The sequence below is a fragment of the Stenella coeruleoalba genome (genome assembly GCF_951394435.1).
Source record: "Stenella coeruleoalba genome assembly, contig: scaffold_281, whole genome shotgun sequence".
Taxonomy (NCBI): domain Eukaryota; kingdom Metazoa; phylum Chordata; class Mammalia; order Artiodactyla; family Delphinidae; genus Stenella; species Stenella coeruleoalba.
The window spans coordinates 70,749-134,328 of record NW_027646394.1 but is presented as its reverse complement, the minus strand read 5'-3'; the positions used below and the strand labels follow the sequence as shown (position 1 = coordinate 134,328).

At 50.1% G+C, this 63,580-nt stretch overlaps 1 long non-coding RNA gene across 1 annotated transcript; it reads left to right on the top strand.

Annotated features, from left to right (window-relative positions):
* The first annotated feature begins 3,109 nt into the window (after window positions 1–3,109).
* Window positions 3,110–33,082, top strand: LOC307181140. The gene is made up of 5 exons (XR_013825999.1): window positions 3,110–3,191; window positions 4,679–4,760; window positions 6,259–6,344; window positions 28,040–28,104; window positions 31,668–33,082. It is a non-coding gene; the product is annotated as an uncharacterized lncRNA (long non-coding RNA).
* Window positions 33,083–63,580: the final 30,498 nt, after the last annotated feature.

The following is a 63,580-nucleotide window of genomic DNA, read 5'->3' as shown; positions in this document are numbered from 1 at the left end:
GGGCCTGATGACATAGATTTCATTGCTGAGTGATACTGCCTTGTACATAAGTACCTGAAGTTCTTTATCCATTTTTCACTTTCTGCGATGTTGAACTTGTACTGTAAACGAGGTTCTTGTAAACAGAGGCGTTCCATACTTTGGGATGGCTGTGTCTGTTTGATTTTAATTTCCCTAAGCTATAGGACCATAAGTGGAAGTGCCCTAGGCTCTGTTGCTTTGTTTTTTACATGTTTCAGGAAACACCATACACTTCTCCTGAGTGTCTGTTGGCAATTTACATCCCGCCCATCAGCATAACAAGGCTCCCAGTTCTCCATGGCCTGTCCTGCCTTTCTGGATTTTACACTTTTTTCACATGGCCCTTTTGACCAGGGGGAAGTGAGACTTCATTGTAGTGCAGATTTCCTTTGCAAGCTTGCTTTGTTGGCCAAAAAGTGCGTATGCGTTTTTTCCTGAATATATTCAGAAAAAAACGCATACGCCCTTTTTGGCCAAGTGCATCATTGTGGACGTTCTGCCTCTTTTCCTATGCTTTCAATGCAATTCCAGTCTACCTCCTGAAATCGGTTTCCTGCAATTCTGCCCCGCTTTCAAGTCCTCTTGGCAACCTTACTTCAGTATATTTTTGGACGATAGCTGTCATTTATAACTCTGCAGGTTTGTGCATTACAGTGCCCCTGAGCTCCTTTCTTCAACTCGCTTTCTTGTGACCTGGCCGCAACACCGCAGGATGGCTTCAGGCCCTAATCTGGTTCCGGCACAGCACGCTGATCCTTTGGTTAATTCCTCTTCCTGGTGGGAAATGAGAGTTAAATTTGCCCGTCCAGACACCTCCAGCTAGTCTCTCATTGGTTCTCCCTATTCCTGTTCATCTTCCGCAGAAATTGCAAACTGGGCCAAACAGGAGGTTAAAGGGACTGACTCTCCAAGTGGGGAGAGTGTTAGTAAAGCGTCTGGAATGTTGCACCCGAGTACCAGGGTACGAAAACTGAGACATATTTGAACAGGTCTCCCGATCACATGGTTGATCATACTCTAGGTTCCACATGCATGTTTTAGCTGAAGGAAGAATACCTTAAACCTGGGTAGTTGAAACCCGTGGAATGGGTACCATGCAATATGACTTCAAAGGGTCTTCATTTGCTCACCGAACCTCTCCAATCCTATCACTGCTGCGTTTATGCCCCTGTACACATGCTTGATTCTCTTTCAGAGACATAGCAATCCATAGGTTTTAAGATACTTACTAGTCAGGTACATTCTTAGGCGTTTAATATGCGGTGTTGAGTCCATTTCGTTGAGCAAGGAGTAGCTCTTGTCTATTCCATATTTGGCTTATGGAACTTTATCTGTGCTCATTTCAATCTCTGGTTTTATGCAGCACCCAAACTCACCTTTACCCTTAAGCAAGCATAAGTTGGTTTTCTAAATTTGAGACCCTGTTCTGTTCTGTAATTCAGTTCCTGTGTAGCCAAGTTTCCATTCCGTGTATTACTGATATCTTATGATGTTTCTTTTTCTGTGTGACTTATTTCAGTTAGAATCATCATACCTGAATCCACTCATTGTGCTGCTAAGGGCCTGATGACACAGATTTCATTGCTGAGTGATATTGCTTTGTAAGTGATTACCACAACTTTTTTATCCATTTTTCACTTTCTGCGATGTTGAACTTGTACTGTAAACGAGGTTCTTGTAAACAGAGCCGTTCCAAACTTTGGGGTGGCTGTGTCTTTTTGATTTTAATTTCCCTAAGCTATAGGACCATAAGTGGAAGTGCCCTAGGCTCTGTTGCTTTGTTTTTTAGATGTTTCAGGAAACACCATACACTTCTCCCAAGTGTCTGTTGGCAATTTACATGCCGCCCATCAGCATAACAAGGCTCCCAGTTCTCCATGGCCTGTCCTGCCTTTCTGGATTTTACACTTTTTTCAGATGGCCCTTTTGACCGGGGGGAAGTGAGACTTCATTGTAGTGCAGATTTCCTTTGCAAGCTTGCTTGGTTGGCCAAAAAGGGCGTATGCATTTTTTCCTGAAAAAAACGCATACGCCCTTTTTGGCCAAGTGCATCATTGTGGACGTTCTGCCTCTTTTCCTATGCTTGAAATGCAATTCCAGTCTACCTCCTGAAATTGGTTTCCTGCAATTCTGCCCCGCTTTCAAGTCCTCTTGGCAGCCTTACTTCAGTATATTTTTGGACCATAGCTGTCATTTATAACTCTGCAGGTTTGTGAATTACAGTGCCCCTGAGCTCCTTTCTTCAACTTGGTTTCTTGTGACCTTGCCGCAACACCGCAGGATGGCTTCAGGCCCTAATCTTGTTCCGGCACGGCATGCTAAGCCTTTGGTTAATTCCTCTTCCTGGTGGGAAATGAGAGTTAAATTTGTCAGTCCAGACACCTCCAGCTAGTCTCTCATTGGTTCTCGCTATTCCTGTTCATCTTCCGCAGAAATTGCAAACTGGGCCAAACAGGAGGTTAAAGGGACTGACTCTCCAAGTCGGGAGAGTGTTAGTAAAGCATCTGGAATGTTGCACCCGAGTACCAGGGTACGAAAACTGAGACATATTTGAACACGTCTCCCGATCACATGGTTGATCATACTCTAGGTTCCACATGCATGTTTTAGCTGAAGGAAGAATACCTTAAACCTGGGTAGTTGAAACCCGTGGAATGGGTACCATGCAATATGACTTCAAAGGGTCTTCATTTGCTCACTGAACCTCTCCAATCCTATCACTGCTGCGTTTATGCCCCTGTACACATGCTTGATTCTCTTTCAGAGACATAGCAATCCATAGGTTTTAAGATACTCACTAGTCAGGTACATTCATAGGCGTTTAATATGCGGTGTTGAGTCCATTTCGTTGAGCAAGGAGTAGCTCTTGTCTATTCCATATTTGGCTTAAGGAACTTTATCTGTGCTCATTTCAATCTCTGGTTTTATGCAGCACCCCAACTCACCTTTACCCTTAAGCAAGCATAAGTTGGTTTTCTAAATTTGAGACCCTGTTCTGTTCTGTAATTCAGTTCCTGTGTAGCCAAGTTTACATTCCATGTATTACTGATATCTTATGATGTTTCTTTTTCTGTGTGACTTATTTCAGTTAGAATCATCATACCTGAATCCACTCATTGTGCTGCTAAGGGCCTGATGACATAGACTTCATTGCTGAGTGATATTGCTTCGTAAGTAAATACCACAACTTCTTTATCCATTTTTCACTTTCTGCGATGTTGAACTTGTACTGTAAACGACGTTCTTGTAAACCAAGGCGTCCCAAACTTTGGGGTGGCTGTGTCTTTTTGATTTTAATTTCCCTAAGCTATAGGACCATAAGTGGAAGTGCCCTAGGGTCTGTTGCTTTGTTTTTTAGAAGTTTCAGGAAACACCATAAACTTCTACCAAGTGTCTGTTGGCAATTTACATCCCGACCATCAGCATAACAAGGCTCCCAGTTCTCCATGGCCTGTCCTGCCTTTCTGGATTTTACACTTTTTTCAGATGGCCCTTTTGACTGGGGGGAAGTGAGACTTCATTGTAGTGCAGATTTCCTTTGCAAGCTTGCTTGGTTGGCCAAAAAGGGCGTATGCATTTTTTCCTGAAAAAAACGCATACGCCCTTTTTGGCCAAGTGCATCATTGTGGACGTTCTGCCTCTTTTCCTATGCTTGAAATGCAATTCCAGTCTACCTCCTGAAATTGGTTTCCTGCAATTCTGCCCCGCTTTCAAGTCCTCTTGGCAGCCTTACTTCAGTATATTTTTGGACCATAGCTGTCATTTATAACTCTGCAGGTTTGTGAATTACAGTGCCCCTGAGCTCCTTTCTTCAACTTGGTTTCTTGTGACCTTGCCGCAACACCGCAGGATGGCTTCAGGCCCTAATCTGGTTCCGGCATGGCATGCTAAGCCTTTGGTTAATTCCTCTTCCTGGTGGGAAATGAGAGTTAAATTTGTCAGTCCAGACACCTCCAGCTAGTCTCTCATTGGTTCTCGCTATTCCTGTTCATCTTCCGCAGAAATTGCAAACTGGGCCAAACAGGAGGTTAAAGGGACTGACTCTCCAAGTCGGGAGAGTGTTAGTAAAGCATCTGGAATGTTGCACCCGAGTACCAGGGTACGAAAACTGAGACATATTTGAACACGTCTCCCGATCACATGGTTGATCATACTCTAGGTTCCACATGCATGTTTTAGCTGAAGGAAGAATACCTTAAACCTGGGTAGTTGAAACCCGTGGAATGGGTACCATGCAATATGACTTCAAAGGGTCTTCATTTGCTCACTGAACCTCTCCAATCCTATCACTGCTGCGTTTATGCCCCTGTACACATGCTTGATTCTCTTTCAGAGACATAGCAATCCATAGGTTTTAAGATACTCACTAGTCAGGTACATTCATAGGCGTTTAATATGCGGTGTTGAGTCCATTTCGTTGAGCAAGGAGTAGCTCTTGTCTATTCCATATTTGGCTTAAGGAACTTTATCTGTGCTCATTTCAATCTCTGGTTTTATGCAGCACCCCAACTCACCTTTACCCTTAAGCAAGCATAAGTTGGTTTTCTAAATTTGAGACCCTGTTCTGTTCTGTAATTCAGTTCCTGTGTAGCCAAGTTTACATTCCATGTATTACTGATATCTTATGATGTTTCTTTTTCTGTGTGACTTATTTCAGTTAGAATCATCATACCTGAATCCACTCATTGTGCTGCTAAGGGCCTGATGACATAGACTTCATTGCTGAGTGATATTGCTTCGTAAGTAAATACCACAACTTCTTTATCCATTTTTCACTTTCTGCGATGTTGAACTTGTACTGTAAATGAGGTTCTTGTAAACATAGGCGTCCTAAACTTTGGGGTGGCTGTGTCTTTTTGATTTTAATTTCCCTAAGCTATAGGACCATAAGTGGAAGTGCTCTAGGGTCTGTTGCTTTGTTTTTTAGATGTTTCAGGAAACACCATACACTTCTCCCGAGTGTCTGTTGGCAATTTACATCCCGCCCATCAGCACAACAAGGCACCCAGTTCTCCATGGCCTGTCCTGCCTTTCTGGATTTTACACTTTTTTCAGATGGCCCTTTTGACTGGGGCGAAGTGAGACTTCATTGTAGTGCAGATTTCCTTTGCAAGCTTGCTTGGTTGGCCAAAAAGGGCGTATGCGTTTTTTCCTGAATATATTCAGGAAAAAACGCATACGCCCTTTTTGGCCAAGTGCATCATTGTGGACGTTCTGCCTCTTTTCCTATGCTTTCAATGCAATTCCAGTCTACCTCCTGAAATCGGTTTCCTGCAATTCTGCCCCGCTTTCAAGTCCTCTTGGCAGCCTTACTTCAGTATATTTTTGGACGATAGCTGTCATTTATAACTCTGAAGGTTTGTGAATTACAGTGCCCCTGAGCTCCTTTCTTCAACTCGCTTTCTTTTGAGCTGGCCGCAACACCGCAGGATGGCTTCAGGCCCTAATCTGGTTCCGGCACGGCACACTGAGCCTTTGTTTATTTCCTCTTCCTGGTGGGAAATGAGAGTTAAATTTGCCCGTCCAGACACCTCCAGCTAGTCTCTCATTGGGTCTCCCTATTCCTGTTCATCTTCCGCAGAAATTGCAAACTGGGCCAAACAGGAGGTTAAAGGCACTGACTCTCCAAGATGGGAGAGTGTTAGTAAAGCGTCTGGAATGTTGCACCCGATTACCAGGGTACGAAAACTGAGACATATTTGAACACGTCTCCCTATCACACGGTTGATGATACTCTGGGTTCCACATGCATGTTTTTGCTGAAGGAAGAATCCCTTAAACCTGGAGAGTTGAGACCCGTGTAATGGGTACCATGCAATATGACTTCAAAGGGTCTTCATTTGCTCACCGAACCTCTCCAATCCTATCACTGCTGCGTTTATGCCCCTGTACACACGCTTGATTCTCTTTCGGAGACATAGCAATCCATAGGTTTTCAGATACTTACTAGTCAGGTACATTCTTAGGCGTTTAATATGGGGTGTTGAGTCTATTTCGTTGAGCAAGGAGTAGCTCTTGTCCATTCCATATTTGGCTTAAGGAAATTTATCTGTGCTCATTTCAATCCCTGGTTTTATGCAGCACCCCATCTCACCTTTCCTCTTAAGCAAGCATAAGTTGGTTTTCTAAATTTGAGACCCTGTTCTGTTTTGCAATCCAGTTCCTGTGTAGCCAAGTTTCCATTCCGTGTATTAGTGATATCTTATGATGTTTCTTTTTCTGTGTGACTTATTTCAGTTAGAATTATCATACCTGAATCCACTCATTATGCTGCTACGGGCCTGATGACATAGATTTCATTGTTGAGTGATATTGCATTCTACGTAAGTACCACAACTTCTTTATCCATTTTTCACTTTCTGCGATATTGAACTTTTACCGTAAATGAGGTTCTTGTAAACAGAGCTGTCCCAAACTTTGGGGTGGCTGTGTCTTTTTGATTTTAATTTCCCTAAGCTATAGGACCATAAGTGGAAGTGCCCTAGGCTCTGTTGCTTTGTTTTTTAGATGTTTCAGGAAACACCATACAGTTCTCCCCGAGTGGCTGTTGGCAATTTACATCCCGCCCATCAGCATAACAAGGCTCCCAGTTCTCCATGGCCTGTCCTGCCTTTCTGGATTTTACACTTTTCTCAGATGGCCCTTTTAACCAGTGGGAAGTGAGACTTCATTGTAGTGCAGATTTCCTTTGCAAGCTTGCTTGGTTGTTCAAAAAGTGCATATGCGTTTTTTCCTGAATATATTCAGGAAAAAACACATACGCCCTTTTTGGCCAAGTGCATCATTGTCGACGTTCTGCCTCATTTCCTATGCTTTGAATGCAATTCCAGTCTACCTCCTGAAATCGGTTTCCTGCAATTCTGCCTTTCTTTCAATGCCTCTTCATAGCCTTTCCTCAATATCCTTTTTGAAAATTGTTGGCCTTTATAACTCTGCACGTTTTTGAATTGCAGTGGCCCTGAGCTCCATTTTTCAGCTGTTATTTTTGTGATCTTGCCTCATAACCGCAGGATTCCTTCAGGCCCTATTGTTCTTGTGGGACACCTTGCTGTGCCTTTGGTTAATTCTTCTTACTGATGTGAAATTAGAGTGACATGTGCCCATTGAAACCACTACATTAGTTTCTCACTGGTTCCCCCTAACCCATTCATCCTCCGCACTATCTGCAGACTGTGCGATACTGGGACTTAAAGGCATTGACTCTCCATGTGAGGTTGTTGTTAGTAAAGCGGCTGGAATGTCGATCCGGAGCCCCAGGAGAGGAACAATGAGGTGTGTTTTAGAAACCTTTCCTGATCATATGGTATACCAGTCGCTGGGTTTCCCAAGCATGGTTTAGCTGTAGGAAGATTCCCTTCAACCTGGAGTGTTGGGACCCTTGGAATGAGTAGCATGAAGTATTGCATTAAACTTTTGGCAGTTGCTCACCAAAGCTCACCAATCCTCTCAGCCCCAAGTGTCCAGCCTTATGTCTTATCCAGCTGTGGGTTTATATGTGGTCAATCCAGGTTGCATCACAGCCCCTGAGCGAATTTTGTAAGAATTTTTCTCTCTTTCATTGTTTCTGCGTTTTGTTTTTAAAATTTATTTCTATAATGGGGTTTAGCTCATCTTCACTGCTGTGTTTGTGCCGCTCTGCACACACTTGATTCCCTTATGGAGATATATCAATACATGGGTTTTAAGATTCTTATTACTCAGATATATTTCTCTGCGGTGTATAGGGTGTGTTGAGGCCAGTTCATTGAGCAAGGTGTAGATCTTGTCTAATACCTATTTGGTTTATTAACGGTATCTGTGCTAATTTCAAACTCTGGTTTTATGCATCACCCCACCTCTCCTTTCCCCTTAAGCTGACATAAGTGTGTTTTCTAAATGTGAGACACTGTTCTGTTCTGTAATTCATTTCTTGTGCAGCCATATTTACCCTCCCTCTATAAGTGATATCTTATGATATGTTTCTTTTTCTGTTTGACTTATTTCAAGTAGTATTATCGGACCTAAATCCACTCTTTATCCTTCTACTAGCCTTATTACATTGATTTCATGGTGAAGAGATATTCCATTGTACATAAGTACCACATCTTCTTTATCCATTGTTCTCTTTCCTGGGATATTTAAGGTGTACTGAAGTTGAGGTTCTTGTAAACAGAGTAGCCCTAAACTGTGGTGTGCTTGTGTCTTGTTGATTTTTAGACTTCCCTAGATATACTCCCATGATTGGAAGTGTCCTATGCTCTGTAGCTCTGTTTTTTAGATGATTTAGGAACCACCATACACTCCTCCAGAGTGGCTCTCGGCAGTTCACACACTGCCCATCAGCGTATAAAGGCTCCCTGTTCTCCATGGCCTGTCCTGCATTTCTGGTTTTTACAATTTTTTAGGATGGCCCTTTTGACCGGTGGGAAGTGAGACTTCTTTGTTGTGCACATTTGCATTGCTTGCTTGGTTCCTTGCCCATAAGGTGCATATGCGTTTTTTCCTGGATATAATCAGGAAAAAACGCATACGCCCTTTTGGGCCAACTGCATCATTGTCGAAATTCTGCCGCTTTTCATGTGCTTTAAAGACGAGTCCAATCTATCTCTTGAAATCTGTTTCTTGCAATTCTGTCTTGCATTCAGATCCTCTTCTTTGCCTTACCTCAACATAATTTTGGAGGTTAGTTTTCATTTATAACTCTGCAGGTTTGTGAATTGCAGTGACCCTGAGCTCCATTTTTTAAGTTGCTCTTTTGTGAGCTGGCCTCAAACCCGCAGGATTGCTTCAGGCCCTATTTTGGCTCCAGCGAGGTGGGCTGAGCCTTTTTTTAATTCTTATTCTTAATGGGAAATTAGAGTGATATGTGCCCGTCCAAACCCCTACAACTATTCTCTCATTGGTTCCCCCTCTTCCTGTTCATCCTCCTCACAATTTGCAAAATGTGTGAAACAGAAGTTGAAATGTGCTGATTCTCCAAGTGGGGAGATTCTAAGTAGCGTGGCTGGAATGGTGAACAGGAGCACCAGGAGAGGATAAATGAGCTGCATTTTAGACACATCTCCCGATCACATGGTGTACAGTCCTCTGGGTTTTCCATGCATGTTTTAGCTGTAGGAAGATCCCTTGAACCTGCAGATTTGGGACCCATTGAATGGGCACCAGGTAGTATTACTTTAAAGGGTGTGCATTTCCTCACCCAAGCTCACATTTCTCTTAGCGCGAACAGTTTCCAGCCTTATGTCTCATCCTGCTGTGGGTCTAGACGTGTTCAATCCATGTTGCATCACCGTCCCTGAGGAAAAGTTGTAAGAGGTTTTCTCTGTCTCTCTGTCGTTTATTTTTTTCAATTTATTACTATATTGGTTACAGCTGATTTTCAAAGCTCTGTTTCTTGCTGCTGTACATCCACTTGATTCACGTACAGAGAGACATCAGTAAATTCTTTTTCAGATTCTTACCAGTCGTATATATTCTTTTCCGGTGACTTGAGTGTGCTGAGTGCAGTTCTTTTAGCTACCGTGTAGGCCTTGTTGATTATCAGTTTGGTATTTGGAATGGTATCTTTGCTAATTTCAACCTCCTGGATGATGCCTCACCCCTCCCCACCTTTCCCGTTTAGCAGCCTTATGCGTGTTTTCTACATATTTGACTATGTTTTTGTTTTGTAATTTATTTCATGTGTAGCTATTTTGGATTCCACCTTTAAGTGATATCTTATGATATGTGTCTTTTTCTTTTTGAATTCTGTCACTTAGAATGATCATACGTAACTCCTCCAGAGTTGTTACAACTGGCCATATTTCATTGATTTCCAGGCTGAGTAATATTCCACTCTACATAAGTACCTCATCTCTATCCATTTTTTCCCTCCAGAGACATTTAAGTTATATCCTAGTCGAGGATCTTTTAAACAGAGAGGGGGTAAACATTGGGGTGCCTGTGTCCTCTCGATTTTTGTTTTTCCCAAGATATACGCCCATGAGTGCAAGTGCCCTATGCTCTGTAGCTCATTTTTTAGATGCTTTAGTAAACACAATATACTTCTCCAGAATGGCCGTTGGCAATATACATTTCCACTATAAGTCTCACAGGGCTCCCTCTTCTCATTGCCCTGTCCTGCATTTCTGTTGTTTACGCTTTATGAGGATGGCTCTTGTGACTGATGCGAAGTGATATCTTTTGTAGTATTGATTTCCAGTGCCCACCTGTTTGGTTGGCTAAAAAAGTGTATGCCCTTTTCTTGAATATATACAGAAAAAAACGCATACACCCTTTTTGGCCAACTGCAATGTTGGCAATGTTCAGCTCCTTTTCTTGTGCTTAATGGCGAGTCCTTTCTACCTCCTCAAATCCCTTTCCTGCCATTCTCCCTTGCTTACAAGTCCTTTTCTCTGACTTTCCTCAAGACATTTTTCAGTGATGGATATTTTCAACTCTGCAGTTTCGTGAATTTTACTGCCCCTGAGTTCCATTGTTCAACTCGTGTTTATGGGAACTGGCCACAAAGCAGCAGGATTTCCTCAAGCCCTATACTGTTTCCATGGGCAACCCTAGCCTTTGGTCAATTCGTCTTCCTGATTGGAAATTAGAGTGACATGTGCCTGTCTGAACACCTAGGACTTGTCTCTCATTGTTCCTCATCCTTCCGCTTCATCCTCTGGACAAATTCCAAACTGTACGCAACAGGATGTTGACAGTGCTGACATCTCCAAGTGGGGAGACTGTTAGTAAAGACGCTGGAGGGGTGAACCCGAGCACCAGGAGATGAGGAGATGAGATGCCTTTTCCAAACTCTTCCCGATCAGACGGTATACTATCCTCTGGGTGTGACAGACATGTTTTAGCAGTAGGAAGAGTCCCATTCATGTAAGGAGAACACCAGGGCTTTTTCAAAATCAGTGTCTCCCCGAAACCCAAACTGGGGAATTTTTTAAGCTACGGCTACACATATGTTCATTAAGGGCCTTGGGAAGTAGGCAGAGTCCAAACTTTAGATGATTGAAGTCTTCAGGGTCAGAAGCACTCACCACCAGCTTCCCTTAGGCTACACTTTAACTGTCATTGATAGATGATGTCAATAAAAATATCTATTCTTTTTCAGATTATTTCCCCTTATAGGTTATTGCAAAATGTTGAGTGTAGTTCCCTGTGCTATACAGTAGTTCCTTGTTGATGATCTATTTTATACATAGCAGTGTGTATGTGTTAATCCCAAACTGTTAATTTATCCCTCCTCCCACCTTTCCCCTTTGGTAATAATAAATTATAAGATTTTATACTTCTCAGAAATGGGGGAGCTGAAAGAGAGGTATCATTTTCAATGGAAAAGCATTTAAAACAAGATTGAAGGTTTAACCAAGATTATTAGATGTACATCCTTGGAAAGAAATCACTTCGTTTCTCTAATATTGACCTGACAAATAAGACAAACCCTTTCACTGAACTTGCTTATAATAAAGTGATGGAAATATCAAATGGAAGTGTTAGAAACATCTTATTTTACCCGAGCCTTATACACTGTTCTATGTTAACTACAGTTTGGCTCACACATCTGTTCATTGAGGTTACAATAGTCTCAATTTCTGTTACTGATCCTCCAGAGTGGACCCCAACAAGTGTTCCCCTGCCCAGTGTCATTGGGGCCAACAGATCGAGACTGAGTTTGGTTCACAAGCAAAGGAAACTTTATATTTTGATCAGAGAATGGAGAGGTGAGAGCATGCACTACCCCATGGGCTGTGGGCTGGGCTGCTGTGTAGAGATCCTGTCAGAGTCAGTGGGAGGGAGGGGACAGAGCTTTCAAGGGCTGGGTTGGCTGCAGCTCAGGCTCTATATCGTGGAGTCTGCACTGGGCCCCAGGAGCTGAGGTGTCGACCCAGCCATTCTGCACTAGGAAATCTGGTCTGAAGTGGCGGGTGTGGAGCCTCTGCATGCGAGACCCTAGGAGTACGTGAAATTAGACAAAGCACAAAGGATAAAAAAGTTAGACTTGACTTTATTGCACAGATTCTATTTTTATCTCCCAGGGATTTTTAATGGGCTTTGCTGGGGACAAACCCCTCCTCTGCCTTTTGTCCCGTTCCTCATTCTTGGAGTTCTGAGGGTGCAGACCCTTCTTCTGTAACTGCTGAGTGCTGAGTTGGGAGCCCTCATACCCAGGGGCGAGGGTCAGAACTTCTCCCCAGCAGCCTCCAGGTGACGTTGATTTTCCCCAGGCCCCCTGCCTCCTTGCTCGTCCACCTGAACACCAGCATTGGAAGTGTTATAGATTCTAATGACCTTTAAGGGTCCAGGAAAGAGATGTGCAGAGACGTTGTGGGGGCCGGTTTCACCCCGCCCCACATTTGTTCGGCCACCTTAGGCTGACCGTTTCTGCCAGCCTAGATGCTCTGACCAGTAGTCTGTGCTTTCTTCAATTAGGCCCCTGAATTAACGTACAAACAGCACCAGGTGTCAGAGCCCTGCCCGCTCAACTCCCAGACAGTCCAGGGTCAGTGGTGATCAAGGACCATGATGGCCACTGAGTCAACAGCCTTTTGAAGTAAACAGGAGTCCAGCCGGTCTTATTGGCCACCATCATCACGGTGTCTGTAGGCTTTTCTATAGTGACAGTGTGATATACGGTTCCCCCGCCAAGATTATTAGCTCCCCTCTGGGTGCAGTAAGTCCTGCAAGCAGTAGTCTACTGTTTTGGGACACACTCTTGTTGTTTTATGAGAAAAACTCCAGGTCAAGTGATGTTCACACGAGTCGTCATGGTGCCCTGTTGCCCCCGGTTATCTCTCTGGATGTTGGAGTTGGAAGGCCTCCTCACTCGAGGTCGGTGTGCCAACGGAACGAACCCTGCAACTTCAGGGCATGGTTGGTGGTTAGGATCACCACGTGGGGTCCTTTTCCCTTAGGAGGGAGGTGGCCTTTTGGGCTGCTGATTTCCAGGTTTTTAGATACCGCCAGTATCTTGGCCAGATGTGGCAGTGGGTCAAGCCCCTTGGTGACCATAGTTTATCCTACCTGGATGGCATTCTTGCATTGTTCCATTTCAAGTGGTCCCAGTTTTTGCACTAATTCTCCAATGGCGATTCACCTTTCACCGGGAATGTAAAGGTCAAAGGGTTTAGCTAAATTAGGGAGTTCCAGGGCAAGGGTCTGAATTGACTGCTCTTTCCATTCTTGAAAGGCCACTTCTGGATTCTATTCAAAAGGATCATCATCTTTTCCTTTCAGTGTTTCATATAGAGGCCCAGCTAGTAGACTGTAGTTAGGGATCCAGAAGCAGCAAACCCTGGCCTCCCCAGGAATCCCTAAGCTGTCTTCTAGTTTTAGAAAGGGGTAAGGCTGAAAATGGTTTCTTCCCTTTCCTGGGATGGGCTTCTCTGACCTTCTGTGAGAATGAAGCCCAGGCAGGTCACCGCAGTCTGTGATATTTGAGCTTCTTTTTGGACGACTTCTATCCTTTATTGACTTGGTAGTTCAGAGGCCTCCTTAGTAGGGCTGGCGATCAGAATGTCATCTGCGTATTGAAGGAGGGTTTCCTTTTCCAGAGGTAGAACTTTTAGGTCTTTACCTAAGCTTTCCCCAAAGACGGTGTGGGAATTTTTGCACCCTTGGGGCAAGACGGCCCGGAAGTATTGTTTTAGTTGTATGTTGAGTCCTGCCACTCACAAGCCAAAATTTCTTGTGACTCTGGGACTAATGGAATACAAAAGAAGGCATCATTGAAGACTAATACAGAATACCATGTCCTGGTGGTTGGTAGAATGACCAGCAGGGTGTAGGAATTAGGAGCAGCTGGAGGTATATCCTCGGTGGCTTCACTGACTGTCCTGACATTCTTTACCAGGTCCCCAGCAGCCCATGGGGCTCTCGTGGTCAGACCAATCCCCGGATACAGAGCTACCCTTGCAGGTACCGTGGCAGGGCTGGGCACACAGGAACCGTGCACATAGCCCTCATTGCAGAGCACCCCCAGCTCACCTGTCACTCAGAGCTGACACAGAGCACCTCAGAGCAGGACTTGAACTAACAAACAGCAGCTGCGACAGGTCTGTGACCCTGGTCATCACTCTGTACGGCCTCCCTCCACCTGGTCTTCCAGAGACTTCCACTGCACCCGGGGCACCAGGCCTCTGTCTCCAACCACCACCCACCCCTCCTCTCCCTGACTCCTGGGTTCCTCTCATTAGGAGAGTGTTTTCTTGAAGTTGTCTCCCACTCATGGGCCAGATAAAATGATTAGAAAACAAGCCAAAGCTGCAGCCCCTTGTCTATCTTGACTCTCAGGAGCCCACACCTGTTCCTTGGACCTGGCCGGTTCAGCAAGTTCCATTTTCTGCAACTGTGAGCCCCTGAGGGGTGATGATTGTCTGACCTGGGCAGCCTTACCGTGCCGGCCAGCCCTCCCCAGGTGTGCCTGGGTTGAGATCAATATAAATACCACTCCAGGCAGCAAGAGCCCCTGCAGCCGTGCCTGACGCCATTTTCTCTGCCCTGTCAGCAGTCTCGGGGCTGGGCTGGTGGGAGGGAGTGAGAGGCCACAGCTTTGTGGGTGGCCCAGTGTGAGTGGGGCTCTGTTGGACTTTCTGCAGCAGTTGCCAGGCTGCCACCTGCTAAGGAAGAGGATGTGTCACCCATACCTGCTGCTGGAATTTCTCCCTGGGCAGAGGTGAGGAAGGAAAAAAGCAGTGGGGGCAGGGACAGGACGGGTATCTCAGGCAGGGAAATGGAAATCTTCCAGAAGAGCACCCAGGGCCAGTACCATCCTGGCTGGCCTGCAGGCACCAAGTCGGCTGGCATGTTGTCACTCGTGTGGCTCCATGGCCCTTCCTCTAGGCTTTCAAGTCCTTGTACATATTCAGGTGTTTTACCTGGGAAGGTTGGGAACAGTTCAGCAGCAGCTGGCCTGGGGCTCATCTCACGTTTACTCACAGATGCCTCGGCACGGTCCCCCAGGCTTGTAATGAGGACACTCCTTGCGGGGGGGCTGCTGGCTGCATGCGAGATGATTCCCCACCTCTGACCAACTTCAGAATTGTCTACCACTGAAGCAAGTGCCCTGATAGGGTTTTCATCTGTATAACTGGTGGGTTCTGTTTTGTTTTTTCTTTTTTGTTTCAAGGTAGGTTTTATTCCTCTTTTTTGTACTTATGGATGTAAGCATGGAAATAATTCATTCATATAAATACATGTATGTGAAGGGAATAACTTTTTTCCGTTTTTTAAAAAATTTTATTTTTCATTTTATTTTATTTATTTTTATACAGCAGGTTCTTATTGGTTATCTATTTTATACATATAAATGTATACATGTCAATCCCAATCTCCCAACTCCTCCCACCGCCACCCCCCCCATGGTTTTCCCCTCTTTGTGTCCATACATTTGTTCTCTACATCTGTGTCTCTATTTCTGCCCTTCAAACTGGTTCATCTGTACCATTTTTCTAGGTTCCACATATATGCGTTAATATACAATATTTGTTTTTCTCTCTCTGACTTACTCCACTCTGTATGACAGTCTCTAGATCCATCGACGTCTCTACAAATGACACAATTTCATTCCTTTTTATGGCTAATAGTCCATTTTATATATGTACCACATCTTTATCCATTCGTCTGTCTGTGGGCATTTAGGTTGCTTCCATTACCTGGCTATTGTAAATAGTGCTGCAATGAACATTGTGGTGAATGTGTCTTTTTGATTTATGGTTTTCTCTGGGTATATGCCCAGTAGTGGGTTGCTGGATCATATGGTAATTCTATTTTTAGTTTTTTAAGGAACCTCCATACTGTTCTCCATAGTGACTATCAATTTACATTCCCACCAATCGTGGAAGAGGGTTCCTTTTCTCCACACCCTCTCCAGGATTTGTTGTTTGTAGATTTTCTGATGATGCCCATTCTAACAGGTGTGAGGTGATACCTCATTGTAGTTTTGATTTGCATTTCTCTAATAATTAGTGATGTAGAGCAGCTTTTCATGTGCTCCTTGGCCATCTCTACATCTTTTTGGAAGAAATGTCTATTTAGATCTTCTGCCCATTTTTGTATTGGGTTGTTTGTTTTTTTAATATTGAGCTGCATCAGCTGTTTATATATATTGGAGATTAATCCTTTGTCCATTGATTCAGTTGCAAATATATTCTCCCATTCTGAGGGTTGTCTTTTTGTGTTTGTAGTTTCCATTGCTTTGCAAAAGCTTTTACGTTTCATTAGGTCCCATTTGTTTAGTTTTCTTTTTTATGTCATTACTCTAGGAGGTGGATCAAAAAAGATCTTGCTGTGATTTATGTTAGAGTATTCTTCCTATGTTTTCCTCTAAGAGTTTTATACTGTCCGGTCTTACATTAAGGTCTCTAATCCATTTTGAATTTATTTTTGTGTATGGTGTTAGGGGGTGTTCTAATTTCATTCTTTTACATGTAGCTGTCCATTTTTCCCAGCACCACTGATTGAAGACACTGTCTTTTCTCCATTGTATAGTCTTGCCTACTTTGTCATAGATTAGTTGACCATAGGTGTGTAGGTTTATCTCTGGGCTTCTTTCTTTTTTATTTTCCTTTTACACCTTTATTGGAGTATAATTGCTTTACAATGGAGTGTTAGTTTCTGCTGTATAACAAAGTGAGTCAATTATACATATACATATATCACCATATCCCCTCCCTCTTACATCTCCCTCCCACCCTCCACATCCCACCCCTTTAGGTGGTCGCAAAGCACCGAGCTGATCTCCCTGTGCTATGTGGCTGCTTCCCAGTAGCTATCGATGTTACATTTGGTAATGTATATATGTCCATGGCACTCTCTCACTTCGTCCCAGCTTACCCTTCCCCCTCCCCGTGTCCTCAAGTCCTTTCTCTATGTCTGTGTCCTTAATCCTGTCCTGCCCCTAGGTTCTTCATAAACTTTTTTCTTTAGATTCCATATATCTCTGTTAGTACACGGTATTTATTTTTCTCTTTCTGACTTACTTCACTGTGTAGGACAGACTCTAAGTCCATCCCCCTCACTACAAATAACTCAGTTTTGTTTCTTTTTATGGCTGAGTAATATTCCATTTATATATGTGCCAGATATTCTTTATCCATTTATCTGTCGATGGACACTTAGGTTGCTTCCATGTCCTGGCTATTGTAAGTAGAACTGCAATGAACATTGTTGTATATAACTCTTTTTGAATTATGGTTTTCTCAGGGCAAATGCCCAGTAGTTGGATTGCTGGGTCGTATGGTACTTCTATTTTTAGTTTTTTCAGGAACCTCTATACTGTTATCCCTAGTGGGTATAGCAATTTACATTCCCAGCAACAGTGCAAGAACGTTCCCTTTTCTCCAGTAAATGCCTCTCCAGCATTTATTGTTTGTAGATTTTTTGATGATTGCCATTCTGACTGCTGGGAGTTGATACCTCACTGTAGTTTTGATTTGCATTTCTCTAATGATTAGTGATGTTCAGCATCCTTTCACGTGTTTATTGGCAATCTGTATATCTCCTTTGGAGAAATGTCTATTTAGGTCTTCTGCCCATTTTTGGATTGTGTTGTTTGTTTTTGTGATATTGAGCTACACGAGCTGCTTGTAAATTTTGGAGATTAATCTTTTGTCATTTGCTTCATTTGAAAACATTTTCTCCCATTCTGAGGGTTGTATTTTCGTCTTGTTTATGTTTTCCTTTGCTGTGCAAAAGCTTTGAAGTTTCATTAGGTCCCATTTGTTTATTTTTGTTTTTATTTCCACTTCTCTAGGAGGTGGGTCAAAAAGGATCTTGCTGTGATTTATGTCATAGAGTGTTCTGCCTATGTTTTCCTCTAATAATTTTATAGTGTCTGGTCTAACATTTAGATCTCTAATTCATTTTGAGTTTATTTTTGTGTATGGTGTTATGGAGTGTTCTAATTTCATTCTTTCACGTGTAGTTGTCCAGTTTTCCCAGCACCACTTACTGAAGAGACTGTCTTTTCTTCATTGTATATCTTTGCCTCCTTTGTCATAGATGAGTTAGCCATAGGTACGTAGGTTTATCTCTGGGCTTTCTATCTTGTTCAATTGATCTATATTTCTGTTTTTGTGCCAGTACCATATAGTCTTGATTAATGTAGCTTTGTAGTATAGTCTGAAGTTAGGAAGTCTGATTCCTCCAGCTCTTTTAATTTCCCTCAAGACTGCTTTGGCTATTCGGGGTCTTTTGTGTCTCCATACAAATTTTAAGATTTTTTTGTTCTAGTTCTGTAGAAAATGCCAGTGGTATTTGATAGGGATTGCATTGAATCTGTAGCTTGCTTTGGGTACTATAGTCATTTTCACAATATTGATTCTTCTAATCCAAGAACATGGTTTATACCTCCATATGTTTATATCATCTTTGATTTCTTTCAGCAGTGTCTTATAGTTTTCTGAGTACAGGTCTTTTACCTCCTTATGTAGGGTCATTCCTCCGTATTTTATTCTTTTTGTTGCAATGGTGAATGAGATTGTTTCCTTAATTTCTCTTTCTGATCTTTCATTGTTAGTGTATAGGAATGCAAGAGATTTCTGTGCATTAATTTTGTATCCTGCAACTTTACCAAATTCATTGATTAGCTCTGGTAGTTTTCTGGTGGCATCTTTAGGATTCACTATGTGTAGTATCGTGTCATTTGCAAACAGTGACAATTTTACTTCTTCTTTTCCAATTTGTATTCCTTTTATTTCTTTTTCTTCTCTGATTACTGTGTCTAGGACTTCCAAAAACTATGTTGAGTAATAGTGGTGAGAGTGGACATCCTTGTCTTGTTCCTGATCTTAGAGGAAATGCTTTTAGTTTTTCACTATTGAGAATGATGTTTGCTGTGGGTTTGTCATATACTGCCTTTATTATGTTGAGGTAGATTCCCTCTATGCCCACTTTTTGGAGACTTTTAATCATAAATTGGTGTTGAATTTTGTCAAAAGCTTTTCCTGCATCTATTGGGATGATCATATTTTTATTCTACAATTTGTTAATATGGTGTATCACATTGATTGATTTGTGTATATTGAAGAATTCTTGCATCCCTGGGATAAACCCCACCTGATCATGGTGCATGATCCTTTTAATGTGTTGTTTAATTCTGTTTCCTAGTATTTTGTTGAGGATTTTTACATCTATATTAATCAGTGATATTGGTCTTTAATTTTCTTTTTCTGTAGTATCTTTGTCTGGTTTTGGTATCAGGGTGATTGTGGCCTCATATAATGAGTTTGGGAGTGTTCCTTCCCCTGAAAAGTTCTGAAGAGTTTGAGAAGATTGGGTGTTAGCTCTTGTCTAAATGTTTGATAGAATTCACTTCTGATGCCATCTCGTTCTGGACTTTTGTTTGTTGGAAGATTTTTAATCACACTTTCAATTTCATTACTTGTGATTGGTCTGTTCATATTTTCTATTTCTTCCCGGTTCAGTCTTGGAAGGTTATATCTTTCTAAGAATTTGTCCATTTCTTCCAGGTTGTCCATTTTATTGGCATAGAGTTGCTTGTAGAGGTCTCTTAGGATGCTTTGTATTTCTGTGGTGTCTGTTACAACTTCTCCTGTTTCATTTCTAATTTTATTGATTTGAGTCCTCTCCCTCTTTTACTTGAGTCTGGCTAAAGGTTTATCATTTTTGTTTATCTTCTCAAAGAACCAGCTTTTAGTTTTATTGATCTTTGCTATTGTTTTTATTTCATTTATTTCTGCTCTGATCTTTATGATTTCTTTCCTTCTATTAACTTTGGGTTTTGTTCTTCATTCTCTAGTTCCTTTAGGTGTAGGGTTAGATTGTTTATTTGAGATTTTTCTGGTTTCTTGAGGTAGGCTTTTATTGCTATAAACTTCCCTCTTAGAACTGTTTTTGCTGCATCCCATAGGTTTTGGATCATCGTGTTTTTGTTGTCATTTGTCTCTAGGTATTTTTTGATTTCCTCTTTGATTTCCTCAGTGATCTCTTGGTTATTTAGAAATGTATTGTTTAGCCTCCATGTGTTTGTTTTTTACGTTACTTTCCCTGTAATTGATTTCTAATCTCATAGCATTGTGGTCGGAACAGCTGCTTGATATGATTTCAGTTTTCTTAAATTTACTGAGGCTTTATTTGTGACCCAAGATGTGATCTATCCCGGAGAATGTTCCGTGTGCCATTGAGAAGAACTTGTAGTCTGCTGTTTTTGGATGGAATGTCCTATAAATATCCATTAAATCTATCTGGTCTATTGTGTCATTTAAAGCTTGTGTTTCCTTATTAATTTTCTGTCTGGATGATCTCCATTGGTGTAAGTGAGGTGTTAAAGTCCCTTGCTATTATTGTGTTACTGTTGATTTCCTCTTTTATAGCTGTTAGCAGTTGCCTTATGTATTGAGGTGTTCCTGTGTTGGGTACATATATATTTATAATTGTTATATCTTGGATTGATCCCTTGATCATTATGTAGTGTCCTTCCTTGTCTCTTGTAACATTCTTTATTTTAAAATCTATTTTATCTGATATGAGTATTGCTACTCCAGCTTTCTTTTGATTTTCATTTGCATGGAATATATTTTTCCATCCTCTCACTTTCAGTCTGTATGTGTCTCTAGGTCTGAAATGGGTCTCTTGTAGACAGCATATATATGGATCTTGTTTTTGTATCCATTCAGTGAGCCTGTGTCATTTGGTTGGAGCATTTAATCCATTCACGTTTAAGGTAATTATCAATATGTATGTTCCTATTATTATTTTCTTAATTGTTATGGGTTTGTCTTAGTGGGTCCTTTTCTTCTCTTGTGTTTCCCACTTAGAGAAGTTCCTTTAGCATTTGTTGTAGAGCTGGTTTCGTGGTGCTGAATTCTCTTAGCTTTTGCTTGTCTGTAAAGCTTTTGATTTCTCCATCAAATCTGAATGAGATACTTGCTGGGTGGAGTACTCTTGGTGGTAGGTTCTTCCCTTTCATCACGTTAAATTTATCATGCCACTCCCTTCTGGCTTGTAGATTTTCTGCTGAGAAATCAGCTGTTAACCTTATGGGAATTCCGTTGTATGTTGTCATTTTTCCCTTGTTGCTTTCAATAATTTTTCTTTGTCTTTAATTTTTTCAATTTGATTACTGTGTGTCTCGGCATTTTTCTCCTTTGGTTTATCCTGCCTGGGACTCTCTGCGCTTCGTGGACTTCGGTGGCTATTTCTTTTCCCATGCTAGGGAAGTTTTCAACTATAATCTCTTCAGATATTTTCTCGAGTCCTTTCTCTCTCTGTTCTCCATCTGGGACCCCTATAATGCGAATGTTGTTGCATTTAATGTTGTCCCAGAAGTCTCTTAGGTTGTCTTCATTTATTTTCATTCTTTTTCTTTATTTTGTTCCATGGCAGTGATTTCCACCTTTCTGTCTTCCAGGTCACTTATCCGTTCTTCTGTCACAGTTATTCTGCTACTGATTCCTTCTAGTGTATTTTTCATTTCAGTTATTGTATTGTTCATCTCTGTTTGTTTGTTCTTTAATTCTTCTAGGTGTTTGTTCCTTAATTCTTCTAGGTCTTTGTTAAGCATTTCTTGCATCTTCTCGATCTTTGCCTCCATTATTTTTCTAAGGTTTTGGATCATCTTCACTATCATTATTCTGAATTCTTTTACTGGAAGGTTACCTATCCCCACTTCATTTCGTTGTTTTTCTGAGGATTTATCTTGTTCCTTGATCTGGTATAAAGTCCTCTGCCTTTTCATTTTCTCTATCTTTCTGTGAATGTGGTTTTCCTTCCACAGGCTGCAGAATTGTAGTTCTTCTTGCTTCTGCTGTCTGCTCTCCAGTGATTGAGTCTATCTGAGAGGCTTGTGCAAGCTTCCTTATGCGAGGGACTGGTGGTGGGTAGAGCTGGGTGTTGTTCTGGTGGGCAGAGCTTTAATCTGCTTGTCTGTGGATTAAATAAAAGTTTAATAAAAAGTTTAATCCACTTGTCTGCTAATGCATGGGGCTGGGTTCCCTCCCTGTTGGTTGTTTGGACTGAGGCGACCCAGCACTGGAGCCTACCTTGCTCTTGGTGGGGCTAATGGTGGACTCTGGGAGAGTTCACGCCAAGGAGTATTTCCCAGAACTTCTGCTGTCAGTGTCGTTGTCCCCATGGTGAGCTGCAGCCACACCCCACCTCTGCAGGAGACCCTCTAAAACTAGCAGCTAGGTATGATCATTCACCTACGGGGTGACTGCTCCTTCCCTTGGGTCCTGATGTGCACACTACTTTGTGTGTGTCCTCCAAGAGTGGAGTCTCTGTTGAGACTCTGAGTCTCTGAATGCAGTTGAGACTCTGAGTGGAGTCGCACAGACTCTGGGTCCTGTGAAGCTTCGATGTTTTGTGGTTCTAGAAATCCTATAGGAGACAGTCCACAGCAGGTGAAGCTAATGCTGTCATAGAGGTGGTGAAACCAAAGATCTGCAGTTCCGACTAGAGGTGCTGATGTACAAACAGGACAAAATCATCTCATGTGAATGTAGTTCAGGCACGTTTAAAATGAATGCAGTCATGTTAATGCCTAACATCTTCTATCTTGTGCCTCTCCTCAAGGACCCCCTCCTCAGTTCCTGAGGCTCCTGTAAGTCATGTACAGGGGAATGGAGAGTGGGCTCTGTCCAGTCTGAGCCCTGAGTTACCCTGTGTGTATCTTAGGATACTTTGTATTTCTGTGGTGGCTCTTGTAACATCATCTCTTTCAGTTCTGATTTATTTGGCCCCTCTCTTTAAAAAAAATACTACTGTTGTCTTTTATTCTTTACAGAAGTTTAATAAGTGTTTGATCTACTACCCTTACTCTATGTATACTTTTTGCCGTGAGATTTTTACTTTTGTTTGTTTTCTTGTTACTGTCAATAATTAGTGAGAATTCTTTTAAGCTACCTTCAACATTGCTTATAAAGCTGCTTTATTAGTGATGACAGAGCTTTAATGGAAGTCGTGTTCTGGTTGTAAATTAGAATGCAATGTGCCAGCAAAAAGCCCCTTAAGTGTATGTCTCATTACTTCTCGTTCTTTTTTTCCCCTTTTTTTCTCTCTTTTTTTTCTTGTTCTTTTTTTAATGTTTATTTTTTATCAGAGCAAATTTGATTAAAATGTTTTGTTTGTTCTAGGTGTGTAAGATGTTGTTCTTTTACACATATACATGTATCTATACTTCTTCAGATCGTTTTCTCATGTAGCTTGTGACACAATGTTGAGTAGTCTTCTCTTGGTATTCCATAGGTCTTTGGTGATTATATATTTCACATGTGTTTCTATATCTATGTTAACCCCAATATCCTAATGTATCCAGTCCTCACACCTTTCCATTTGGTGAACCATAACTTTGTTTAATGAATCTGTGATTGCCTTTCTCTGTGGAAATATCTTCATTGGTATCAATTTTTAGCTAACACCTATAAGTGATATTATAGGATATGTGTCTTTTGCTGTCTGACTTAGTACAATTTGCCTGATTACCTCTAGAATCATCTACGGTGCTGCAAATGGCATTGTTTCATTTTTTTCCCTAGATAATATTCCATCTGTACATGTACCAGTTCTTCTTTGTCCACTCACCTGTTGATGGACTTTTTGGTTGCCTCCATGTCTTGGCTATTGTAATACTGCTGCACTGCACATTTGCCTGCCTGTGTCTTTACAATTCTGTCTTCTTATGTTATAGGCCCAGGAGTGGGCATCCTGTATCATATGGTATCTCGGGGTTTACCGTTTAAATGCACCACGATTCTGTGCTCATTATTGGCTCTTTCCAGGTTACATCCCACTTAAAGTTGAGGGTATGCATTTCTCCACAACACCTTCAGCATTTATTTATTTATTTATTTTTAATATCTTTATTGAAGTATAATTGCTTTACAATGGTGTGCTAGCTTGTGCTTTACAACAAAATGAATCAGTTATACATATACATATGTTCCCATATCACTTCCCTCTTGCGTCTCCCTCCCTCCCACCCTCCCTCCCCTCCAGGCGGTCACAAAGCACCGAGCTGATCTCCCTGTGCCATGCTGCTGCTTCCCACTAGCTATCTACCTTACGTTTGGTAGTGTATATATGTCCATGCCTCTCTCTCCCTTTGTCACAGCTTACCCTTCCCCCTCCCCATATCCTCAAGTCCATTCTCTAGTAGATCTCTGTCTTTATTCCTGTTTTACCCCTAGGTTCTTCATGACATTTTTTTCCCTTAAATTCCAGGTATATGTGTTAGCATACGGTATTTGTCTCTCTCTTTCTGACTTACTTCACTGTGTATGACAGACTCTAGGTCTATCCACCTCATTACAAATAGCTCAATTTCGTTTCTTTTTATGGCTTCAGCATTTATTGTTTGTAGTTTTCTTGCTGATGGATATTCTGACTGGTGTGAGCTGATACCTCTTTGTGGTTGAATTTGCATATGACTCATAATCCTTTGAAATTGAGCTTTAAGTCATGTCCTTTTTATTTTTCAAACTGTGATTACAGCTTAGCTCTTCAAAGTGTTTTCTAAAGTATGTGTTACATTTTGAAATTTATTGGCCATTACCTCCCTCAAAACATTTTGAGGGCAGGTTTCATTTACAGCCCTGCAGTACTTGTTCACATGAAGTGACCATTAGCACAGGCTTTAAAGCTGCTTTTGCAGGTAACGGCCAGATTGCGGCAGCCTTTCTTTGTTCCCCATGCTGGTACTAGGGAAACAGAGCTTCCGGCCGGTGGTCTTCCTCGGTTATAAATTAGAGTGGAATGTGCCCGGATAAACCCCCAAAGGCTGATGTCTCCTTACTTTTGTTTGTTTTTTTAATTTAATTTATATTTTTATCGGAATAATATTCCATTTTGTATATGGACCACTTCTTGGTGCATTGCTCTGTTGAGGGACATTTTCGTTGCTTCCAAGTGTTGGCTATATTAAATATTGCTGGAGTGCAAGATTGCCAGCTTGTGACTTTTTGATTCTCATTTTCTCAGGTGATAGTCCCAGCAGTGGGTATGACTGATTGACTAGTAGCTCAATGTTTACCTTTTCAAAGCACCTCCATTGTGTTTTCATTAGTGGCTCTTACCATGTCTCCCTTAGAGCCGAGGGTACGAACTTCTCCACAATCCCTTCAGCATTTATAGTTTGCAGCATTTTTGCTAATGGCCAATCTGACTGTTGTGACCTGATAGGTTTTTGTAATTTGGGTTTGCATGACTTTAAAAATTCCTAAAATTCATCATTTTCCACGCCTTTTTCCTTTCTGTTAAAAATCAAGTGTGAGTACAATCTATCTCTTGAAGCTGTCTTCTTGGAAGGTTGCCCTCTTTTGAATTTTTGGTGGATATTCGACCCCAGGATTTTTTTGGAGGGCAGATGTCATTACAGAACTGCAAGTTTGGTGAATATTTAGTGACCATTAGCACTGGGTTTAAAGCTGCTGTTGTGGGAAACGGCCACAAGGAGGCAGCATTTGTCCTTTCCCAAATCTGGGTACTAGGGCAGCAGAGCCTTTCTGGAAGTCGTGGTCCTAGGTTTTAAGTTAGAATGGAATGTGCCAGGAGGAACGCCCATAAGTTTATGTCTCATTACATCTTGGTTTTTAAAATTTATTTAATCGGGGTAATGATTAGATATTGTTTGTCCAGATGTACACAATCTGGTTCATTTGTACAATATATATGTCTATTCATGTTCAGATCCTCTTCCCATGTAAAATATTACAGTGTTCCATAGACCTCCCTTGCTATATGGTCCGTCTTTTTGATATATGTTTATTATATGTATTTGTATACGTATGGTAACGTTAATCTTAATTTATCCATTCTGCCCACCTTTCCTTTTAGATAAGCATACTTAATTTCTAAGTCTGTGAGTGTCTTTCTCTGTGGAAATATGTTCATTTGTGTTAGTTATTAGATAACGCCTATAAGTGATATCATAGGATATAGGTCTTTTGCTTTCTGACTTACCTCATATTCTGTGATTATCTCCAAGCTCATCTATGGCACCTCAAATAGCAGTGTTTCATTGTTTTCCATGGCTAATATTCTATTGTGAACGTGGACCACTTCTTCTTCATCCATACATCTGTTGATGGACATTTTGGTGGCTTCACTGTCTTGGCTATTGTGAATAAGGCTGCAGTGCAGCTTTTGCAGCCCGCGTCTTCTCGATTCTGGTCTTCTCAGGTGAGAGGCCCAGTGGTGTGACTGCTGCATCGAATGGTACCTCAACTTTTACTTTTAATCGTAGCTCCTTTCTGTTCTCATTATTGGCTCTTACCACGTTACATCTCACCAGCAGCTAGAGGGTACACAGTTCTCTAAAACCCCTTCAGAATTTATTGTTTGTAGACCTTTTGCTGATGGTCAGTCGACTGGTGTGAGTTGAAACCTTTTTGTACATTAGATTTGCATGAGTCTAATAATTCCTGAGGTTGAGCTTTCACCCATTTTCCTTTTTTTAAACAAGAGAGTGAGTCAAACTTACCTCTTCATACTATCGTCTTGAAAAATTTGCCAGTTTTGAATTTTATTGTCCATTCCCTACCTCAGCACAGTTGTTTAGGGCAGGTGTCCTTTGCAGCTCTGAGTCCTTGTGAATGTTAAGAGAACATTAGCTGTGGGCTTAACGCCGCTCTTGCGGAAAACGGCCACAAGGCAGCAGAATTTCTACATTTCCAACTCTGGGTTTTTGGGCAGCAGAGCCTTCCTGGAAATCGTGTTAGTAGGCTGCAAATTAGAGTGGAATGTGCCAGAGCACATCCCCAAGAGCTTATATCTCCTTACTTCTTGTTTGTTTTATAAATTTAATTTTTATTAATTATCAGAGCAAACTTGATAAAAATATTTTGTTTCTCCTAGGTGTACAGAATCTCGTTCATTATATCAATGTATCTGTCATTTATCTTTGCATTCTTTACCATGTAGGTTATTACAGAGTGTTGCCTAGACCTCTCTTGGTATTCCATAGGTATTTTGTGATTATATATTTCATATGTATTAGTACATGTCTGTTAACCCTCATATCCTAATTCACACATTCCTTACACTTTTCCATTGGTTAAACATAATTTTTTTTTCTTAATCCATGCTTTTCCTTCTCTTGGAAATAAGTTCATGAGTATCAACTTTTAGGTAACACCTAGAAGTGATGTCATAGGATATCTGTCTTTCACTTTCTTTCTTTAATTTGAGTGATTATCTCTAGGTCCTTATATGGTGGTGCAAACGGCACTGTTTCATTGTTTTCCATGGCTTATATTCCATTGTTTACATGGACCACTTCCTCTTTGTGCATTTTTCTGTTGATGGACATTTTGGTTTCTTCCAAGTCTTGGCTATGTTAAATATTCCTGCAGTGCAGGATTGCCAGTCTGTGTCTTTTCCATTCTGCTCTGCTCAGGTGATAGGCACATCAAAGGACCTACCAGATCACATGGTAGCTCAATTTTTACCCTTAAACGCACCTCCATTATGTTCTCACTACTGGCTGTTACCAGTTTACATCCCCCCCAGCAGCTGGAGGGTACACAGTTCTCTGAAACCCCTTCAGCATTTATTCTTTGTAGACTTTTTGCTGAAGAACATTCTGACGGCTGTGAGGTGAACATTTCTGTAATTGGATTTGTATGGCTTTATTCATTGCTGATGTTGTGCATTTTTCAATTCCCTTTTATTTTAAAGAGAAAAAAAAGAAAAGACAAAATGTGCGTAAAATATGCCTCTTGACATTGTCTTCTTGAAATGTTGACGTCTTTTGAATTTTCTGGTCGATTACGACCCCAGGACATTTTTGAGGCCCGGTGTCCTTTACAGTGCTGCACATATTTTGAATATTAAGTGACCATTACCTCTTGGTTTAAAGCTGCTGTTGTGTGAAACAGTCACAAGGCGGCAGCATTTCTCCTTTACCAAATCTGGTTACCAGGGCAACAGAGCCTTAATGGAAGTCCTGTTCTAGGTTGAAAATTAGAATGGGATGTGCCAGGAAAAATTCCTTTCAGTTTATGTCTCATTATTTCTTGTTCATATTTTTAATTTAATTTTTATTTTTTATCGCAGCAAATTTGATTACAATGTTGTTTTTTTTTTGTTCTAGGTGTGCAAGATGTGGTTCTTTCACACACATACATATATCTATTCTTCTTCAGAACCTTTTCCCAGGTAGGTTATGACACAATGTTGAGTAGTCTTCTCTTGGTATTCCGTAGGTCTTTGGTGATTATATATTTCACATGTGTTTCTATATCTATGTTAACCCCAATATCGTAATGTATCCAATCCTCACACCTTTCGATTTGGGGAACCATAAGTTTGTTCAATGAATCTGTGATTGCCTTTCTCTGTGGAAATATCTTCATTGTTATCAATTTTCAGGTAACACCTATAAGTGATATACGTTAGGTGTCTTTCGCTTTCTCACTTACTACAAGTTGCATGGTTACCTCTAGACTCATCTATGGTGCTGCAAATGGCATTGTTTCACTTTTTTCCCGAGCTAATATTCCATCTCTACATGTAACAGTTCCTCTTTGTCCACTCATCTGTTGATGGACTTTTGGTTGCTTCCATGTCTTGGCTATTGTAATACTGCTGCAGTGCAGATTTGCCTGCCTGTGTCTTTCCAATTCTGTCTTCTTATGTTATAGGCCCAGGAGTGGGCCTGCTGGATCATATAATAGCTCAATATTTACCTTTTAAAGGCACCTCCACCCTGTTCCCATTAGTGACTCTTACCAGGTTACGTCCCACTTCAAATTAAGGGTATGCATTTCTCCACAACCTCTTCAGCATTGATCGTTTGTAGTTTCTTTCCTGATGGTTATTCTGAATGGTGTGAGCTGATACCTCTGTGTGGTTGGATTTGCATGTGTCTCATAATCCTTTGAAACTGAGCTTTCAGGCATGTCCTTTTATTTTTCAAACGGTTATTACAGCTTAGTTCTTCAAATGGTTTTCTTGAAATATGTGCCACATTTTGAAATACTTTGGCCTTTACCTCCCGCAAGACATGATGAAGGCAGGTTTCCTTTACAGCCCTGCAGGACTTGTTCATATGAAGTGACAATTAGCATAGGTTTTAAAGCTGTTTTTTCAGGTAATGGCCAGAGGGTGGAGCATTTCATAATTCTATGAAACGTAACTGAACACACAATATATATTTTTTCTTTTAAATTTCCATTGTTACTTTTTTAAAGTACAATTATAATTGAAGTTCTTTGTAACAAGTGAAATTTAAAAAATTAAAGGAAAAGATAATATTTTACCACTTGCCATCCTTTCCCATTTACTGAAACGACCAGCATAATGTGTAGATTTCTCATTTTATCCAGGTGTTCTATACATCTGGAATATCATGCTTCTCACTGTAGAAAAACAGATTTAGCTCTCACACTTTTTATAGGCTACATAACATTCCATAGAACAGAAGTACCAACTATTTCAGACTTAGCTTTTTGAGGGACACTCAGGTTACTTTCTGTTTTATTTTGTTGTTCTTTTTTTTGGGGGGGGTAGGAGTTTATTATTTATTTATTTATTTTTGTTGTGTTGGGTCTGAGTTTCCGTGTGAGGGCTTTCTCTAGTTGTGGCAAGTGGGGGGCCACTCTTGATCTCGGTGCGCGGGCCTCTCACTATTGCGGCCTCTCTTGTTGCAGAGCACAGGCTCCAGATGCGAGGGCTCACTGGTTGTGGCTTATGGGCCTAGTTGCTCCATGGCATGTGGGATCCTCCCAGACCAGGGCTCGAACCTGTGTCCCCTGCATTAGCAGGCAGATTCTAACCACCGCACCACCAGCGAAGCCCTCTATTTTGTTGTTCTGCTAGTTTGTTTTAACCCAAGAAAATATTTTTTTAAATACAAAAAAACAAAATTAAGCTAAGGGTAAGGATTAGGGTTTAGGGTAAGATTTAGGGTTAGGGTACGGGTTAGGATTATTGTATGGCTTAGAGTATGGTTTAGGGTTATGGTTATGGTACGGGTTAGTGTTAGGGTACAGTTTAGGGTATGGCTATGGTTTAGTGTTAGGGTACGGGTTAAGGTATGGGTTAGTGTTAGGGTATGGGTTAGGATTCAGGTACGGTTTATGTTCAGGGTTATGGTTAGGTTTAGTGTATGGGTTAGTGTTAGGTACGGGTTAGGGTTAGGTTTAGTGTTAAGGAAGGGGTAGAGTTTAGGGTACAGGATAGGGAACAACAAAGGGTTAGGGTTAGGGTACGTGTTAGGGTACAGTTTAGTGTTAGTGTACGGGTTAGGATTAGGGTACGGTTTAGGGTAAGGTTTAGAGTTAGGGTTAGGGGACGGGTATGGTTTGGGGTACAGTTTAGGGTATGACCACGGGTTAGGAGTAGGGTAAGTGTTAGGGTACGGTTTAGTGTTAGTGTACAGGTTAGGATTATGGTACGGGATAGTGTAAGGGTTAGGGTTAGGGAATGGGTACAGATTAGGTTGCAGGTTAGGGTATGACAACGGGTTAAGGTTAGGGTACGTGTTAGTGTATGGGTTAGGATTAGGGTACGGGTTAGGTTATGGGTTAGTGTTAGGGGATGGGTTAGGATTAGGATACGGGTTATGGTACGGTTTAGGGAAAGGGTTAGGATACGGGGTAGGGTTAGGATAAAGTTTAGTGTATGGCTATGTGTTACTGTTAGGGTACATGTTAGCGTACGGGTTAGTGTTCGTGTACAGCTTAGGGTAAGGGTTAGGGTTAGGGAACGGGTACGGTCTCAGGTACAGGTTAGGGTATGGTAGCGGGATAGGGATAGTGTACGTGTTAGGATGAGACTTCTTTGTAGTGCAGATTTGAATTTCCCGCTTGCTTGGTGGGCCAAAAAGTGTGTATGCATTTTATCCTGAATATACTCAGGAAAAAACGTATACGCCCTTTTTGGCCAAGTGCATCGCTGCCAAACGATGTGCCAAACAGGAGGTTACAAGCACTGACTCTCCAAGTGGGGAGATTGTTAGTAAAGCGTCTGGAATGGCGAACCCGAGTACCAGAGGACGAATAATGAGATGCGTTTTAGAAACCTTGCCCGATCACACTGTGGACCATCCTCTGGGTTTCCCACGCATGTTTTAGCTGTAGGAAGAATCCCTTAAACCTGGAGGGTTGGGACCCATGGAATGGGTAGCACGCAGTACTACTTCAAAGGGTCTGCATTTGCTCACCGTACCTCACCAATCCTCACAGCCCCAAGTGTCCAGCCTTATGCCTCACTCAGCTGTGGGTGTAGATGTGGTAAATCCAGGTTTCATAACAAGCCTGAACGAGTTATTTAAGAATTTCTCTCTCTTTCACTGTCTTTGTGTTTTGATTTTGAAATTTATTTTTATAATGGGGTTTAGCTGATTTGCACTGCTGTGTTTATGCCGCTCGATGCACACTTGATTCTCTTATGGAGACATATAAATACATAGGTTTTAAGATTCTTACTACTCAGATATATTCCTCTGCGGTGAATAGGGGGTGTTGAGTCCACTTCGTTGAACAAGGAGTATATCTTGTCTATTACTGGCTTATGGAACGGTATCTGTGCTCATTTCAATCTCTGGATTTATGCAGCACCCCAACTCACCTTTCCCCTTAAGCAAGCATAAGTTGGTTTTCTAAATGTGAGACTCTGTTCTGTTTTGTAATTCAGTTCATGTGTAGCCAAGTTTACATTCCCTCTATAAGTGTTATCTTATGACTAGTTTCTTTTTCTGTGTGACTTATTTCACTCAGAATCATCGAACCTAAATCCACTCATTATGCTGCTACGGGCCTGATGACATTGATTTCATTGCGGAGTGATATTCCATTGTATGTAAGTACCACAACTTCTTTATCCATTTTTCTCTTTCTGGGATATTTAAGTTGTTCCGTTGTCGAGGTTCTTGTAAACACAGCAGCCCTAAACTTTGGGGTGGCTGTGTCTTTTTTATTTTAATTTCCCTAAGCTATAGGACCATAAGTGGAAGTGCCCGAGTCTCTGTAGCTTTGTTTTTTAGATGTTTCAGGAAACACCATACACTTCTCCAGAGTGGCTGTTGGCCATTTACATCCTGCCCATCAGCATAACAAGGCTCCCAGTTCTCCATGGCCTGTCCTGCCTTTCTGGATTTTACACTTTTTTCAGATGGCCCATTTAACCGGTGGGAAGTGAGACTTCATTGTAGTGCGGATTTCCATTGCACGCTTCCTTGGTTGGCAAAAATGGCCGTATGCGTTTTTTCCTGGATATATTCAGGAAAAAACGCATATGCATTTTTTGGCCAAGTGCATCATTGTCGAAGTTCTGCCGCTTTTCATGTGCTTTAAATGCAATTCCAATCTACCTCCTGAAATCTGTTTCCTGCAATTGTGCCTTGCTTTCAAGTCCTCTTCACAGCCTTACCTCAATATATTTTTGGACGATAGTTGTCCTTTATAACTCTGCAAGTTTGTGAATTGCAGTGACCCTGAGCTCCTTTTTCCAACTCGCTTTTTTGTGAGCTGGACGCAAAACGGCAGGATTGCTTCAGGCCCTAATCTGGTTCCAGCGTGGCACGCTGAGCCTTTGGTTAATTCTTCTTCTTGGTGGGAAATTAGAGTGAAATGTGCCCGTCCAAACAACTACAGCTAGTCTCTCATTGGTTCTCCCTATTCCCGTTCATCCTCCGCAGAAATTGCAGAGTGTGCCAAACAGGAGGTTACAAGCACTGACTCTCCAAGTGGGGAGATTGTTACTAAAGCATCTGGAATGGCGAACCCGAGTACCAGAGGACGAATAATGAGATGCGTTTTAGAAACCTTGCCCGATCACACTGTGGACCATCCTCTGGGTTTCCCACGCATGTTTTAGGTGTAGGAAGAATCCCTTAAACCTGGAGAGTTGGGACCCATGGAATGGGTAGCACGCAGTACTACTTCAAAGAGCCTGCATTTGCTCACCGAATCTCACCAATTCTCTCAGCCCCAAGTGTCCAGCCTTATGTCTCACCCAGCTGTGGGTGTAGATGTGGTAAATCCAGGTTTCATCACAAGCCTGAACGAATTATTTAAGAATTTCTCTCTCTTTCACTGTCTTTCTGTTTTGTTTTTGAAGTTTATTTTTATAATGGGGTTGAGCTAATTTTCACTGCTGTGTTTATGCGTCTGTACACACACTTGATTCTCTTACGGAGCCATATAAATACATAGATTTTAAGATTCTTACTAGTCAGATATATTCCTCTGCGGTGAATAGGGGGTGTTGAGTCCACTTCGCTGAGCAAGGAGTAGGTCTTGTCTATTACATATTTGGCTTATGGAACGGTATCTGTGCTCATTTCAATCTCTGGATTTATGCAGCACCCCAACTCACCTTTCCCCTTAAGCAAACATGTTTGTTTTCTAAATGTGAGACTCTGTTCTGTTTTGTAATTCAGTTCATGTGTAGCCAAGTTTACATTCCCTCTATAAGTGATATCTTATGATAAGTTTCTTTATCTGTGTGACTTATTTCCTTAGAATCATCGTACCTAAATTCACTCATTATGCTCCTACGGGCCTGATGATATTGATTTCATTGCTGAGTGATATTTCATTGTACATAAGTACCACAACTTCTTTATCCCTTTTCCTCTTTCTGGGATATTTAAATTGTACCATAGTTGAGGTTCTTGTAAACACAGCAGCCCTAAACTTTGGGGTGGCTGTGTCTTGTTGATTTTAATTTTCCTAAGCTATAGGACCATAAGTGGAAGCAACCTAGGCTCTGTAGCTTTGTTTTTTAGAGGTTTCAGGAAACACCATACACTTCTCCAGAGTGGCTGTTGGCAATTTACATCCCGCCCATCAGCATAACAAGGCTCCCAGTTCTCCATGGCCTGTCCTGCCTTTCTGGTTTTTACACTTTTTTCAGATGGCCCTTTTGACCGGTGGGAAGTGAGACTTCATTGTAGTGCAGATCTCCGTTGCAGGCTTGCTTATTTGGACAAAAAGAGCATATGCGTTTTTTCCTGCATGTATTCAGGAAAAAAACGCATATGCCCTTTTTGGCCAAGTGCATCATTGTCAAAGTTCTGCCGCTTTTCATATGCTTTAAATGCAGTTTCCATCTACCTCCTGAAATATATTTCCTGCAATTGTGCCATGCTTTCAAGTCCTCTTCGCAGCCTTACCTCAATATATTTTTGGACGATAGCTGTCATTTATAACTCTGCAGGTTTATGAATTACAGTGCCCCTGAGGTCCTTTCTTCAACTCGCTTTCTTGTGTGCTGGCCGCAGAACTGCAGGATTGCTTCAGGCCCTAATCTTGTTTCATCACGGCACGCTGAGCCTTTTGTTAATTCCTCTTCCTGGTGGGAAATTAGAGTGAAATGTGACCGTCCAAACACCTACAGCTAGTCTCTCATTGGTTCTCCCGATTCCCGTTCAACCTCCGCAGAAATTGCTAACTGTGCCAAACAGGAGTTTTAAGGCACTGACTCTCCACGTGGGGAGATGTTTAGTAAAGCGTCTGGAATGGCGAACCCGTGTACCAGGGGACAAAAAATGAGATGGGTTTTAGAAACGTTGCCCGATCACATGGTGTACAATCCTCTGGGTTTCCCATGCATGTTTTAGCTGTAGGAAGAATCCCTTAAACCAGGAGAGTTGGGACCCAGGGAATGGGTAGCATACAGTATTACTTCAAAGGGTCTGCATTTGCTCACCGAACCTCACCAATCCTCTCAGCCCCAAATGTCCTGCCTTATGTCTCACCCAGCTGTGGGTGTAGATGTGGTAAATCCAAGTTTCATCACAAGCCCTGAACGAATTATTTAAGAACTTTCTCTCCTTCACTGTCTTTGTTTTTGAAATTTATTTTAATAATGGGGTTTAGTTGATTTTTCACGGCTGTGTATACTGCTCTACACACACTTGATTCTCTTACAGAGACATATAGATACATATGTTTTAATATTCTTATTGTCAGATATATTCCTCTGCGGTGAATAGGTGGTGTTGAGTCTAATTCGTTGAGCAAGGAGTATATCTTGTCTATTATATATTTGGCTTATGGAATAGTATCTGTGCTCATTTCAATCTCTGGTTTTACGCAGCACCCCAACTCACCATTCCCCTTAAGAAAGCATAAGTTTGTTTTCTAAATGTGAGACTCTGTTCTGTTTTGTAATTCAGTTCATGTGTAGCCAAGTTTACATTCCCTCTATAAGTGATATCTTATGATAAGTTTCTTTTTCTGTGTGACTTATTTCCTTTGAATCATCGTACCTAAATCCATTCATTATGCTTGTACGGGCCTGAGGACATTGATTTCATTATTGAGTGATATTCCATTGTACGTAAGTACGAAAACTTCTTTATCCATTTCTCTCTGTCAAGGATATTTAATTTGTACCGTAGTCGAGGCTCTTGTAAACAGAGCAGCCCTAAACTTTGCGGTGGTTGTTTCTTGTTATTTTAATTTTCCTGAGCTATAGTGCAATAAGTGGGTTTAGGGTAGGGTTAAGGTTAGCATTAGGGAACGGGTATGGTTTAGGATGCGACAATGGTTTAGGGTGAGCGAAAGTGTTAGGGTACAGGTCAGTGTTAGTGTACCGTTTAGGATTAGGGTAAGTGTTAGGGTAATGCTTCGGGTTAGGGTTACAGTTAGGGAACGGGGACGGTTTAGGGTACAGGTTAGGGTACGACAACAGTTTAGGGATAGCGTACATGTAGGGTAAGATTTAGTGTTAGCGTACGGGTAAGGATTAGGGGACGGGTGAGGGTCAGGCTTCGGGGAAGGATTAGGGTTAGGTTTCGGGCTAGGGTTAGGGGACGGGGACGGTTTAGGGTCCAGGTGAGGGTACGGCAACGCTTTAGGGGGAGCGTGCGTGTGAGGGCGCGGGTTAGTGTTAGCGTACGGGTTAGGATTAGGGGACGGGTGAGGGTCAGGCTTCGGGGAAGGGTTAGGGTTAGGGTTCGGGCTAGGGTTAGGGTTAGGGGACGGGGACGGTTTAGGGTCCGGGTGAGGGTACGGCAACGCTTTAGGGGGAGCATGCGTGTGAGGGCGCGGGTTAGTGTTAGCGTACGGGTTAGGATTAGGGGACAGGTGAGGGTCAGGCTTCGGGGAAGGGTTAGGGTTAGGGTTCTGGCTAGGGTTAGGGTTAGGGGACGGGGACGATTTAGGGTCCAGGTGAGGTTACGGCAACGCTTTAGGGGGAGCGTGCGTGTGAGGGCGCGGGTTAGTGTTAGCGTACGGGTTAGGATTAGGGGACGGGTGAGGGTCAGGCTTCGGGGAACGGTTAGGGTTAGGGTTCGGGCTAGGGTTAGGGTTAGGGGACTGGGACGGTTTAGGGTCCAGGTGAGGGTACGGCAACGCTTTAGGGGGAGCGTGCGTGTGAGGGCGCGGGTTAGTGTTAGCGTACGGGTTAGGATTAGGGGACGGGTGAGGGTCAGGCTTCGGGGAAGTGTTAGTGTTAGGGTTCGGGCTAGGGTTAGGGTTAGGGGACGGGGACGGTTTAGGGTCCAGGTGAGGGTACGGCAACGCTTTAGGGGGAGCGTGCGTGTGAGGGCGCGGGTTAGTGTTAGCGTACGGGTTAGGATTAGGGGACGGGAGAGGGTCAGGCTTCGGGGAAGGGTTAGGGTTCGGGCTAGGGTTAGGGTTAGGGGACGGGGACGGTTTAGGGTCCAGGTGAGGGTACGGCAACGCTTTAGGGGGAGCGTGCGTGTGAGGGCGTGGGTTAGTGTTACCCTACGGGTTAGGATTAGGGGACGGGTGAGGGTCAGGCTTCGGGGAAGGGTTAGGGTTAGGGTTCGGGCTAGGGTTAGGGTTAGGGGACAGGGACGGTTTAGGGTCCAGGTTAGGGTACGGCAACTCTTTAGGGGGAGCGTGCCTGTGAGGGCGCGGGTTAGTGTTAACGTACGGGTTAGGATTAGGGGACGGGTGACGGTCAGGCTTCGGGGAAGGGTTAGGGTTAGGGTTCGGGCTAGGGTTAGGGTTAGGGCACGGGGACGGTTTAGGGTCCAGGTGAGGGTACGGCAACGGTTTAGGGGGAGCGTGGGTGTGAGGGCGCGGGTTAGTGTTAGCGACGGGTTAGGATTAGGGGACGGGTGAGGGTCAGGCTTCGGGGAAGGGTTAGGGTTAGGGTTCGGGCTAGGGTTAGGGTTAGGGGACGGGGACGGTTTAGGGTCCAGGTGAGGGTACGGCAACGCTTTAGGGGGAGCGTACGTGTGAGGGCGCGGGTTAGTGTTAGCGTACGGGTTAGGATTAGGGGACGGGTGAGGGTCAGGCTTCGGGGAAGGGTTAGGGTTAGGGTTCGGGCTAGGGTTAGGGTTAGGGGACGGGGACGGTTTAGGGTCCAGGTGAGGGTACGGCAACGCTTTAGGGGGAGCGTACGTGTGAGGGCGCGGGTTAGTGTTAGCGTACGGGTTAGGATTAGGGGACGGGTGAGGGTCAGGCTTCGGGGAAGGGTTAGGGTTAGGGTTCGGGCTAGGGTTAGGGTTAGGGGACGGGGACGGTTTCGGGTCCAGGTGAGGGTACGGCAACGCTTTAGGGGGAGCGTGCGTGTGAGGGTGCGGGTTAGTGTTAGCGTACGGCTTAGGATTAGGGGACGGGTGAGGGTCAGGCTTCGGGGAAGGGTTAGGGTTAGGGTTCGGGCTAGGGTTAGGGTAAGGGGACGGGGACGGTTTCGGGTCCAGGTGAGGGTACGGCAACGCTTTAGGGGGAGCGTGCGTGTGAGGGCGTGGGTTAGTGTTAGCGTACGGGTTAGGATTAGGGGACGGGTGAGGGTCAGGCTTCGGGGAAGGGTTAGGGTTAGGGTTCGGGCTAGGGTTAGGGTTAGGGGACGGGGATGGTTTAGGGTCCAGGTGAGGGTACGGCAACGCTTTAGGGGGAGCGTGCGTGTGAGGGCGCGGGTTAGTGTTAGCGTACGGGTTAGGATTAGGGGACGGGTGAGGGTCAGGCTTCGGGGAAGGGTTAGGGTTAGGGTTCGGGCTAGGGTTAGGGTTAGGGGACGGGGACGGTTTCGGGTCCAGGTGAGGGTACGGCAACGCTTTAGGGGGAGCGTGCGTGTGAGGGCGCGGGTTAGTGTTAGCGTACGGGTTAGGATTAGGGGACGGGTGAGGGTCAGGCTTCGGGGAAGGGTTAGGGTTAGGGTTCGGGCTAGGGTTAGGGTTAGGGGACGGGGATGGTTTAGGGTCCAGGTGAGGGTACGGCAACGCTTTAGGGGGAGCGTGCGTGTGAGGGCGCGGGTTAGTGTTAGCGTACGGGTTAGGATTAGGGGTCGGGTAAGGGTCAGGCTTCGGGGAAGGGTTAGGGTTAGGGTTCGGGCTAGGGTTAGGGTTAGGGGACGGGGACGGTTTAGGGTCCAGGTGAGGGTACGGCAACGCTTTAGGGGGAGCGTGCGTGTGAGGGCGCGGGTTAGTGTTAGCGTACGGCTTAGGATTAGGGGACGGGTGAGGGTCAGGCTTCGGGAAAGGGTTAGGGTTAGGGTTCGGGCTAGGGTTAGGGTTAGGGGACAGGGACGGTTTAGGGTCCAGGTGAGGGTACGGCAACGCTTTAGGGGGAGCGTGCATGTGAGGGCGCGGGTTAGTGTTAGCGTACGGGTTAGGATTAGGGGACGGGTGAGGGTCAGGCTTCTGGGAAGGGTTAGGGTTAGGGTTCGGGCTAGGGTTAGGGTTAGGGGACGGGGACGGTTTAGGGTCCAGGTGAGGGTATGGCAACGCTTTAGGGGGAGCGTGCGTGTGAGGGTGTGGGTTAGTGTTAGCGAACGGCTTAGGATTAGGGGACGGGTGAGGGTCAGGCTTCGGGGAAGGGTTAGAGTTAGGGTTCGGGCTAGGGTTAGGGTTAGGGGACGGGGACGGTTTAGGGTCCAGGTGAGGGTACGGCAACGCTTTAGGGGGAGCGTGCGTGTGAGGGCGCGGGTTAGTGTTAGCGTTCGGCTTAGGATTAGGGGACGGGTGAGGGTCAGGCTTCGGGGAAGGGTTAGGGTTAGGGTTCGGGCTAGGGTTAGGGTTAGGGGACGGGGACGGTTTAGGGTCCAGGTGAGGGTACGGCAACGCTTTAGGGGGAGCGTGCGTGTGAGGGCACGCGTTAGTGTTAGCGTACGGCTTAGGATTAGGGGACGGGTGAGGGTCAGGCTTCGGGGAAGGGTTAGGGTTAGGGTTCGGGCTAGGGTTAGGGTTAGGGGACGGGGACGGTTTAGGGTCCAGGTGAGGGTACGGCAACGCTTTAGGGGGAGCGTGCGTGTGAGGGCGCGGGTTAGTGTTAGCGTCCGGCTTAGGATTAGGGGACGGGTGAGGGTCAGGCTTCGGGGAAGGGTTAGGGTTAGGGTTCGGGCTAGGGTTAGGGTTAGGGGTTGGGGACGGTTTCGGGTCCAGGTGAGGGTACGGCAACGCTTTAGGGGGAGCGTGCGTGTGAGGGCGCGGGTTAGTGTTAGCGTACGGGTTAGGATTAGGAGACGGGTGAGTGTCAGGCTTCGGGGAAGGGTTAGGGTTAGGGTTCGGGCTAGGGTTAGGGTTAGGGGACGGGGACGGTTTAGGGTCCAGGTGAGGGTACGGCAACGCTTTAGGGGGAGCGTGCGTGTGAGGGCGTGGGTTAGTGGTAGCGTACGGCTTAGGATTAGGGGACGGGTGAGGGTCAGGCTTCGGGGAAGGGTTAGGGTTAGGGTTCGGGCTAGGGTTAGAGTAAGGGTACGGGGACGGTTTAGGGTCCAGGTGAGGGTACGGCAACGCTTTAGGGGGAGCGTGCGTGTGAGGGCGCGGGTTAGTGTTAGCGTACGGGTTAGGATTAGGGGACGGGTGAGGGTCAGGCTTCGGGGAAGGTTTAGGGTTAGGGTTCGGGCTAGGGTTAGGGTTAGGGGACGGGGACGGTTTAGGGTCCAGGTGAGGGTACGGCAACGCTTTAGGGGGAGCGTGCGTGTGAGGGCGCGGGTTAGTGTTAGCGTACGGGTTAGGATTAGGGGACGGGTGAGGGTCCGGCTTCGGGGAAGGGTTAGGGTTAGGGTTCGGGCTAGGGTTCGGGTTAGGGGACGGGGACGGTTTAGGGTCCAGGTGAGGGTACGGCAACGCTTTAGGGGGAGCGTGCGTGTGAGGGCGCGGGTTAGTGTTAGCGTACGGGTTAGGATTAGGGGACGGGTGAGGGTCAGGCTTCGGGGATGGGTTTGGGTTATGGTTCGGGCTAGGGTTAGGGTTAGGGGACGGGGACGGTTTAGGGTCCAGGTGAGGGTACGGCAACGCTTTAGGGGGAGCGTGCGTGTGAGGGCGCGGGTTAGTGTTAGCGTACGGGTTAAGATTAGGGGACGGGTGAGGGTCAGGCTTCGGGGAAGGGTTAGGGTTAGGGTTCGGGCTAGGGTTAGGGTTAGGGGACGGGGACGGTTTCGGGTCCAGGTGAGGGTACGGCAACGCTTTAGGGGGAGCGTGCGTGTGAGGGCGCGGGTTTGTGTTAGCGTACGGCTTAGGATTAGGGGACGGGTGAGGGTCAGGCTTCGGGGAAGGGTTAGGGTTAGGGTTCGGGCTAGGGTTAGGGTTAGGGGACGGGGACGGTTTCGGATCCAGGTGAGGGTACGGCAACGCTTTAGGGGGAGCGTGCGTGTGAGGGCGCGGGTTAGTGTTAGCGTACGGGTTAGGATTAGGGGACGGGTGAGGGTCAGGCTTCGGGGAAGGGTTAGAGTTAGGGTGCGGGCTAGGGTTAGGGTTAGGGGACGGGGACGGTTTAGGGTCCAGGTGAGGGTACGGCAACGCTTTAGGGGGAGCGTGCGTGTGAGGGCGCGCGTTAGTGTTAGCGTATGGCTTAGGATTAGGGGACGGGTGAGGGTCAGGCTTCGGGGAAGGGTTAGGTTTAGGGTTCGGGCTAGGGTTAGGGTTAGGGGACGGGGACGGTTTAGGGTCCAGGTGAGGGTACGGTAACGCTTTAGGGGGAGCGTGCGTGTGAGGGCGTGGGTTAGTGTTAGCGTATGGCTTAGGATTAGGGGACGGGTGAGGGTCAGGCTTCGGGGAAGGGTTAGGGTCAGGGTTCGGGCTAGGGTTAGGGTTAGGGGACGGGGACGATTTCGGGTCCAGGTGAGGGTACGGCAACGCTTTACGGGGAGCGTGCGTGTGAGGGCGCGGGTTAGTGTTAGCGTACGGGTTAGGATTAGGGGACGTGTGAGGGTCAGGCTTCTGGGAAGGGTTAGGGTTAGGGTTCGGGCTAGGGTTAGGGTTAGGGAACGGGGACGGTTTAGGGTCCAGGTGAGGGTACGGCAACGCTTTAGGGGGAGCGTACGTGTGAGGGCGCGGGTTAGTGTTAGCGTACGGGTTAGGATTAGGGGACGGGTGAGGTTCAGGCTTCGGGGAAGGGTTAGGATTAGGGTTCGGGCTAGGGTTAGGGTTAGGGGACGGGGACGGTTTCTGGTCCAGGTGAGGGTACGGCAACGCTTTAGGGGGAGCGTGCGTGTGAGGGTGCGGGTTAGTGTTAGCGTACGGCTTAGGATTAGGGGACGGGTGAGGGTCAGGCTTCGGGGAAGGGTTAGGGTTAGGGTTCGGGCTAGGGTTAGGGTTAGGGGACGGGGACGGTTTCGGGTCCAGGTGAGGGTACGGCAACGCTTTAGGGGGAGCGTGCGTGTGAGGGCGCGGGTTAGTGTTAGCGTACGGGTTAGGATTAGGGGACGGGTGAGGGTCACGCTTCGGGGAAGGGTTAGGGTTAGGGTTCGGGCTAGGGTTAGGGTTAGGGGACGGGGATGGTTTAGGGTCCAGGTGAGGGTACGGCAACGCTTTAGGGGGAGCGTGCGTGTGAGGGCGCGGGTTAGTGTTAGCGTACGGGTTAGGATTAGGGGACGGGTGAGGGTCAGGCTTCGGGGAAGGGTTAGGGTTAGGGTTCGGGCTAGGGTTAGGGTTAGGGGACGGGGACGGTTTAGGGTCCAGGTGAGGGTATGGCAACGCTTTAGGGGGAGCGTGCGTGTGAGGGCGCGGGTTAGTGTTAGCGTACGGCTTAGGATTAGGGGACGGGTGAGGGTCTGGCTTCGGGAAAGGGTTAGGGTTAGGTTTCGGGCTACGGTTAGGGTTAGGGGACAGGGACGGTTTAGGGTCCAGGTGAGGGTACGGCAACGCTTTAGGGGGAGCGTGCGTGTGAGGGCGCGGGTTAGTGTTAGCGTACGGGTTAGGATTAGGGGACGGGTGAGGGTCAGGCTTCGGGGAAGGGTTAGGGTTAGGGTTCGGGCTAGGGTAAGGGTTAAGGGACGGGGACGGTTTAGGGTCCAGGTGAGGGTACGGCAACGCTTTAGGGGGAGCGTGCGTGTGAGGACGCGGGTTAGTGTTAGCGTACGGGTTAGAATTAGGGGACGGGTGAGGGTCAGGCATCGGGGAATGGTTAGGGTTAGGGTTCGGGCTAGGGTTAGGGTTAGGGGACGGGGACGGTTTAGGGTCCAGGTGAGGGTACGGCAACGCTTTAGGGGGAGCGTACGTGTGAGGGCGCGGGTTAGTGTTAGCGAACGGGTTAGGATTAGGGAACGGGTGAGGGTCAGGCTTCGGGGAAGGGTTAGGGTTAGGGTTCGGGCTAGGGTTAGGGTTAGGGGTCGGGGACGGTTTCGGGTCCAGGTGAGGGTACGGGAACGCTTTAGGGGGAGCGTGCGTGTGAGGGCGCGGGTTAGTGTTAGCGTACGGGTTAGGATTAGGGGACGGGTGAGGGTCAGGCTTCGGGGAAGGGTTAGGGTTAGGGTTCGGGCTAGGGTTAGGGTTAGGGGACGGGGATGGTTTAGGGTCCAGGTGAGGGTACGGCAACGCTTTAGGGGGAGCGTGCGTGTGAGGGCGCGGGTTAGTGTTAGCGTACGGGTTAGGATTAGGGGACGGTTAAGGGTCAGGCTTCGGGGAAGGGTTAGGGTTAGGGTTCGGGCTAGGGTTAGGGTTAGGGGACGGGGACGGTTTAGGTTCCAGGTGAGGGTACGGCAACGCTTTAGGGGGAGCGTGCATGTGATGGCGCGGGTTAGTGTTAGCGTACGGCTTAGGATTAGGGGACGGGTGAGGGTCAGGCTTCGGGAAATTGTTAGGGTTAGTGTTCGGGCTAGGGTTAGGGTTAGGGGACAGGGACGGTTTAGGGTCCAGGTGAGGGTACGGCAACGCTTTAGGGGGAGCGTGCATGTGAGGGCGCGGGTTAGTGTTAGCGTACGGGTTAGGATTAGGGGACGGGTGAGGGTCAGGCTTCTGGGAAGGGTTAGGGTTAGGGTTCGGGCTAGGGTTAGGGTTAGGGGACGGGGACGGTTTAGGTTCCAGGTGAGGGTACGGCAACGCTTTAGGGGGAGCGTGTGTGTGAGGGTGCGGGTTAGTGTTAGCGAACGGCTTAGGATTAGGGGACGGGTGAGGGTCAGGCTTCGGGGAAGGGTTAGGGTTAGGGTTCGGGCTAGGGTTAGGGTTAGGGGACGGGGACGGTTTCGGGTCCAGGTGAGGGTACGGCAACGCTTTAGGGGGAGCGTGCGTGTGAGGGCGTGGGTTAGTGTTAGCGTTCGGCTTAGGATTAGGGGACGGGTGAGGGTCAGGCTTCGGGGAAGGTTTATGGTTAGGATTCGGGCTAGGGTTAGGGTTAGGGGACGGGGACGGTTTAGGGTCCAGGTGAGGGTACGGCAACGCTTTAGGGGGAGCGTGCGTGTGAGGGCGCGGGTTAGTGTTAGCGTCCAGCTTAGGATTAGGGGACGGGTGAGGGTCAGGCTTCGGGGAAGGGTTAGGGTTAGGGTTCGGGCTAGGGTTAGGGTTAGGGGACGGGGACGGTTTCGGGTCCAGGTGAGGGTACGGCAACGCTTTAGGGGGAGCGTGCGTGTGAGGGCGCGGGTTAGTGTTAGCGTACGGGTTAGGATTAGGAGACGGGTGAGGGTCAGGCTTCGGGGAAGAGTTAGGGTTAGGGTTCGGGCTAGGGTTAGGGTTAGGGGACGGGGACGGTTTAGGGTCCAGGTGAGGGTACGGCAACGCTTTAGGGGAAGCGTGCGTGTGAGGGCGCGGGTTAGTGGTAGCGTACGGCTTAGGATTAGGGGACGGGTGAGGGTCAGGCTTCGGGGAAGGGTTAGGGTTAGGGTTCGGGCTAGGGTTAGGGTTAGGGGACGGGGACGGTTTCGGGTCCAGGTGAGGGTACGGCAACGCTTTAGGGGGAGCGTGCGTGTGAGGGCGCGGGTTAGTGTTAGCGTACGGGTTAGGATTAGGGGACGGGTGAGGGTCAGGCTTCGGGGAAGGGTTAGGCTTAGGGTTCGGGCTAGGGTTAGGGTTAGGGGACGGGGACGGTTTAGGGTCCAGGTGAGGGTACGGCAACGCTTTAGGGGGAGCGTGCGTGTGAGGGCGCGGGTTAGTGTTAGCGTACGGCTTAGGATTAGGGGTGGGTGAGGGTCAGGCTTCGGGGAAGGGTTAGGGTTAGGGTTCGGGCTACGGTTAGGGTTAGGGGACGGGGAAGGTTTAGGGTCCAGGTGAGGGTACAGCAACGCTTTAAGGGGAGCGTGCGTGTGAGGGCGCGTGTTAGTGTTAGCGTACGGGTTAGGATTAGGGGACGGGTGAGGGTCAGGCTTCGGGGAAGGGTTATGGTTAGGGTTCGGGCTAGGGTTAGGGTTAGGGGACGGGGACGGTTTAGGGTCCAGGTGAGGGAACGGCAACGCTTTAGGGGGAGCATGCGTGTGAGGGCGCGCGTTAGTGTTAGCGTACGGCTTAGGATTAGGGGACGGGTGAGGGTCAGGCTTCGGGGAAGGGTTAGGGTTAGGGTTCGGACTAGGGTTAGGGTTAGGGGACGGGGACGGTTTAGGGTCCAGGTGAGGGTACGGCAACGCTTTAGGGGGAGCGTGCGTGTGAGGGCGTGGGTTAGTGTTAGCATTCGGCTTAGGATTAGGGGACGGGTGAGGGTCAGGCTTCGGGGAAGGGTTATGGTTAGGGTTCGGGCTAGGGTTAGGGTTAGGGGACGGGGACGGTTTAGGGTCCAGGTGAGGGTACGGCAACGCTTTAGGGGGAGCATGCGTGTGAGGGCGCGCGTTAGTGTTAGCGTACGGGTTAGGATTAGGGGACGGGTGAGGGTCAGGCTTCGGGGAAGGGTTAGGGTTAGGGTTCGGGCTAGGGTTAGGGTTAGGGGACGGGGACGGTTTAGGGTCCAGGTGAGGGTACGGCAACGCTTTAGGGGGAGCGTGCGTGTGAGGGCGCGGTTTAGTGTTAGCGTCCGGCTTAGGATTAGGGGACGGGTGAGGGTCAGGCTTCGGGGAAGGGTTAGGGTTAGGGTTCGGGCTAGGGTTAGGGTTAGGGGACGGGGATGGTTTCGGGTCCAGGTGAGGGTACGGCAACGCTTTAGGGGGAGCGTGCGTGTGAGGGCGCGGGTTAGTGTTAGCGTACGGGTTAGGATTAGGGGACGGGTGAGGGTCAGGCTTCGGGGAAGGGTTAGGGTTAGGGTTCGGGCTAGGGTTAGAGTAAGGGTACGGGGACGGTTTAGGGTCCAGGTGAGGGTACGGCAACGCTTTAGGGGGAGCGTGCATGTGAGGGCGCGGGTTAGTGTTAGCGTACGGGTTAGGATTAGGGGACGGGTGAGGGTCAGGCTTCGGGGAAGGGTTAGGGTTAGGGTTCGGGCTAGGGTTAGGGTTAGGGGACGGGGACAGTTTAGGGTCCAGGTGAGGGTACGGCAACGCTTTAGGGGGAGTGTGCGTGTGAGGGCGCGGGTTAGTGTTAGCGTACGGGTTAGGATTAGGGGACGGGTGAGGGTCCGGCTTCGGGGAAGGGTTAGGGTTAGGGTTCGGGCTAGGGTTAGGGTTAGGGGACGGGGACGGTTTAGGGTCCAGGTGAGGGTACGGCAACGCTTTAGGGGGAGCGTGCGTGTGAGGGCGTGGGTTAGTGTTAGCGTACGGCTTAGGATTATGGGACGGGTGAGGGTCAGGCTTCGGGGAAGGGTTAGGGTTAGGGTTCGGGCTACGGTTAGGTTAGGGGACGGGGAAGGTTTAGGGTCCAGGTGAGGGTACAGCAACGCTTTAGGGGGAGCGTGCGTGTGAGGGCGCGTGTTAGTGTTAGCGTACGGGTTAGGATTAGGGGACGGGTGAGGGTCAGGCTTCGGGGAAGGGTTAGGGTTAGGGTTCGGGCTAGGGTTAGGGTTAGGGGATGGGGACGGTTTAGGGTCCAGGTGAGGGTACGGCAACGCTTTAGGGGGAGCGTGCGTGTGAGGGCGCGGGTTAGTGTTAGCGTACGGGTTAGGATTAGGGGACGGGTGAGGGTCAGGCTTCGGGGAATGGTTAGGGTTAGGGTTCGGGCTAGGGTTAGGGTTAGGGGATGGGGAAGGTTTAGGGTCCAGGTGAGGGAACGGCAACGATTTAAGGGGAGCGTGCGTGTGAGGGCGCGGGTTAGTGTTAGCGTACGGGTTAGGATTAGGGGACGGGTGAGGGTCAGGCTTCGGGGAAGGGTTAGGGTTAGGGTTCGGGCTAGGGTTAGGGTTAGGGGACGGGGACGGTTTCGGGTCCAGGTGAGGGTACGGCAACGCTTTAGGGGGAGCATGCGTGTGAGGGCGCGGGTTAGTGTTAGCGTACGGGTTAGGATTAGGGGACGGGTGAGGATCAGGCTTCGGGGAAGTGTTAGGGTTCGGGCTAGGGTTAGGTTTAGGCGACGGGGACGGTTTAGGGTCCAGGTGAGGGTACGGCAACGCTTTAGGGGGAGCGTGCGTGTGAGGGCGCGGGTTAGTGTTAGCGTACGGGTTAGGATTAGGGGACGGGTGAGGGTCAGGCTTCGGGGAAGGGTTAGGGTTAGGGTTCGGGCTAGGGTTAGGTTTAGGGGACGGGGACGGTTTAGGGTCCAGGTGAGGGTACGGCAACGCTTTAGGGGGAGCGTGCGTGTGAGGGCGCGGGTTAGTGTTAGCGTACGGGTTAGGATTAGGGGACGGGTGAGGGTCAGGCTTCGGGGAAGGGTTAGGGTTAGGGTTCGGGCTAGGGTTAGGGTTAGGGGACGGGGACGGTTTAGGATCCAGGTGAGGGTACGGCAACGCTTTAGGGGGAGCGTGCGTGTGAGGGCGTGGGTTAGTGTTAGCGTACGGGTTAAGATTAGGGGACGGGTGAGGGTCAGGCTTCGGGGAAGGGTTAGGGTTAGGGTTCGGGCTAGGGTTAGGGTTAGGGGACGGGGACGGTTTCGGGTCCAGGTGAGGGTACGGCAACGCTTTAGGTGGAGCGTGCGTGTGAGGGCGCGGGTTAGTGTTAGCGTACGGGTTAGGATTAGGGGACGGGTGAGGGTCAGGCTTCGGGGAAGGGTTAGGGTTAGGGTTCGGGCTAGGGTTAGGGTTAGGGGACGGGGACGGTTTAGGGTCCAGGTGAGGGTACGGCAACGCTTTAGGGGGACCGTGCGTGTGAGGGCGCGGGTTAGTGTTAGCGTACGGGTTAGGATTAGGGGACGGGTGAGGGTCAGGCTTCGGGGAAGGGTTAGGGTTAGGGTTCGGGCTAGGGTTAGGGTTATGGGACGGGGACGGTTTAGGGTCCAGGTGAGGGTACGGCAACGCTTTAGGGGGAGCGTGCGTGTGAGGGCGCGCGTTAATGTTAGCGTATGGCTTAGGATTAGGGGACGGGTGAGGGTCAGGCTTCGGGGAAGGGTTAGGGTCAGGGTTCGGGCTAGGGTTAGGGTTAAGGGACGGGGACGGTTTAGGGTCCAGGTGAGGGTACGGCAACGCTTTAGGGGGGAGCGTGCGTGTGAGGGGCGCGCGTTAGTGTTAGCGTACGGCTTAGGATTATGGGACGGGTGAGGGTCAGGCTTCTGGGAAGGGTTAGGGTTAGGGTTCGGGCTAGGGTTAGGGTTAGGGGACGGGGACGGTTTAGGGTCCAGGTGAGGGTACGGCAACGCTTTAGGGGGGAGCGTGCATGTGAGGGCGCGGGTTAGTGTTAGCGTACGGGTTAGGATTAGGGGACGGGTGAGGGTCAGGCTTCGGGGAAGGGTTAGGGTTAGGGTTCGGGCTAGGGTTAGGGTTAGGGGACGGGGACGGTTTAGGGTCCAGGTGAGGGTACGGCAACGCTTTAGGGGGAGCGTGCGTGTGAGGGCGCGGGTTAGTGTTAGCGTACGGGTTAGGATTAGGGGACGGGTGAGGGTCAGGCTTCGGGGAAGGGTTAGGGTTAGGGTTCGGGCTAGGGTTAGGGTTAGGGGACGGGGACGGTTTAGGGTTCAGGTGAGGGTACGGCAACGCTTTAGGGGGAGCGTGCGTGTGAGGGCGCGGGTTAGTGTTAGCGTACGGCTTAGGATTAGGGGACGGGTGAGGGTCAGGCTTCGGGGGAAGGGTTAGGGTTAGGGTTCGGGCTACGGTTAGGGTTAGGGGACGGGGAAGGTTTAGGGTCAGGTGAGGGTACGGCAACGCTTTAGGGGGAGCGTGCGTGTGAGGGCGCGGGTTAGTGTTAGCGTACGGGTTAGGATTAGGGGACGGGTGAGGGTCAGGCTTCGGGGAAGGGTTAGGGTTAGGGTTCGGGCTAGGGTTAGGGTTAGGGGACGGGGACGGTTTAGGGTCCAGGTGAGGGTACGGCAACGCTTTAGGGGGAGCGTGCGTGTGAGGGCGTGGGTTAGTGTTAGCGTACGGGTTAGAATTAGGGGACGGGTGAGGGTCAGGCTTCAGGGAAGGGTTAGGGTTAGGGTTCGGGCTAGGGTTAAGGTTAGGGGACGGTTACGGTTTAGGGTTCAGGTGAGGGTACGGCAACGCTTTAGGGGGAGCGTGCGTGTGAGGGCGCGGGTTAGTGTTAGCGTACAGGTTAGGATTAGGGGACGGGTGAGGGTCAGGCTTCGGGGAAGGGTTAGGGTTAGGGTTCGGGCTACGGTTAGGGTTAGGGGACGGGGACGGTTTAGGGTCCAGGTGAGGGTACGGCAACACTTTAGGGGGAGCGTGCGTGTGAGGGCACGGGTTAGTGTTAGCGTACGGGTTAGGATTAGGGGACGGGTGAGGATCAGGCTTCGGGGAAGGGTTAGGGTTAGGGTTCGGGCTAGGGTTAGGGTTAGGGGACGGGGACGGTTTAGGGTCCAGGTGAGGGTACGGCAACGCTTTAGGGGGAGCGTGCGTGTGAGGGCGCGTGTTAGTGTTAGCGTACGGGTTAGGATTAGGGGACGGGTGAGGGTCAGGCTTCGGGGAAGGGTTAGGGTTAGGGTTCGGGCTAGGGTTAGGGTTAGGGGACGGGGACGGTTTCGGGTCCAGGTGAGGGTACGGCAACGCTTTAGGGGGAGCGTGCGTGTGAGGGCACGCGTTAGTGTTAGCGTACGGGTTAGGATTAGGGGACGGGTGAGGGTCAGGCTTCGGGGAAGGGTTAGGGTTAGGGTTCGGGCTAGGGTTAGGGTTAGGGGACGGGGACAGTTTAGGGTCCAGGAGAGGGTACGGCAACGCTTTAGGGGGAGCGTGCGTGTGAGGGCGCGCGTTAGTGTTAGCGTACGGCTTAGGATTAGGGGACGGGTGAGGGTCAGGCTTCGGGGAAGGGTTAGGGTTAGGGTTCGGGCTAGGGTTAGGGTTAGGGGACGGGGACGGTTTAGGGTCCAGGTGAGGGTACGGCAACGCTTTAGGGGGAGCGTGCGTGTGAGGGCGCGGGTTAGTGTTAGCGTACGGGTTAGGATTAGGGGACGAGTGAGGGTCAGGCTTCGGGGAAGGGTTAGGGTTAGGGTTCGGGGTAGGGTTAGGGTTAGGGGATGGGGAAGGTTTAGGGTCCAGGTGAGGGTACGGCAACGCTTTAGGGGGAGCGTGCGTGTGAGGGCGCGCGTTAGTGTTAGCGTGCGGCTTAGGATTAGGGGACGGGTGAGGGTCAGGCTTCGGGAAAGGGTTAGGGTTAGGGTTCGGGCTAGGGTTAGGGTTAGGGGACGGGGACGGTTTAGGGTCCAGGTGAGGGTACGGCAACGCTTTAGGGGGAGCGTGCGTGTGAGGGCACGGGTTAGTGTTAGCGTACGGGTTAGGATTAGGGGACGGGTGAGGGTCAGGCTTCGGGGAAGGGTTAGGGTTAGGGTTCGGGCTAGGGTTAGGGTTAGGGGACGGGGACGGTTTCTGGTCCAGGTGAGGGTACGGCAACGTTTTAGGTGGAGCGTGCGTGTGAGGGCGCGGGTTAATGATAGCGTACGGGTTAGGATTAGGGGACGGGTGAGGGTCAGGCTTCGGGGAAGGGTTAGGGTTAGGGTTCGGGCTAGGGTTAGGGTTAGGGGACGGGGACGGTTTAGGTTCCAGGTGAGGGTACGGCAACGCTTTAGGGGGAGCGTGCGTGTGAGGGCGCGGGTTAGTGTTAGCGTACGGGTTAGGATTAGGGGACGGGTGAGGGTCAGGCTTCTGGGAAGGGTTAGGGTTAGGGTTCGGGCTAGGGTTAGGGTTAGGGGACGGGGACGGTTTAGGGTCCAGGTGAGGGTACGGCAACGCTTTAGGGGGAGCGTGCATGTGAGGGCGTGGGTTAGTGTTAGCGTACGGGTTAGGATTAGGGGACGGGTGAGGGTCAGGCTTCTGGGAAGGGTTAGGGTTAGGGTTCGGGCTAGGGTTAGGGTTAGGGGACGGGGACGGTTTAGGTTCCAGGTGAGGGTACGGCAACGCTTTAGGGGGAGCGTGCGTGTGAGGGTGCGGGTTAGTGTTAGCGAACGGCTTAGGATTAGGGGACGGGTGAGTGTCAGGCTTCGGGGAAGGGTTAGGGTTAGGGTTCGGGCTAGGTTTAGGGTTAGGGGACGGGGACGGTTTAGGGTCCAGGTGAGGGTACGGCAACGTTTTAGGGGGAGCGTGCGTGTGAGGGCGTGGGTTAGTGTTAGCATTCGGTTTAGGATTAGGGGACGGTTGAGTGTCAGGCTTCGGGGAAGGGTTATGGTTAGGGTTCGGGCTAGGGTTAGGGTTAGGGGACGGGGACGGTTTAGGGTCCAGGTGAGGGTACGGCAACGCTTTAGGGGGAGCGTGCGTGTGAGGGCGTTGGTTAGTGTTAGCGTACGGGTTAAGATTAGGGGACGGGTGAGGGTCAGGCTTCGGGGAAGGGTTAGGGTTAGGGTTCGGGCTAGGGTTAGGGTTAGGGGACGGGGACGGTTTAGGGTCCAGGTGAGGGTACGGCAACGCTTTAGGGGGAGCGTGCATGTGAGGGCGCGGGTTAGTGTTAGCGTACGGGTTAGGATTAGGGGACGGGTGAGGGTCAGGCTTCTGGGAAGGGTTAGGGTTAGGGTTCGGGCTAGGGTTAAGGTTAGGGGACGGGGACGGTTTAGGTTCCAGGTGAGGGTACGGCAACGCTTTAGGGGGAGCGTGCGTGTGAGGGTGTGGGTTAGTGTTAGCGAACGGCTTAGGATTAGGGGACGGGTGAGGGTCAGGCTTCGGGGAAGGGTTAGGGTTAGGGTTCGGGCTAGGGTTAGGGTTAGGGGACGGGGACGGTTTAGGGTCCAGGTGAGGGTACGGCAACGCTTTAGGGGGAGCGTGAGTGTGAGGGCGTGGGTTAGTGTTAGCATTCGGCTTAGGATTAGGGGACGGGTGAGGGTCAGGCTTCGGGGAAGGGTTATGGTTAGGGTTCGGGCTAGGGTTAGGGTTAGGGGACGGGGACGGTTTAGGGTCCAGGTGAGGGTACGGCAACGCTTTAGGGGGAGCATGCGTGTGAGGGCGCGCGTTAGTGTTAGCGTACGGCTTAGGATTAGGGGACGGGTGAGGGTCAGGCTTCGGGGAAGGGTTAGGGTTAGGGTTCGGGCTAGGGTTAGGGTTAGGGGACGGGGACGGTTTAGGGTCCAGGTGAGGGTACGGCAACGCTTTAGGGGGAGCGTGCGTGTGAGGGCGCGGGTTAGTGTTAGCGTCCGGCTTAGGATTAGGGGACGGGTGAGGGTCAGGCTTCGGGGAAGGGTTAGGGTTAGGGTTCGGTCTAGGGTTAGGGTTAGGGGACGGGGATGGTTTCGGGTCCAGGTGAGGGTACGGCAACGCTTTAGGGGGAGCGTGCGTGTGAGGGCGCGGGTTAGTGTTAGCGTACGGGTTAGGATTAGGGGACGGGTGAGGGTCAGGCTTCGGGGAAGGGTTAGGGTTAGGGTTCGGGCTAGGGTTAGGGTTAGGGGACGGGGACGGTTTAGGGTCCAGGTGAGGGTACGGCAACGCTTTAGGGGTAGCGTGCGTGTGAGGGCGCGGGTTAGTGTTAGCGTACGGGTTAGGATTAGGGGACGGGTGAGGGTCCGGCTTCGGGGAAGGGTTAGGGTTAGGGTTCGGGCTAGGGTTAGGGTTAGGGGACGGGGACGGTTTAGGGTCCAGGTGAGGGTACGGCAACGCTTTAGGGGGAGCGTGCGTGTGAGGGCGCGGGTTAGTGTTAGCGTACGGCTTAGGATTAGGGGACGGGTGAGGGTCAGGCTTCGGGGAAGGGTTAGGGTTAGGGTTCGGGCTACGGTTAGGGTTAGGGGACGGGGAAGGTTTAGGGTCCAGGTGAGGGTACAGCAACGCTTTAGGGGGAGCGTGCGTGTGAGGGCGCGGGTTAGTGTTAGCGTACGGGTTAGGATTAGGGGACGGGTGAGGGTCAGGCTTCGGGGAAGGGTTAGGGTTAGGGTTCGGGCTAGGGTTTGGGTTAGGGGATGGGGACGGTTTAGGGTCCAGGTGAGGGTACGGCAACGCTTTAGGGGGAGCGTGCGTGTGAGGGCGCGGGTTAGTGTTAGCGTACGGGTTAGGATTAGGGGACGGGTGAGGGTCAGGCTTCGGGGAATGGTTAGGGTTAGGGTTCGGGCTAGGGTTAGGGTTAGGGGATGGGGAAGGTTTAGGGTCCAGGTGAGGGAACGGCAACGATTTAGGGGGAGCGTGTGTGTGAGGGCGCGGGTTAGTGTTAGCGTACGGGTTAGGATTAGGGGACGGGTGAGGGTCAGGCTTCGGGGAAGGGTTAGGGTTAGGGTTCGGGCTAGGGTTAGGGTTAGGGGACGGGGACGGTTTCGGGTCCAGGTGAGGGTACGGCAACGCTTTAGGGGGAGCGTGCGTGTGAGGGCGCGGGTTAGTGTTAGCGTACGGGTTAGGATTAGGGGACGGGTGAGGATCAGGCTTCGGGGAAGGGTTAGGGTTCGGGCTAGGGTTAGGGTTAGGGGACGGGGACGGTTTAGGGTCCAGGTGAGGGTACGGCAACGCTTTAGGGGGAGCGTGCGTGTGAGGGCGCGGGTTAGTGTTAGCGTACGGGTTAGGATTAGGGGACGGGTGAGGGTCAGGCTTCGGGGAAGGGTTAGGGTTAGGGTTCGGGCTAGGGTTAGGTTTAGGGGACGGGGACGGTTTAGGGTCCAGGTGAGGGTACGGCAACGCTTTAGGGGGAGCGTGCGTGTGAGGGCGCGGGTTAGTGTTAGCGTACGGATTAGGATTAGGGGACGGGTGAGGGTCAGGCTTCGGGGAAGGGTTAGGGTTAGGGTTCGGGCTAGGGTTAGGGTTAGGGGACGGGGACGGTTTAGGGTCCAGGTGAGGGTACGGCAACGCTTTAGGGGGAGCGTGCGTGTGAGGGCGTGGGTTAGTGTTAGCGTACGGGTTAAGATTAGGGGACGGGTGAGGGTCAGGCTTCGGGGAAGGGTTAGGGTTAGGGTTCGGGCTAGGGTTAGGGTTAGGGGACGGGGACGGTTTAGGGTCCAGGTGAGGGTACGGCAACGCTTTAGGGGGAGCGTGCGTGTGAGGGCGCGCGTTAATGTTAGCGTATGGCTTAGGATTAGGGGACGGGTGAGGGTCAGGCTTCGGGGAAGGGTTAGGGTCAGGGTTCGGGCTAGGGTTAGGGTTAAGGGACGGGGACGGTTTAGGGTCCAGGTGAGGGTACGGCAACGCTTTAGGGGGGGCGTGCGTGTGAGGGCGCGCGTTAGTGTTAGCGTACGGCTTAGGATTATGGGACGGTTGAGGGTCAGGCTTCTGGGAAGGGTTAGGGTTAGGGTTCGGGCTAGGGTTAGGGTTAGGGGACGGGGACGGTTTAGGGTCCAGGTGAGGGTACGGCAACGCTTTAGGGGGAGCGTGCATGTGAGGGCGCGGGTTAGTGTTAGCGTACGGGTTAGGATTAGGGGACGGGTGAGGGTCAGGCTTCGGGGAAGGGTTAGGGTTAGGGTTCGGGCTAGGGTTAGGGTTAGGGGACGGGGACGGTTTAGGGTCCAGGTGAGGGTACGGCAACGCTTTAGGGGGAGCGTGCGTGTGAGGGCGCGGGTTAGTGTTAGCGTACGGCTTAGGATTAGGGGACGGGTGAGGGTCAGGCTTCGGGGAAGGGTTAGGGTTAGGGTTCGGGCTAGGGTTAGGGTTAGGGGACGGGGACGGTTTAGGGTCCAGGTGAGGGTACGGCAACGCTTTAGGGGGAGCGTGCATGTGAGGGCGCGGGTTAGTGTTAGCGTACGGGTTAGGATTAGGGGACGGGTGAGGGTCAGGCTTCGGGGAAGGGTTAGGGTTAGGGTTCGGGCTAGGGTTAGGGTTTGGGGACGGGGACGGTTTAGGGTCCAGGTGAGGGTACGGCAACGCTTTAGGGGGAGCGTGCGTGTGAGGGCGCGGGTTAGTGTTAGCGTACGGGTTAGAATTAGGGGACGGGTGAGGGTCAGGCTTCGGGGAAGGGTTAGGGTTAGGGTTCGGGCTAGGGTTAAGGTTAGGGTACGGTTACGGTTTAGGGTTCAGGTGAGGGTATGGCAACGCTTTAGGGGGAGCATGCGTGTGAGGGCGCGGGTTAGTGTTAGCGTACGGCTTAGGATTAGGGGACGGGTGAGGGTCAGGCTTCGGGGAAGGGTTAGGGTTAGGGTTCGGGCTACGGTTAGGGTTAGGGGACGGGGACGGTTTAGGGTCCAGGTGAGGGTACGGCAACACTTTAGGGGGAGCGTGCGTGTGAGGGCACGGGTTAGTGTTAGCGTACGGGTTAGGATTAGGGGAAGGGTGAGGATCAGGCTTCGGGGAAGGGTTAGGGTTAGGGTTCGGGCTAGGGTTAGGGTTAGGGGACGGGGATGGTTTAGGGTCCAGGTGAGGGTACGGCAACGCTTTAGGGGGAGCGTGCGTGTGAGGGCGCGGGTTAGTGTTAGCGTACGGGTTAGGATTAGGGGACGGGTGAGGGTCAGGCTTCGGGTAAGGGTTAGGGTTAGGGTTCCGGCTAGGGTTAGTGTTAGGGGACGGGGACGGTTTCGGGTCCAGGTGAGGGTACGGCAACGCTTTAGGGGGAGCGTGCATGTGAGGGCACGCGTTAGTGTTAGCGTACGGGTTAGGATTAGGGGACGGGTGAGGGTCAGGCTTCGGGGAAGGGTTAGGGTTAGGGTTCGGGCTAGGGTTAGGGTTAGGGGACGGGGACGGTTTAGGGTCCAGGAGAGGGTACGGCAACGCTTTAGGGGGAGCGTGCGTGTGAGGGCGCGCGTTAGTGTTAGCGTACGGCTTAGGATTAGGGGACGGGTGAGGGTCAGGCTTCGGGGAAGGGTTAGGGTTAGGGTTCGGGCTAGGGTTAGGGTTAGGGGACGGGGACGGTTTAGGGTCCAGGTGAGGGTACGGCAACGCTTTAGGGGGAGCGTGCGTGTGAGGGCGCGGGTTAGTGTTAGCGTACGGGTTAGGATTAGGGGACGAGTGAGGGTCAGGCTTCGGGGAAGTGTTAGGGTTAGGGTTCGGGCTAGGGTTAGGGTTAGGGGATGGGGAAGGTTTAGGGTCCAGGTGAGGGTACGGCAACGCTTTAGGGGGAGCGTGCGTGTGAGGGCGCGCGTTAGTGTTAGCGTGCGGCTTAGGATTAGGGGACGGGTGAGGGTCAGGCTTCGGGGAAGGGTTAGGGTTAGGGTTCGGGCTAGGGTTAGAGTAAGGGTACGGGGACGGTTTAGGGTCCAGGTGAGGGTACGGCAACGCTTTAGGGGGAGCGTGCGTGTGAGGGCGCGGGTTAGTGTTAGCGTACGGGTTAGGATTAGGGGACGGGTGAGGGTCAGGCTTCGGGGAAGGGTTAGGGTTAGGGTTCGGGCTAGGGTTAGGGTTAGGGGACGGGGACAGTTTAGGGTCCAGGTGAGGGTACGGCAACGCTTTAGGGGGAGTGTGCGTGTGAGGGCGCGGGTTAGTGTTAGCGTACGGGTTAGGATTAGGGGACGGGTGAGGGTCCGGCTTCGGGGAAGGGTTAGGGTTAGGGTTCGGGCTAGGGTTAGGGTTAGGGGACGGGGACGGTTTAGGGTCCAGGTGAGGGTACGGCAACGCTTTAGGGGGAGCGTGCGTGTGAGGGCGCGGGTTAGTGTTAGCGTACGGCTTAGGATTACGGGACGGGTGAGGGTCAGGCTTCGGGGAAGGGTTAGGGTTAGGGTTCGGGCTACGGTTAGGGTTAGGGGACGGGGAAGGTTTAGGGTCCAGGTGAGGGTACAGCAACGCTTTAGGGGGAGCGTGCGTGTGAGGGCGCGTGTTAGTGTTAGCGTACGGGTTAGGATTAGGGGACGGGTGAGGGTCAGGCTTCGGGGAAGGGTTAGGGTTAGGGTTCGGGCTAGGGTTAGGGTTAGGGGACGGGGACGGTTTAGGGTCCAGGTGAGGGTACGGCAACGCTTTAGGGGGAGCGTGCATGTGAGGGCGCGGGTTAGTGTTAGCGTACGGGTTAGGATTAGGGGACGGGTGAGGGTCAGGCTTCGGGGAAGGGTTAGGGTTAGGGTTCGGGCTAGGGTTAGGGTTAGGGGACGGGGACGGTTTAGGGTCCAGGTGAGGGTACGGCAACGCTTTAGGGGGAGCGTGCGTGTGAGGGCGCGGGTTAGTGTTAGCGTACGGCTTAGGATTAGGGGACGGGTGAGGGTCAGGCTTCGGGGAAGGGTTAGGGTTAGGGTTCGGGCTAGGGTTAGGGTTAGGGGACGGGGACGGTTTAGGGTCCAGGTGAGGGTACGGCAACGCTTTAGGGGGAGCGTGCATGTGAGGGCGCGGGTTAGTGTTAGCGTACGGGTTAGGATTAGGGGACGGGTGAGGGTCAGGCTTCGGGGAAGGGTTAGGGTTAGGGTTCGGGCTAGGGTTAGGGTTTGGGGACGGGGACGGTTTAGGGTCCAGGTGAGGGTACGGCAACGCTTTAGGGGGAGCGTGCGTGTGAGGGCGCGGGTTAGTGTTAGCGTACGGGTTAGAATTAGGGGACGGGTGAGGGTCAGGCTTCGGGGAAGGGTTAGGGTTAGGGTTGGGGCTAGGGTTAAGGTTAGGGTACGGTTACGGTTTAGGGTTCAGGTGAGGGTATGGCAACGCTTTAGGGGGAGCATGCGTGTGAGGGCGCGGGTTAGTGTTAGCGTACGGCTTAGGATTAGGGGACGGGTGAGGGTCAGGCTTCGGGGAAGGGTTAGGGTTAGGGTTCGGGCTACGGTTAGGGTTAGGGGACGGGGACGGTTTAGGGTCCAGGTGAGGGTACGGCAACACTTTAGGGGGAGCGTGCGTGTGAGGGCACGGGTTAGTGTTAGCGTACGGGTTAGGATTAGGGGAAGGGTGAGTATCAGGCTTCGGGGAAGGGTTAGGGTTAGGGTTCGGGCTAGGGTTAGGGTTAGGGGACGGGGATGGTTTAGGGTCCAGGTGAGGGTACGGCAACGCTTTAGGGGGAGCGTGCGTGTGAGGGCGCGGGTTAGTGTTAGCGTACGGGTTAGGATTAGGGGACGGGTGAGGGTCAGGCTTCGGGTAAGGGTTAGGGTTAGGGTTCGGGCTAGGGTTAGTGTTAGGGGACGGGGACGGTTTCGGGTCCAGGTGAGGGTACGGCAACGCTTTAGGGGGAGCGTGCATGTGAGGGCACGCGTTAGTGTTAGCGTACGGGTTAGGATTAGGGGACGGGTGAGGGTCAGGCTTCGGGGAAGGGTTAGGGTTAGGGTTCGGGCTAGGGTTAGGGTTAGGGGACGGGGACGGTTTAGGGTCCAGGAGAGGGTACGGCAACGCTTTAGGGGGAGCGTGCGTGTGAGGGCGCGCGTTAGTGTTAGCGTACGGCTTAGGATTAGGGGACGGGTGAGGGTCAGGCTTCGGGGAAGGGTTAGGGTTAGGGTTCGGGCTAGGGTTAGGGTTAGGGGACGGGGACGGTTTAGGGTCCAGGTGAGGGTACGGCAACGCTTTAGGGGGAGCGTGCGTGTGAGGGCGCGGGTTAGTGTTAGCGTACGGGTTAGGATTAGGGGACGAGTGAGGGTCAGGCTTCGGGGAAGTGTTAGGGTTAGGGTTCGGGCTAGGGTTAGGGTTAGGGGATGGGGAAGGTTTAGGGTCCAGGTGAGGGTACGGCAACGCTTTAGGGGGAGCGTGCGTGTGAGGGCGCGCGTTAGTGTTAGCGTGCGGCTTAGGATTAGGGGACGGGTGAGGGTCAGGCTTCGGGGAAGGGTTAGGGTTAGGGTTCGGGCTAGGGTTAGAGTAAGGGTACGGGGACGGTTTAGGGTCCAGGTGAGGGTACGGCAACGCTTTAGGGGGAGCGTGCGTGTGAGGGCGCGGGTTAGTGTTAGCGTACGGGTTAGGATTAGGGGACGGGTGAGGGTCAGGCTTCGGGGAAGGGTTAGGGTTAGGGTTCGGGCTAGGGTTAGGGTTAGGGGACGGGGACGGTTTAGGGTCCAGGTGAGGGTACGGCAACGCTTTAGGGGGAGCGTGCGTGTGAGGGCGCGGGTTAGTGTTAGCGTACGGCTTAGGATTACGGGACGGGTGAGGGTCAGGCTTCGGGGAAGGGTTAGGGTTAGGGTTCGGGCTACGGTTAGGGTTAGGGGACGGGGAAGGTTTAGGGTCCAGGTGAGGGTACAGCAACGCTTTAGGGGGAGCGTGCGTGTGAGGGCGCGTGTTAGTGTTAGCGTACGGGTTAGGATTAGGGGACGGGTGAGGGTCAGGCTTCGGGGAAGGGTTAGGGTTAGGGTTCGGGCTAGGGTTAGGGTTAGGGGACGGGGACGGTTTAGGGTCCAGGTGAGGGTACGGCAACGCTTTAGGGGGAGCGTGCGTGTGAGGGCGCGGGTTAGTGTTAGCGTACGGGTTAGGATTAGGGGACGGGTGAGGGTCAGGCTTCGGGGAATGGTTAGGGTTAGGGTTCGGGCTAGGGTTAGGGTTAGGGGATGGGGAAGGTTTAGGGTCCAGGTAAGGGAACGGCAACGATTTAAGGGGAGCGTGCGTGTGAGGGCGCGGGTTAGTGTTAGCGTACGGGTTAGGATTAGGGGACGGGTGAGGGTCAGGCTTCGGGGAAGGGTTAGGGTTAGGGTTCGGGCTAGGGATAGGGTTAGGGGACGGGGACGGTTTCGGGTCCAGGTGAGGGTACGGCAACGCTTTAGGGGGAGCGTGCGTGTGAGGGCGCGGGTTAGTGTTAGCGTACGGGTTAGAATTAGGGGACGGGTGAGGGTCAGGCTTCGGGGAAGGGTTAGGGTTAGGGTTCGGGCTAGGGTTAAGGTTAGGGGACGGTTATGGTTTAGGGTTCAGGTGAGGGTACGGCAACGCTTTAGGGGGAGCGTGCGTGTGAGGGCGCGGGTTAGTGTTAGCGTACGGCTTAGGATTAGGGGACGGGTGAGGGTCAGGCTTCGGGGAAGGGTTAGGGTTAGGGTTCGGGCTACGGTTAGGGTTAGGGGACGGGGACGGTTTAGGGTCCAGGTGAGGGTACGGCAACACTTTAGGGGGAGCGTGCATGTGAGGGCACGGGTTAGTGTTAGCGTACGGGTTAGGATTAGGGGACGGGTGAGGATCAGGCTTCGGGGAAGGGTTAGGGTTAGGGTTCGGGCTAGGGTTATGGTTAGGGGACGGGGACGGTTTAGGGTCCAGGTGAGGGTACGGCAACGCTTTAGGGGGAGCGTGCGTGTGAGGGCGCGGGTTAGTGTTAGCGTACGGGTTAGGATTAGGGGACGGGTGAGGGTCAGGCTTCGGGGAAGGGTTAGGGTTAGGGTTCGGGCTAGGGTTAGGGTTAGGGGACGGGGACGGTTTCGGGTCCAGGTGAGGGTACGGCAACGCTTTAGGGGGAGCGTGCGTGTGAGGGCACGCGTTAGTGTTAGCGTACGGGTTAGGATTAGGGGACGGGTGAGGGTCAGGCTTCGGGGAAGGGTTAGGGTTAGGGTTCGGGCTAGGGTTAGGGTTAGGGGACGGGGACGGTTTAGGGTCCAGGAGAGGGTACGGCAACGCTTTAGGGGGAGCGTGCGTGTGAGGGCGCGCGTTAGTGTTAGCGTACGGCTTAGGTTTAGGGGACGGGTGAGGGTCAGGCTTCGGGGAAGGGTTAGGGTTAGGGTTCGGGCTAGGGTTAGGGTTAGGGGACGGGGACGGTTTAGGGTCCAGATGAGGGTACGGCAACGCTTTAGGGGGAGCATGCGTGTGAGGGCGCGCGTTAGTGTTAGCGTACGGTTTAGGATTAGGGGACGGGTGAGGTTCAGGCTTCGGAGAAGGGTTAGGGTTAGGGTTCGGGCTAGGGTTAGGGTTAGGGGACGGGGAGGGTTTAGGGTCCAGGTGAGGGTACGGCAACGCTTTAGGGGGAGCGTGCGTGTGAGGGCGCGGGTTAGTGTTAGCGTACGGGTTAGGATTATGGGACGGGTGAGGTTCAGGCTTCGGGGAAGGGTTAGGGTTAGGGTTCGGGCTAGGGTTAGGGTTAGGGGACGGGGACGGTTTAGGGTCCAGGTGAGGGTACGGCAACGCTTTAGGGGGAGCGTGCGTGTGAGGGCGCGGGTTAGTGTTAGCGTCCGGCTTAGGATTAGGGGACGGGTGAGGGTCAGGCTTCGGGGAAGGGTTAGGGTTAGGGTTCGGGCTAGGGTTAGGGTTAGGGGACGGGGACGGTTTAGGGTCCAGGTGAGGGTACGGCAACGCTTTAGGGGGAGCGTGCGTGTGAGGGTGCGGGTTAGTGTTAGCGTACGGGTTAGGATTAGGAGACGGGTGAGGGTCAGGCTTCGGGGAAGAGTTAGGGTTAGGGTTCGGGCTAGGGTTAGGGTTAGGGGACGGGGACGGTTTAGGGTCCAGGTGAGGGTACGGCAACGCTTTAGGGGGAGCGTGCGTGTGAGGGCGCGGGTTAGTGGTAGCGTACGGCTTAGGATTAGGGGACGGGTGAGGGTCAGGCTTCGGGGAAGGGTTAGGGTTAGGGTTCGGGCTAGGGTTAGAGTAAGGGTACGGGGACGGTTTAGGGTCCAGGTGAGGGTACGGCAACGCTTTAGGGGGAGCGTGCGTGTGAGGGCGCGGGTTAGTGTTAGCGTACGGGTTAGGATTAGGGGACGGGTGAGGGTCAGGCTTCGGGGAAGGGTTAGGGTTAGGGTTCGGGCTAGGGTTAGGGTTAGGGGACGGGGACAGTTTAGGGTCCAGGTGAGGGTACGGCAACGCTTTAGGGGGAGTGTGCGTGTGAGGGCGCGGGTTAGTGTTAGCGTACGGGTTAGGATTAGGGGACGGGTGAGGGTCCGGCTTCGGGGAAGGGTTAGGGTTAGGGTTCGGGCTAGGGTTAGGGTTAGGGGACGGGGACGGTTTAGGGTCCAGGTGAGGGTACGGCAACGCTTTAGGGGGAGCGTGCGTGTGATTGCGCGGGTTAGTGTTAGCGTACGGCTTAGGATTACGGGACGGGTGAGGGTCAGGCTTCGGGGAAGGGTTAGGGTTAGGGTTCGGGCTACGGTTAGGGTTAGGGGACGGGGAAGGTTTAGGGTCCAGGTGAGGGTACAGCAACGCTTTAGGGGGAGCGTGCGTGTGAGGGCGCGTGTTAGTGTTAGCGTACGGGTTAGGATTAGGGGACGGGTGAGGGTCAGGCTTCGGGGAAGGGTTAGGGTTAGGGTTCGGGCTAGGGTTAGGGTTAGGGGATGGGGACGGTTTAGGGTCCAGGTGAGGGTACGGCAACGCTTTAGGGGGAGCGTGCGTGTGAGGGCGCGGGTTAGTGTTAGCGTACGGGTTAGGATTAGGGGACGGGTGAGGGTCAGGCTTCGTGGAACGGTTAGGGTTAGGGTTCGGGCTAGGGTTAGGGTTAGGGGATGGGGAAGGTTTAGGGTCCAGGTGAGGGAACGTCAACGATTTAAGGGGAGCGTGCGTGTGAGGGCGCGGGTTAGTGTTAGCGTACGGGTTAGGATTAGGGGACGGGTGAGGGTCAGGCTTCGGGGAAGGGTTAGGGTTAGGGTTCGGGCTAGGGATAGGGTTAGGGGACGGGGACGGTTTCGGGTCCAGGTGAGGGTACGGCAACGCTTTAGGGGGAGCGTGCGTGTGAGGGCGCGGGTTAGTGTTAGCGTACGGGTTAGGATTAGGGGACGGGTGAGGATCAGGCTTCGGGGAAGGGTTAGGGTTCGGGCTAGGGTTAGGGTTAGGGGACGGGGACGGTTTAGGGTCCAGGTGAGGGTACGGCAACGCTTTAGGGGGAGCGTGCGTGTGAGGGCGTGGGTTAGTGTTAGCGTACGGGTTAGGATTAGGGGACGGGTGAGGGTCAGGCTTCGGGGAAGGGTTAGGGTTAGGGTTCGGGCTAGGGTTAGGGTTAGGGGACGGGGACGGTTTAGGGTCCAGGTGAGGGTACGGCAACGCTTTAGGGGGAGCGTGCGTGTGAGGGCGCGGGTTAGTGTTAGCGTACGGGTTAGGATTAGGGGACGGGTGAGGGTCAGGCTTCGGGGAAGGGTTAGGGTTAGGGTTCGGGCTAGGGTTAGGGTTAGGGGACGGGGACGGTTTAGGATCCAGGTGAGGGTACGGCAACGCTTTAGGGGGAGCGTGCGTGTGAGGGCGTGGGTTAGTGTTAGCGTACGGGTTAGGATTAGGGGACGGGTGAGGGTCAGGCTTCGGGGAAGGGTTAGGGTTAGGGTTCGGGCTAGGGTTAGGGTTAGGGGACGGGGACGGTTTCGGGTCCAGGTGAGGGTACGGCAACGCTTTTGGTGGAGCGTGCGTGTGAGGGCGCGGGTTAGTGTTAACGTACGGGTTAGGATTAGGGGACGGGTGAGGGTCAGGCTTCGGGGAAGGGTTAGGGTTAGGGTTCGGGCTAGGGTTAGGGTTAGGGGACGGGGACGGTTTAGGGTCCAGGTGAGGGTACGGCAACGCTTTAGGGGGACCGTGTGTGTGAGGGGGCGGGTTAGTGTTAGCGTACGGGTTAGGATTAGGGGACGGGTGAGGGTGAGGCTTCTGGGAAGGGTTAGGGTTAGGGTTCGGGCTAGGGTTAGGGTTAGGGGACGGGGACGGTTTGGGGTCCAGGTGAGGGTACGGCAACGCTTTAGGGGGAGCGTGCGTGTGAGGGCGCGCGTTAATGTTAGCGTATGGCTTAGGATTAGGGGACGGGTGAGGGTCAGGCTTCGGGGAAGGGTTAGGGTCAGGGTTCGGGCTAGGGTTAGGGTTAAGGGACGGGGACGGTTTAGGGTCCAGGTGAGGGTACGGCAACGCTTTAGGGGGAGCGTGCGTGTGAGGGCGCGCGTTAGTGTTAGCGTACGGCTTAGGATTATGGGACGGGTGAGGGTCAGGCTTCTGGGAAGGGTTAGGGTTAGGGTTCGGGCTAGGGTTAGGGTTAGGGGACGGGGACGGTTTAGGGTCCAGGTGAGGGTACGGCAACGCTTTAGGGGGAGCGTGCATGTGAGGGCGCGGGTTAGTGTTAGCGTACGGGTTAGGATTAGGGGACGGGTGAGGGTCAGGCTTCGGGGAAGGGTTAGGGTTAGGGTTCGGGCTAGGGTTAGGGTTAGGGGACGGGGACGGTTTAGGGTCCAGGTGAGGGTACGGCAACGCTTTAGGGGGAGCGTGCGTGTGAGGGCGCGGGTTAGTGTTAGCGAACGGGTTAGGATTAGGGGACGGGTGAGGGTCAGGCTTCGGGGAAGGGTTAGGGTTAGGGTTCGGGCTAGGGTTAGGGTTAGGGGACGGGGACGGTTTAGGGTTCAGGTGAGGGTACGGCAACGCTTTAGGGGGAGCGTGCGTGTGAGGGCGCGGGTTAGTGTTAGCGTACGGCTTAGGATTAGGGGACGGGTGAGGGTCAGGCTTCGGGGAAGGGTTAGGGTTAGGGTTCGGGCTACGGTTAGGGTTAGGGGACGGGG